The following is a 58,124-nucleotide window of genomic DNA, read 5'->3' as shown; positions in this document are numbered from 1 at the left end:
TCTACAATGAGTAATTAAATTTAATGGGATTCTAGATCATAATAATCATAATCATATTTTATTAGCCAAGTATGTTTTGCAACATACGAGGAATTTCATTTGCCATACAGTCATACCAATATAAAGCAACAAGACACACACAATACATTTTAACATAAACATCCACCACAGTGACTCCTCCACATTCCTCACTGTGATGGAAGGCGAAAGAAAAGTTCGATCTCTTCCGTTCTTTGTTCTCCCGTGGTCGGGAGCCTCTAACCTTCTGTTGACGGGACCATCTTACTCCCATAGCCGGCGGTGGGCCTCCTTGTCGGGGCGATCAAGTTCCTGCATTGGGGGGGGAATCTCAGCTCCCCCGTGCCGGCCAATCTACTAGTCGAACGTTGTGCGGCTTTTGGAGCTTCCCGACGACGGTCTCAACCCGAGACTGCGAGCTCCCGATGGTGAAATCCGCAGGCCGCAGTTAGAGCATCGATCCAAGGCGAGGGATCAGCTCCAATGGCAAGTCCACGTCCCCGCGGTGGGGCTCAAAGTCAGTCCCAAGCAAGATCTCCAGCTCCACGATGTTAGGCCGCAGAGTGACCGGAGATACGATCCGGAAAACAATCGCATCTCCGGCAAGGTAAGAGATTGAATAAATGTTTCCCCCAACCCCCCTGCCCAACCCCCACATAAAACAAACCAGAGAACATTAATACATACTTTTTAAATACACTAAAAATAACAAAAAAAAAGATGAAAAGGACAGACAGACTGTAAGCAAGGCTGCCATCGAAGCGCCACCTGGTGGATTTACGATTAAGATCTAAATAGGCGGATGAGGGGAGATCTTATAGAGGTATACAAAGTCATGAGAGGAATAGATCAGGTAGATGCACAGTCTGAGAAGAGGAGAGGTTTGCCAGAGGAGGTAGTTGAGGACGGGACAGTCCCATCGTTTAAGAAACAGTTAGACAGGTACATGGATAGGACAGGTTTGGAGGGATATGGACCAGGCGCAGGCAAGTGGGACTAGGGTAGCTGGGACATTGTTGGCCGGTGTGGGCGAGTTGGGCTGAAGGGCCTGTTTCCACACTGTGTCACTCTATGTTTGTGTCCTTAATTTTAGCTCCGTTGTGAAGTTTTATCTGTAGTCTCATTTCTAATGATCACAAGCATTTAGCATTTAGCATGATGTTATCGGTTGTATGTAAGAGGGAGAGAGAGCATTCTCCTGGGCCCTTCCGGCTGAAACCATTCCCGGAAATATCTCCGCCACAATCTTCCTGAGACTCTGATTTGCAATTTTGTTTTCTCCAAATGCATTTGTCTGCCTGCATCAAATGAAGTGATGATGCCAACTCTCCGTTGTTATGGCAATGATTGCACCAGACTTTAGCGAGCAGAAGCCTAAATCTAAGTCAAAGTGAGGAATTGAATAGGAACAGGAATAGGAATCCAGAGGACAGGTTTCTAACCCAGGCAGTTGAGGCTCGCAATGTTTACACAATCTAGCTAGGTTTCTTCAGAGAGGTATTTCTCCTGATGAAAAGAGGGTGTGCAAATAGGTGTATGTCTAAAGAAAGGTTTCAGCCTGAAACGTTGCCTATTTCCTTTGCTCCATAGATGCTGCTGCAACCGCTGAGTTTCTCCAGCACCTTTGTCTCCCTTTGTGCAAATAGGTGTATTTGTTCTTAGAGTTTTACAGTCTTTCTTTGGTTTTCTTGGGAATTAATCACACACAAAATCATATCTCTGAATTTTGCAAGTGATAGAGTGGGCAAAGGGTAGCTGCCTTACAGCGCCAGAGACCCGGGTTCAATCCAGACTCCACATGTGCTGTCTGGACGGAGTTTGCACGTCCTCCCTGTGACCGCCTGAGTATTTCTCCGGGTGCTCTAGTTTCCTCCCACACTTCAAAGATGAGCAGGTTGTTTGTCAGCTAATAGGCTTCTAGAAATTGTCCCTAGTGTGTAGGATACAACTAGTGCTGGTCGGCACGGACTCGGAGGGCCGAAGGGCCTGATTCCACACTGTATATATACAGTAAACTAAACTAAACTTACATATATTGAGGTCCTTACATTTTTCTCCTCTCCCTCTATTTTCTCACATTTTAGTGCAGTTCAGCACAGGAACAGGTTTTCGACCCATCATTTCTGTGCCCAACACGATGTCAAACTAAACTAATCTCTGTAGGAAAGAACTGCAGATGCTGGCTTAAATCGAAGATAGACACAAAATGCTGGAGTAACTCAGCAGGACAGTAGCATCTCTGGAGAGAAGGAACGGGTGACATTTCGGGTCGAGACCCTTCTTCAGACTGATGTCAGGGGAGTGGGTGGAACAGAGATAAAATGTAAGACTGGTAGGAGAACTGGGAAGGGGGGGGGGGGGAGGGAAAGCAAGGGCTACTTGAAGTTAGAGAAGTCAATGTTCATACCGCTGGGGTGTAAGCTGCCCAAGCGAAATATGGGGTGGTGTTCCTCCAATTTGCACTGGGCCTCACTCTGACAGTGGAGGAGGCCCAGGACAGAAAGGTCAGTGTGGGAATGGGAGGGGGAGTTAAAGTGTTGAGAAACCAGGAGATCAGGTAGGTTTAGGCGGACTTAGCGGAGGTGATCAGCGAAACACCTGGGGAAAGTATCCGGGGAGGGGGTGGTTTGGGTGGGAAGGGACGGGTTGACCAGGGAGTTGCGGAAGGAACGGTCTCTGCGGAAAGCGGAATGGGGTGGAGATGGGAAGATACGGCTGGTAGTGTGTCAGGCAGCAACTATACTGCTCCACCGCCAACATGCTGCCTGACCGGCTGAGTTACTCCAGCACTTTGTATTTTGCTCAAGATTCCAGCATCTGCAGTTCCTGCGTTTCCTGTCTTCCTTTATTCATACGGATCAGACCAAACGATTATGCCTGAGTTTGCAATCGGAGGCAGTAATAGAGTCGAACAATACAGGCCCTTCAGCCCATCATGTCCATGCTGACCATCACGTTTCCACCAACACGAATATCATTCACCTGCAGACAGACACAAAATGCTGGAGTAACTCAGCGGGTCAGGTAACATCTCTAGAGAAAAAAAATAGATGCCGTTTTAGGTCAGACTCAAGAATCTGAAGAACCGTTCCAACCCAAAACGTCACCTATTCTTTTTCTCCAGAGATGCTGCCTGACCCGCTCAGCATTTTGTTACTCCAACCGTTTGTGTCTATCTTCGATAGAAACCAGCATCTGCAGTTCCTTCCTACATTAGTTGCCAACGCTTGCTTTGTAACCAATTATACTTCAGCAATTTAAGTGCATTTTGTATTACAGCAGAGTTAAAAGCTTCATTTACACTGAGATTGGTCTGAAATGAGCCGGAAGAACTGTGGTTGTCTATGGCATGCTGGCATTACGTAACCAATGGTTACAGACACTTACTGTAATACCTTCCAAACAGTGGAGGTGGAGCTGCCCCTCCCTGCATTTCATGCCTGACTTCAGCGGGACTGAGGTGGAGGTGTATAGGGAGGAGGAATGTTCCCTCTTGGCTTGGCCATTGCATCTTTGAGTCATTCCTTAATTCCTTTCCACCCCAGCCCGCCCCTGCCACAGATGCAACACTTTGCACACAAAAAACTTGAATGCTTCCAACACAACCAAACAAAGGAAAATAACAAGAGAAAAATATTGTCCTTCTTCTCCCCGAGCAGGTTTGTGTCTGCAGTACTCAATTTTAAAGACGGTGGCCACAGATGGGATTAGAATTTCAGAATAGTTGGTGACTTCCCATCTGCTGCTCTCCCTGGAAAGGCAGCAGGTACAACAGCTCTCCTGAACTTTTCTTGCCGCCTGCAAAATGGCACAGCGCCCTGCATTGTTCCAAACACGATAACTTGCTAATTCAATCATCACATCCCACTTTTAACAGAGATCTATTTATGTAAATGTTTGAGAGTTCCGCACGTCACGGAGCATAAAATACGGCAAATCATTCCAGAATCATTGGGGTTTTTTTTACATTCGATCGAAAGTACAAAAAGATGGCAAGCAGCCAGCCATTTCCTGCAGCTTTTTCTACAGTTTTAATTTCACAATAATGAGACATTGTGTAGTCTTCAAACAAAAAAAATTAACAAAAGTATTAGTTTAATCTAGCAGATGCATGCAGAGTAATTGGAAATAATCTCAGGGCTATATTATGTGTAGGAAGGAACTGCAGATGCTGGTTTACACCAAAGATAGGCACAAAGTGCTGGAGTAACTCAGCGGGTCAGGCAGCATCTCTGGAGAAAAGGAATCGGTGACGTTTCGGGTTGAGACCCTTCTTCAGACTGAGAGTGTGAAGTCTGTTTCTCAGTCTGAAGAAGAGTCTTGACCTGATACATCACCTATCCCTTTTCTCCAGAGATGCTGCTTGGCCGGCTGAGTCACTCCAGCTTTAAATGTCTATCTTCAGGACTACATTAGATGTTGTACACACCCAACATCACAGCTCCTTGGTTTTACACTCAACTTAAAGGCGAGTTCATCCAAAAGTCAGGGCTTGTATCCTAATTCTGCCACCTTGATAACCTTGTGTTCACTGACCTATATCGACCCATGGTTCATGAAATTCTCATAGGTGTTCCTTCCTTCTCTCAGTAACCTCCACCAATCCTCGATATTCCTCTATTTTAGCCCGCTTGCTCAAGGCCTCAAGCCCAAGTTTAGTTCCTCCACCCTTAGTGGCTTGGCTACGATCAGCTGCCACGGTTTTAAACCATGAATTCCCCACGGTAAACCCCCTCTGCTTCTCCCTTTTCTTGTTTCCTTTAGGGCAGCACAGTGGCACAGCAGAGTTGCTGCCTTACAGCGCCAGAGACATGGGTTCAATCCTGACCACAGGTCCTTTCTGTATGGAGTTTTTGTGACCGAGTTGGGTTTTGCAACGTTTTCCTTCCACATTCCAAAGACGTGCAGGATTGTAGGTTAATTGTCCTGAGTGTGAATATAGATATAACTAATATATGGGTGATTGCTGGTCGGTGTCGACTCAGTGGGCCAAAGTGTCTGTTTCCACGCTGTATCCCTGAAGTAAACTAAACTAAACTTTAAGGAGCCCCTTACGACCTGTCTCATCGACTACATTTTAGGCTGCGTGCCCTTAAGCAATTACGTATTCATTTTTGTTGTAAAATAAAACTTTGCAAAGTGCCTTAAAGCATATTGAAGGAGCTACATATATAGAAGTTATCCCAGTCTGAAGAAGGGTTTCGGGCCCGAAACGTTGCCTATTTCCTTCACTCCATAGATGCTGCTGCACCCGCTGAGTTTCTCCAGCATTTTTGTGTACCTTTGATTTTCCAGCATCTGCAGTTCCTTCTTGAACACTAAAGGTTATTGAAATCCTCAGCTCCCTTTTCTCTCTTTTTTATACTCCTCGTAACCTATTTATGCAATTGGTCACTTATCTAATATTTTAACGATATTTTGTTGGCCGTGTGGGACTCGGGACTGATTTGTTATGTTTAGTTCGAGACGTCATACGGTTCCCAAAATTTGACCAGATGTTTGAGACACCTTGTAACTATCCATCTCTGTTGAAACCACTATAGGATCTTTGGTAGTGGAGCAGAGAGAAAGCCACTTCCTCTGCTTCGGTTCTGCAAGTCTCGGATTTCAACTTTGGAAATTTATGCAAATCTTGAAGGAGTAGGCCGGGCTAAAAAAGTGGCCTGATGGCGTGAATCACAACGGAACGCCCACATTACAAACCCCACCAACTCGAAGAGTAAGCCCTTGTGCAGCCAAGAATGCCAAGAATCTGCATTCCTTTCGCATCACATTTTAGATGGGAAGGATGATGATGCAAAGGAGGTCTAAAGGCAAATTAGTGGCGAGGTTTTGCAAAACTATTGAATAAATAAATCAGAGTACTTTGGATGTTGAAACTTTTAAAAATTTAACATAAAATCCAGCAAATTGAGCAAGCACCCGTGGCATTAAATCATAAATATCAAGAGGCCATGCACCCCTCTCTAAACACCACACCCTCCCCACTGCGTGTGGCCTGACTGACCCAATGGTAAATCTGAGGTGTTTATGCTGTGGATGTCTCCAGCTCTGTCCCTAGGTTCTCCCTCATATCTCCTGTGGCCCTGAGAGTGTTTGTTTGTAAAGGCAAGCCTGAAATGCCTTTTCACGTGCCGTCAAAAGCAAACGTTGCCTCTTCATTCACACCAGATTTCGATTTCTATGCCCTTGAACTAGTCCAAGCCTAAACAGTGTTGAAAACTTGCAGCATGAAAATACAAATCTACTAACCAAACCAGTAAAACTTTGAATAACCTTTCCAAGTATTGAACCTGTCTAACCATTCCTGTAAACTTAGGACACAAAGTACTGAAATACTGTAACTGCGAGCGAGTCAGGCAGCACCTGTGGGGGACATGGATAGGTGGCGCAGAGAGTTTTTTCCACAGAGAGTTGTGAGTCTGTGCAATTCTCTGCCTCAGAGGCCGGTTCTCTGGATACTTTCGAGAGAGAGCGAGATAGGGCTCTTGAAGATAGCGGAGTCAGGGGATATGGGGAGAAAACAGGAACTGATTGTGGATAAGAAGTCTGAAGAAGGGTTTTGGCCGGAAACGTTGCCTATTTCCTTTGCTCCATAAATGCTGCTGCACCCGCTGAGTTTCTCCAGATTTTTTGTGTGCCAACTGATTGGGGATGATCAGCCATGATCACATTGAATGGCGGTGCTGGCTTGAAGGGCCGAATGGCCTACTCCTGCATCTATTGTTTATTGTGACGTTTCAGGTCGGGACACTTCTTCACACTCAGTCCATTGCAGGTGTCCGTTTTAGTAAGGGGAAGGTGGACAGACCCGTGTAGTTTTTAGCTGTCGAATAGCCCCGGCTGCAACCGCATTAATCTGCGTCACACAACAAAAGCTGTGAGACCCCATCAGAATGCACGTCTATGCGGCTTAGACAATACATGCACCTGTACGACTGCATTTTTCCAGTCAGCTGATGTGCTTAAAACTGGTCTTAGAGCTTTGCCAAGTTTGACAGCAACCTCACAACACACTGTTGATTACTAGTCAGACTGATAAACAAGAGGGAAGGAAAGGGTGAAAAAAAATCCTTGGTTTAAGTCCAAGGTCCTTTAAGTAGGAAGGTCGGGAAATATCGTATGACTTGTGTAGTCACATAAACCACCAAGTACATAGCCTTGTGCATATGAGATTACATATTGTAAGCCTATTGGATGAGCCCATATGGCCAGCTCCATTTAACCTTCCTCTTTGAGCAGAGGGGAGGAGCCTCATTACACAGCAATCCAGTGAAAGTGACTGCAGGTCCTAACCTAGCCGTCCTGAAAGGCGGAAAATACACCTTGGGAGACCAAGAGCAGGCTTGGAGATCACTTTGCCCAACACCTCTGCTCAGTTCACACTAACCAACCTGATCTCCCGGTGGCTCAGCACTTCAACTCCCCCTCCCATTCTGAATCTGACCTTTCTGTCCTGGACCTCCTCCAATGCCAGTGAGGCCCAGCGCAAATTGGAGGAGCAGCACCTCATATTTCGCTTGGGTAGTCTACACACCAGCGTTACGAACATTGACTTCTCTAATTTCAGATAGTCCTTGCTTTCTCCCTCCTTCGCCTCCCCTTCCCAGCGCTCCCGCAAGCCTACTGTCTCTGCCTCTTCCTTTCTTCTCCCCCCCGACATCAGTCTAAAGAAGGGTTTCGACCCGAAATGTCACCAATTCCTTCTCTCCATAAATGCTGCCTCACCCGCTGAGTTCCTCCAGCATTTTTGTCTACCTTGTAGATAGATGTCAGTTTGTGGAGGGAATGTGGGGTGGGCTGGGGAACTGGCTGGGCGGGGTGGTGTGGACTGTGGACCTGTTGTTTAATAATATTTATCCCCATTGCCTGTGACATGAGCCAGCGTTTTAACGAATGTTCACCAACAAAAGAACCGCACTTATACAACAGCTTTGGCTTTGATATGGTACTAATTCAGATTCAGATTAGTTTATTGTCATTTACATCAGATGCAATAATAATTCCATGAAACTCATAGAGAAGCCCATATACAAGTTAATGATACATAAAGTAATGATACAATAATCTGAAGTTGTGTAAAACATACTGGTGCAATAATGTCATAACTGAATAAGGTACAGTCTGTAGAAGGGTCTCAACTCGAAACGTCACCTATTCAAGAATCGAGTCAAGAGAGTTTATTGTCATCTGTCCCAGATAGAACAATGAAATTCTTGCTTTGCTTCAGCACAACAGGATATTGTAGTCATAAATGCAGATCAGATCAGTGTGTCCATATACCATAGAATATATATCTATACACACATCAATAAACTGATGAAGTGCAATAGACTGTGCTATTCCTTCACTCCAAAGATGCTGCCTCACCCGCCGAGTTTCTCCAACATTTCTATCTGCATTCCATTTTCCAGCATCTGCAGTTCCTTCTTAAATAAAGGTACTATGAAAAGTAAGTAGGTGACAACACCCTGAAAGTTGTAATTGGTTTGGGAGCCTGATGGCAGGGTGAGGATGCTGTTCGATTGTAATCATGTATTTGTCTTTCGGCTGACTGGATAGCACACAACAAAAGCTTTTCACTGTACCTCTCGGTACATGTAACTGGGTTAATGAGGTTCTTAACTGTGGGTTTTCGTCAGGTGCTCCAGTTTCCTCCCACACTCCAAAGATGTGCAGGTTTGTAGGTTAATTGGCTTTGGTAAAATTGTAGATTGTCCCTAGTGTGTGAAGGATAGTGTTAGTTTGCGGGGATCGATGGCCGGCGCAGACTCGGTAGGTGGAAGGGACTGATATCTCTAAACTAAACTAAACTAAACTTGTCTGGTCATCTGGATTTTGAAGTTTCTATATCTTCTCCCAGAAAGTAGGAGAGAAAAAATATATTCTGCATGCTTAATGATATTTCGAGCCTTCCTGATGTGACACATCATTGAGATTAACTGGATGGAAGGAAGTGACGAGCTTGTGATGGTCTTGGGCACTTTAAGCAGGTTCATGCATTTGAGTGCAAACACATTAGCGCTCACCGTAATATTCAAGAGATTGCTTTGTTGCTGTTTTCAAGCATGCACGAATGCCTCACTGAAAGGAGAATGGATTTCTGTGTGGTTACAAAGTAATACACCATCCTTTAACTGTTTGCCATGGAGACCTTCTCCCATATGTATTTAACCATTGGTGAGTTCCAGGTAAGAAGCAGTCCCCTACTCAGTTTCAGCACTTGTTTACTTGACCATGATGCTGGGCGTGGTGAATCATCCCCTTGATAAAGCCTAGGAATAGTGGCGATCTCCCATCAGTTGACTTGACCTTCACTGAAGCACCAGGGGCGAGTGATGGGTATTTGGAATGAATTGGAAGCAATTACAGAATGCTCTCTCTTCTTATTTAGGAAGATGAATTTGGAACAGGACCTTGCTATACAATTTAATGCATAATGTCTTATCATATCTATTTTCCCACTCGATTCCCTTTGCTTCCAAAGAATCTATCCAACCTTGAGCGCACCCAGTGACTAGGTATCCACATCCCTCTGAGGATTCAAAAGATTTACAGCTCATGGTATGAAGATATTCCTCACCTTGTTCCTAAATGGCTGCTCCTTCTCCGCAGACCATAACCCTCCCATTTTGGACAGTCTGCTGAGGAGAAACAGCCTCTTAGCACCCAGGCAATTAGCATCTTCCCTGTCGACCAGTGACATGTATATTCCAGTTAGATTGCCCCTCATTTGTGTGAGCTCCAGCTCCAGTGAGAGATATTGTCTCCTTGATCTGCGATCTCAGGTGGAAGAATCTCCTCACCCCGGGAATAGAGGTTGTAAACCTTGCAGAGCAAAATAGCTACACTGCTGGTCAATCCAGTGCTGTCAAGGCATCGGGCCTCAAAGTGAGAATATAAGGAATTGTGTACTTCCTTGAGCCAAGATCAAACTTTTCGTAGAATTGCAAGTTTTTCGTAAAATTGCAAGTTATATTGTGGTGTCGGAATGTGACTGATGTCTCTCTGTGTGATGTCCCAGAAGAGGACCCATTGTACTCATCAGTTGACTGGATGGTACACAGAACAAGCTTTCCACTGTATCTCTGTACATCTCTGTACACCGGAAGATAGTTAATTAAACTAAGCTGAACAAATGTATCATCCCAGCCCTGTACAATCCTAGCAAGACTTACTTCCACCACGCTTGCAGTAAAGAGAGACTCAGCGGGTGAGGCAGCATCTATGAGCGAAGGAAGGGTGACGAAGGAATAGGTGACGTTTCGGGTCGAGACCTTTCTTCAGACTTCGACCCGAAACATCACCTATTCCTTCGCTCCATAGATGCTACCTCACCTGCTGAGTTTCTCCAGCATTTTTGTCTACCTTCGATTTTTCCAGCATCTGCAGTTCTTTCTTAAACCCTTGCAGCAAAGCAAGCTTTCAACTAACCCTCTAATTGCTTACCGTATTTGTCTGTTTATTTCCTGTTTCCTCAGCAAGTAAACCCAGATGGTTCTGTACACAAGTGTTTAAAAGGTTCTCACCACATATAAAATATCTTGCTTTGGAAAGAGCCTCCTTGGGTTACTTTGCCCGTCTCACGCCAAGTGCCTCCGACCACACTCACCAAATGAAATAAGTTCTGGCCTCAATTTCATAAAGTTATTGAGTAGGAATCAGTCCTAAGAGGATGGATTTATTCTGTCAGCACAGAAAGAAGATTATCTGATGCTGATGGAGTTTTACAAGGAGAGATGGTCTCATATGTAAGACACTGAGAGGGGTTGACAGCATTGCCAGGTTTGATGACAAGATGGTACTGCCTCAATCTGTAGTATGTGGGAGCGTAATTGATTCAAGGATCAGCCACTTATACTGGTGATGAATTAGTTTTACACAGAGGACTGTGAATCTTTTCAATTCTCTGCCCCCACAGACTGTGGATGCTCCGTTGCAGACTATATTCAAAGAGATCACTTGAGTTTTAGATATTATGGGACTCAACAGATCGGATAGAGAGGTGGTCTCAAGGCCATGTTCATCCATAGATATAAAAGGTGTGCTGGCTTCTGCTTCTGTCTCTTAATTGTGAAAAATATCCTTCAAAGAAAAATAGGGAACACAATCTATCCGATCTCAATCCGAGTGGGATTTTGCAACTACAATTTGCATTTGCATTGTGCAATTAATTCAAAAATAATTCAACTATGTACTCTATGAAACTGGCACTTTGACCAGTTAATGTTTCTCCTTCCTTTAAGACAGAAATTCAAGGGTGGCGCAGTGGAGGAGTTGCTGCCTTACAGAGCCAGAGTCCCAGGTTCAATCCTGGCTATGGGTGCTGTCTGTACTTAGTTTGTACGTTCTCCTTGTGATCGTGTGGGTTTTCTCCGGGTTCTCCAGTTTCCTCCCACACTCCAAAGACGTACAGGTTTCTAGGTAAATTGACTTGGGTAAAATTGTCATTTTCCCCTAGTGTATAGGATAGTGCTAGTGTACGGGGTGATCGCTGGACGGCGTGGACTCGGTGGATCGTAGTGCCTGTTTCCACACTGTATGTCTAAAGTCGAAAGTTATAAGATGAAGTCCTTTGCCAGAATTGATACACTGATCTGCACGCTGAACTCAGTGCTGTCAGAGCTGCCACTTGAAATGAAACATTAAACTAAACATCTGTTTGACTGTTCCAGTGGTTGAAGTCACACCATCACTCTGGCCAAACTGCAAATCCAGCTGTTTGCGGGATCTTACTGAGGCCAAAATAGCTAGGCTGCTGCCCACAAAAGAAAGGTTCTATTTCAAAGTCCTTTCATTTAATTTGACTGGCTTTGAGATGTGATGAAGTTTTATTTCAGTGCTCTCTATTCTTTATAATCAGAGGCATTAGGCTGTGCTTGCACCGTCTCATTTGTGGGTGAGATTGGCAAGTTCTCAGATAATCATCGTGACTTCTTCAAGCTGCTGCAGTTTTAACGTAAACCAAAAATGTCAGTCCAGCAATTAGCAAGGAGATTTCAGTATTTACTATCCCCTTTATTTTACCTTTCACCCTACTGCAGTATGTGGCATATACACAGTGGGGTTTACTTAGAACATACGGAGCAGACAAATGCAAGAATTGGTTTAATCTGGACTATTGGTCTAACAAAAGGGTGAATTAGTTCAAAACTAATTTTGAAATGCTGCAAAATCTGCAGCAATGAGCACATCGATTTCAAAATTACCTTTAAACATTAAGAGCCTCTCCTCGTTCTATTTGAATATCAGGCTGATACTTCAGCAGATTAATTCTGCTCAATGTGCATCCCACGCATGATAACCAGTGAATGATATTAACTGTACAGCACAGGCTTTGGCCCTTTGGCCCATCAGGTCAATGTTTGATGCTCACTGCTAAATGTCCCACGGCAGCCCTCCTACCAACCACACTTCATAAACTTCTCTAAGTGAATCACGAGATGGAAAATTAATATAATAAACCTGTTTCCTTTGGGTTTAACTGATTGATAATTTAAGCCCTCTATTTTTTTTTTAGTGGTATATGGCATGATCTTTGGTGATATATGGGATTTAAGCATTTTTTAGTGATATAAAGGATTTAAGTATTATTGTATTTTATGTCAATTGAAGCATTTTTGGTGATATATACCATTTCAGTTTTTGGGGTATTTTATGGGAATCGTGCATTTTGTTTGATGATATATGGGATATATGGCAACAGCTGCGTCCGCTGGACTGGAGGGCGGCAGCTTCGACCACCACGGGCCGCGGAGCTTGAACCGGCCCGTTCGCGGAGATCGGTGAGCCGCGGGACTGACTTACCATCGCCCGGTGGGGTAACAACATATCGCCTCAGCGCAGAGGGCGAATGAGGAGGGAAGAGACAGTAACCCTAAGATTTTTGCCTCCATCACAGTGAGGAGGTGCCTGGTGAACTCACTGTGGTGGATGTTAATTTGTGTTTATTGTGTGTTTTGTTGTTTATTATTATATGTATGGCTGCAGGCAACAACATTTCGTTCAGACCGAAAGGTCTGAATGACAAATAAAGGATCTAAGTCTAAGTCTAAGTCTTAAGCATTTTTAGTGATATATGGGATTTAAGTGTTTTTTGTGTTTTATGTCAATTTTTGGTGATATATAGAATTTCCGTTTTGGGGTATTTTATGGGATTCATGCGTTTTGTTTGGTGATGTATGTGATTTAAGCATTTTTTAGTGATATAAGGGATTTAAGTTTTGTTTTAATGTTTTATGTCAATTGAAGCATTTTTGGTGATATGTACCATTTCCGTTTTTGGGGCATTTTATGGGATTCATACGTTTTGTTTGGTGATGTATGTGATTTAAGCATTTGTTAGTGATATAAGGGATTTAAGTTTTGTTTTAATGTTTTATGTTAATTGAAGCATTTTTGGTGATATATACCATTTCCGTTTTTGGGGTGTTTTATGGGAATCGTGCGTTTTGTTTGGTGATATTTGGGATTTTAAGCGTTTTTTTGGTGGGATGTTTTATCGGATTTGAGCGTGTTTGACTGTGACTTCTGTGTGAAGGAGATGATTGCGATGAGCGCGGTGCCCACAGAACAGCAACAGCCGCCTGAGGCGGGGACGCGCCCCGTGCGTGCGTGTGTGTGTGTGTGTGTGCACGCGCGCGGTGGGCGGGACATGGACATTTAAATGTAGGCGGAGGGGGCGGGGCTAACGGATCACCCCACCGGCCGCGGGCGCTCGCCTGTCAAATACCCGGATGGGCGGGAGCCGGCTCCCATTCACTGTGCCGGCCGCCGACATGACAAGACCACTGTTGCTGCCGCTCGCTGCTCTACTGCTACTCACAGCCGTGGTCGACGGTCAGTCTATCTATCTATGTGTGTGTGTGTACGCCGGGGAGAGGGATGCGTGGGGTCCCGGTCTGAGGGGATTTGTATGAGAGCTGGGTGGGTTGTGTGAGGAGAGTTGAGGGGAGTTTGAACGAAGAGGGGTTTGGTTGAGGGGAGTTTGAATGGAGTTTGGCTGAAGGGAGTTTGAATGAAGGGGGGTTTGTGTGAGGGGGAAAGCGCCTGCCTCAGGTGAGGTGAAGCGAGGGGCGCGTCGAGCCCAGCTCCATGGACAAGCGTGGAGTAGGCAGGAACTGCAGATGCTGGTTTACACCGAAGGTAGACACTGAATACTGGAGTAACTCAGCGGGACAGGCAGCGTCTCTTGGAGGGAGGGAACGGGCGAAGTTTCGGGTCGAGACCTTTCTTCAGACCGGGTGGGTGATGAGGCTGAGGGTGAGAAAGCGTGTGGAAGTGGTTGAGGAGCCTGGGCGTGGGTGAAGGAGCGACCCCTTCATCCCCTCATCTTGTCCGGTCCCCGCCCTACCGCAGCTGTCCGCCGCTCCCGGGGGTCTCGACATCAATGGGACGCCGTGTGTGTGTGTGTGAAGGGGGGGGGTGGAGGCAGGTTCAAAAAGTCGCCTGATGATTGGTCTCTCGATCTCCTGTTTTGCCCGGGACCAATCAGCGCGCCGCTCTCTGGGGCCGGTCCCGCGGCCGCGCCTATGGGCGGTGGGGAGGGGCGGTGGTCCGCGTGGTGGAGCCTGGGAGTTGTAGGCAGCCTGCGGTCTGAAGATGGTCACAATAAGGTGGGGTAACTCAGTGGGGGCAGGCAACATCTCTGGAGCGAAAGAGTGGGTGACGTTTCAGACTGGGTCTCCAGCTTTTAGTGTCTATCTTCTGTTTAATCCAGTTCCTTCCTACACGCTCCACCCGACCCTCCAGGCAGGTTAAATTTAATGTGTAGGAAGGAACTGCAGATGCTGGTTTAAACCAAAGATTGACTCAAAAAGCTGGAGGAACTAAGCAGGTGAGGCGGCATCTCTGGAGAGAAGGAATGGGCGACCTTTTGGGTCGAGACCCTTCTTCAGACCAGTTGGTGGGGGGAGTTGTAACCCATTCCATCTCTCCAGGGATGCTGCCTGTCCCACTGAGTTGCTCCAGCATGTGTCTATCTTCGGTCTAAACCAGCATCTGCAGTTCCTTCCTACATGTTTCACCCGACCCTTCAGGCGTGTTAAATTTAACCCAATGTTTTAATTCCTTGTGTGTAGGAAGGAACTGCAGGCGCTGGTTTACACCAAAGTTAGAACACAAAATGCTGGAGTAACTCAGCGGGACTTCTCTCCAGAGATGCTGCCTGTCCCGCTGAGTTACTCCAGCATTTTGTGTCTATCTTTTAGATTCCTTAGTTGGTGTTCAGTGGGCAGGATCCAATTGGTGGAGTCAGTTGCTAGTTTCAGACGGCTGGTGATGAGTTATGTGTAGCATATCCTCTTGGGGGGGGGGTGGCGGCAGGGCAGGGGATCGAAGCAGATGTTTACTCATGGGGCAATCCAGAGCCAGATCATTACCATTATAAATAAGGCTCGCCCATCGAATATTGATGAGATGTAAAAGGGTCATTATTTGCTCTTCAAAAGCAAAGTCTTGCTCCCATTAAAGTAAAAGTATGAGTATTCTTGATATGCAGAAACTCAAAAGAGTGCACTGTTACTGTTTTAAAGCCTATCAAATGTGAATTTACTAAATCTAAAATGATTTGGTTCTGTGGCCTGCCCCTCCTGATTTCATGTCCTTCTAGTTTGAAGGTGCTACTTTTGCAAGGATCTTTGGGGTGAGATAATAAGGTATTTTGCTGTCTGTCCCTGTGTCTGATTAGTAGGTTTGCATGATGCAATCATAACTTATATGCCTCTCCAGTTTGAAAGTGTTAGTATTGCAGGGATATTTGGGGTGAGATGTTAAGGACTGTCCCTGTCATTTCATTAGATTGAAAAGTGGGAAGTTTACTGCAGTCTTAATCCTGAGCCCGTTCATTAAAACAAGTTATTAGACGATTTCCACTCCTTATTTGCTACTTTTCCACACAGTATTATGATACTGGGAATGTACTGCCGTGGCAAAATTCCATAAACTGATATTCAAGGAGTATATAGCCTTATAATAGATACTCCCTGGTTCTTGTGCTGTGATGAATTATTTCTGAAATTATTGTCAGTACACCTAATTTTTGGAAAGGGAAAAACAGACTGTTCAAACACTGAAATATGGGCTTGCATTGGGAAAGTAGGATGATTGAATACTTAAATAGTCAGTTGAGCAAGGTGCTGGAGAGATCTTGTTTTCAATTTCCTTTGGAGGGTGAAGAGTGAATGTCTCTCATTTACTTTGACTTGTTTGTTCCTGAGGTGTGAACCATTACGATAACTTATTAGAATGATTTGCTGTTGGAAATGAAAGGAAGTGATTCACCTACAATTTCTGTAGTGAACAAAGGAGTGGAACATTCCATCAGGTTAAAATGAATGATTGTTTCAAGGTTCACTCCCTGAGATAAGAGATCAAGAAGTGAGTATCAAGGACATCTAGCTGTCGGGTTAGTACCTGTACAGGAAAATAACACACTAACATAGACATTCAGTATTGTACACGCACACAACCATTTGATGAGATCAAGAGTTGAATGACCTATTCCAGTTTACAATTTTATATGCGATAAGGAGGTAATTCACTCCATCCAGCATATTGCTACTTTTTAGATCAATCCCATTCCTCCATTTTTCCCTGCAGCTAATTCTCTAACATATGACCATGTGTGAACATGTACCCTGACCCTCCCATGAACAACCTAGTATATGGGTAATTTAACATCTGATTAACCTAGTCCAGCATATGTTTGGGATGTGGAAGAGACTGGAGCACCTGGGGAATTAGTGTCCACAAGGTTTCATGGTCAGTTTATTGTCACATGTACCATTTAATCACATGTACAAAGTAAAATACATATGTGCTGCTGCAAGTAAGGATTTCATTGTCCTGTTTTGGGACAAAATGCTCTTAATTCATGAAACCTGCACTGTCACTGGAAAAACATGCAAATCCTACACAGACAGCAATTGAAGTCTGAAACGAATGTATTTGCTGGATCTGAAATGGTAGGACTAGCTGCACTGTCACTGTTTTGAGATTTGTTTCCTCTTGGCCCCTTTATCTCCATGGATTTCTGGGTTGTGTTTGATTTGTTGGCTAGTGCACCGCCTGCTTACACGTATAACAATTGAAGGGTTCAAATTGACCAAGCCACTCCTTGTTGCAAACATATGATAACAGCTTGTACAAAGTGGCCTCTGATTGGCTGGCTGGCATGGTACGATCAAGCTGTCTTGTTGACTAAGTTACTGTTGATGGTCTCAGCTGCCTTTAGGTATTGATGAGATGGCAACAAAAAAGCTTGTTATCCCGAGCACACAAACTGAGTTGCGCGTCTCATGAGAAATGAGTCTTTTTAAAGTCGTACTGCAAGCAGGCTTTTAAGTCCTTGGCACTGGTTGCAGTAATGATGCAGTTGCAGCTCTGTTTCTGCCTCTGCTGCAGTTTTGGGTTGTGTCTGTGATGCACATGAGCCTGCTAGGCACTAGTTGAATCGAGGTGTCAATTGTGAAGCAGTGTTATAGCTTTCTAGGATGCTTTTTAGACAGTTGTTGCTTGCACTTAATTGAGCTTGGCATGCCGTTTGGGCTTGCAAATATAACCTGGGATTCAATTGTGGCAAAATGCCTAGTACTTTCTTGGTAGAAATGAGCAGTTATTATATTCAGTAAGTGTCTCTGTGTTAAGTGCCTTTTTATGTTGGGGTATAGTTACAGGGTGGAGTTCTGTGCTGTGGTCTTTAGGAATCATTCTCTGTTCCAAGAGAGAGCAGCTAAGTGTTACTCTTTCTGTTGGGCAACAGCAGATTATTGCTGAAGACTACAGAATTAATTTTGAATGAGATTAAATGTTCAGTCCTGGGCATTGGAGGGGGTTAGTTTTAAATATTATGTTTAAATATAGATATAGTGTATTGAATGTCTCATTAGATCATGTAGTTAAAGTTGCCTGATGGCAGCTCGTGACCTCGGTTGATACTTTTTAATGCCCACCCTTTGGAGTCAATCCCAAATGGACATGGAATTGATGGTTTCATACTAGTTGTTATGAAAACTGGTGATGGTAAAAATGTGGATATAATAAATTGGAGCCATTATTAGAAACCAATAACCAATGCCTCTTATTGAATACATTACATTTCAGGCACCTTGGTGAGAGGCATACATATTTCAGCTAACTTCTTCAGCATGTTAATTACAATAAATGTAAATCTACGCAGTCTGGCAATCTCCCATTTAATGCCATGCAAACACCCAGTTGACGCCCAAGCTGTAGCTGAAATGCGCTCCCCGGCTTGAACCCTCTTGACTTTTAAGATTGCAAGACGGGATAGGACAAAATAATTAGAAAGACATTCCATTAACTAGACTGTAGAATAAGTGGACATGGATCCAAGACTATATAAAAAGTGTACATTTCTGTCCGAGTTGCTGATCTTTGATCAATTGCAGTTCAACTTCTGGAAACTGCATTTATTAAGGTTTGACTGTTTGGTTCAGTTAGCCCATGCTTTCAAAAAAAGTCCCCCTTTCGCTGTTTGTGTTCAAAATGTTTTTACTGTTCTCTACCTTTTATTTCCCCCTTCGAAACATTTTGCTTTTGATTTCTAACTGCATATCATCCACTATCTTGCCTACACCTCATAAATCAGTGGGCTCATGGACATATTCCTAATTTACTGGATATCCCTGTTCTATCTCCATTATTTTAAATACTTTGTCAGATCTCTCTGCAAGCAGAACTTTATTACATTTCAATCTTAAATCCTCAGTTGAATGTACACCTATTCACTGTAGTCTAGAAAGATTTCTGAGTAAATCTGGGATCAGTCAGTGATGTAACTGTGTCACTGAATTTAATGCAAATCCTCATTGAGTCCTTTAATCCTGACTCCTGGTGTACAGATGCAGGGGAAGATATTGATTAGTGTGCTACTGACTGCAACCAAGAGGATGATGTTCCTGTAGGTGACAGAGTGATCAGCATTAATACTCCTGTGTAGAAGATGAAATCTTGTTGCGTTTAAACTTTTATACTTCCGACTTTCAAGTATGAATGTGAGGTTAAGAGTCGGGCAATGGGAGTCATCTTTCCGTCTGATTCTATTTATTTATGGAGGAGTTGTAGCTGGAGTAACATGGTGCTTTGAATATCCTGTTAACGTGCAGTCAGGCATTTCCTAGAATAGTGTGGGTGGGGCCATGAAATGTGTAGCGAGCAACAAACCAATCCTGTCTCGTGAGGCCATCGGCCCATTTTCAGCAGCGAATAAGGGAGGTGAACCAAAGATGATTGTGTTCCTCTGCGTGAGTCATCGCCGGAGTAAAATTTTACTAGTATTGGGGAAACCACCACAATTGGAATTTCTGCTTGAAATTGTATCGTCAAAGGGAAAGAATTTTCAAGCAAAGCTCTGACTCCCTTACCACCCTGCACAAAAAGGGGACTTTTAAACAGATCTCAGCAATCTTCCTGCTGATGTAACTTGTTGGGGTTTTTTGACAAAGTTACTGTTAACTCAATTGGTTATGTAGTGCAGTAGATTGCTTATTGCCTGGTGTTATTTAATCCTTTTTTTTTTAAATGAACAGGCAGATAATCAATCTACTGAATAGGCTGTGTGCTGTGGTATTTTAGAGGAGTGCCTTTGATAGTTTTCTTTCTGCACAGCTTGGTGCGAAGGCAGTAATCCTACCTGTTCCTTCAGTGATTGGCAAATCATTGTGTTTTGCAAAGTTGTGGCAATGGTGGTGAGGTTGTGCTGCTTTTCCATTGAGTTAGCACAAAAATGGGTGCTGGAGTAAGCCTTTTCTTCTCTATTGAAATCGTTCATGCTATTTTTTTTTCTTTCTTGGTACCACTTTCCTTCATCTCCCCACCCCTCCCATATACCTTGTTTCCCTTAATAGCCAAAAGATTATTGATCATGATTTTGAATACTCTTGGTCACTGTGACTACAGTCCACTTGGGTAGATAATGCTGAATGGCTGCTCCTATTGAAGAATACATGTTTTTCTTTCTTCATGCCTGATTAGCCCACTGCTCATTTTGTCTGTCAACTGGTTTGATCCTCAGGCAGGGAAACATTGCATCTGCATCCATCTCTTTAACTGTATTGTATGTTTTCCTGTGATCATCACTTATTCCAATCTCGGAGTACAAACCTGGTCTCCTCATACCAGATCCATCACACTTGGAATAATCTGGTTATCAGCATCCGAACAAAATAGTCTCGAGTGCGATGTGGAACACATAATTGTCAATTGCTGCTAAAAGAATCAAAGGAATAATTTCTGTAGTTAGAAACCATTATTTAAGAGATGTGGTAATCAATCCGAGCCCAATAGTTAGTGAGTGGCTACTCTCTATACAACTTAATGCAGGAAGTGAGAGATGATTCTGATGAAGAATCCTTGAGTTTTTTAACTAACATTGCCAGGGTATCTTCCCTTTTGATATTTAGTTTTCCCTCTGATTTTAATCTTTGGCTTTATAGTGATGAGGCAAGTGACCAGTATTTTGCTTTTTCAGCTATTGGACTGTGTGATCGGGACCACTTTGAGTGTGGTGATGGGAAATGTATTCTTTCACGCTGGCTTTGTGATGGACAGTCCGAATGTGAAGATGATTCGGATGAATCGCTGGAGACTTGCAGTAAGTGGAACTTTTGTTCTTTCAGTGGCAGTTGAACTGCACAAAATGCCTCATCCCTGCTAAATTTGCCATTCCAGGGCATTAATTGCTTGCGCTCTAGTTTGCTTTTTGTCTTGATTCCCATCCCACCTCCTGTAAAACTGAGTTACAGTGATAGTGTGAGGATAATTAAGTGAGGGAGGAAAGAATTTGCAAAGGATATCTACTTGCTGAGCTTCTGCCATCCAAATGTACATTCTGCAGTCTGCTTATTTGGGAATCCTTTGGGCTTGCCTAAATGGGGGAAAAAGTCTGCTTGAATGTGGGATTCATTTTAAATATGAAAAAAAATGAACATAATCCTATAGGAGTTTAAAGTTTGCGTTGCACATTTGAAATTTTCTCAATGTTTCAGAGAATAAGACCTGTGGCTCCCGTGAGTTCAGCTGTGGTGGACGTGTTAACAAGTGCATCCCAGCGTCCTGGCGCTGTGACTCTGCGACTGACTGTGAGAACAGGTCTGACGAGGAGAATTGCCGTAAGTGGCCCTGAATTTGTGTTTCAGCTCACTCAGTCATTTTTAACCACTCTGACGTCAAAGCCTGTCTTACAATTCCTTGCTGTTCTGTTCCACAGCTGTCCATGTCTGCAAAGACAATGAGTTCCAGTGCCACGATGGAAACTGCGTCTCTCTGCAGTTTACCTGTGACGAAGAGGATGACTGTGCTGATGGCAGCGACGAACTACAGTGTCCGCCACGGACCTGTGAACCCGCAATGTTCCAGTGTGACAACGGCATGTGCATCCCAAGGCTGTGGGCTTGCGATGGTGATCCCGATTGCCCCGATAAATCAGACGAATTCTCACAGAGCTGCGGACGTCCAACAACATTTGAACGTCCCAATCCCTGCACTGCCCTCGAATTCCATTGTGCCACCAGTGGCGAGTGCATCCACGTGAAATGGCGCTGCGACGGCTCCGCAGACTGCAGGGATAAATCTGACGAGGAGAGCTGTGGTGAGTGTTTACAGCGCTTGCTCCTATGGACTATGTGTAGGCTCGAGGAGTCTCGGATGCAGGATTTCCTGTCCCAAGGATGTACTTGTATAGCTAATCAAAAGCCAATGTTGCAGCCACGCAGGGGATGCCAGAGGTCTAGTATTTGGTAGTAAGGAAGCAAGCCTCTGATTCATTTCATGATTGGAGTGGTTTCCCTGAAAAAATAATTGATTGATTGAGAGACACAGGCCCTCCATGCCGACCATCGATCAACTGTTCACATTAGCTCCGTTACCCCATTTTCACATCCACCTGCTACACACACAGCAATTTACAAAGGCTATTTAACTTCCAAAACCTGCACGCCTTGGGGATGTGGTGGGGGCAGCTGGAGCACCTGAAGGAAATTCATGCCATCGTAGGGAGAATGTGCAAACTCCATGCAGACAGCACCCAAGGTCGGGATCCAACCCGGGTCTCTCGCGTTTTGAGTCGGCAGCTGTGCCACTGTACCATCTTTATGTTATGAGCATTACCAAACATAACGGAATCAACAGATATAATTTCCAGTGTGTTCATAAAGGCTTTTATTTCCTTTTTAAGCTGTGACAACCTGCCACCCTGATGAATTTCAGTGTGAAGATGGGACGTGCATTCATGGAAGTCTTCAGTGCAACAAACAGTTTGACTGCCATGACCACAGCGATGAAGTTGGGTGTGTCAATGGTACGTTGATTTCCGTAAATTACCATGTTTTTGAATTAAATTATCCTTAAGTCACTTGATCAGTTTAGTTCACATGAGAGATTTTTTTTTTCTATCAAATGTTATGACGGTGCGTTTTTCTTCAGCCAAAGCTGGTTGTACTTTGAGACTTAATGAACAATTTTCTATACTGAATGTTATTGGTCTTGTCCAGATTTTAGCCTGGTTAGGTCCCTTGCTGTAATTCAGGCATCTCTAATTATGCAGTTGGAGCAAAGAAACATCCCATTCACCAATTAATTGCGATACATTGTTAAGATAATTAAAGTGCAGTCCTGCTTCCATACAAAAAAACCCATCTTTGCCCCTTCACTAGTTTGTTGCATTGGGACAAACAGTGGTTGTTGCAGCCATTTGGGACAATACAATTAATTTAGTCCTTCAACTTTCACTTTTTTTTTGCCCACAGTGACCCGGTGTGAAGGTCCCCACAAGTTCAAATGTAGGAGTGGGGAGTGTATCCTCCTGGACAAAGTGTGTGACAAGCGGCGTGATTGCCGAGACTGGTCCGATGAGCCCGTGAAGGAGTGTGGTACGTCAGACGTTCAATTTTAGAGTTCTTTTTGTCTCTTACCTTTCTAGAAGTGGGCTGGTGGTGAAGGCAAATGGGAGGATTGAGGGGTCTGTCATGTAACTGAGCAGGACAAGGATGAATGGGTGTTAATGCCTTTGGTCTCATCATTCTCATTTAGGTGATAATGAATGCCTGAAAGAAAATGGAGGCTGTTCACACATCTGTAGAGATCTGAAGGTCGGTTATGAATGTCTCTGTCGACCTGGGTTCCGACTGGTTGATAATACCAAATGTGAAGGTTTGTATGCATTGCCATCTTCCCAGCCCCCAACATTCCTCACATGATTCCTTTATTGCAAAATGTTATTCGAAGGATGCAACTGATGTCGACACCTTGATTTTTTTTTCTCTATCCAGATATTGATGAGTGTGAGAACCCAGATACATGCAGTCAGATTTGCATGAACCTGAATGGTGGATTCAAATGTGAGTGCAACGGAGGATATCAAATGGATCCAGTGACTCAGCAATGCAAAGCAATTGGTAAGTACCATGAAAACTGTGTATGATGTTTTATTTGACATTTTAGCAACTCTAGTCATCTACCTTCTCAATTGCTCTTGTCTTTGTTTTGAGTGCTTTTAAGTTAAATCGAACATTAATTTCCAAGTGCACAGCAGTTTGCGTGGGGTACTTTACCAGTGATGACTACAGAATATTGTCATATTGGTGAAGAGGTGGCCTTTGCTGACTGTCTTCTCCCCCCCCCCCAAGCTTTATTGGATTTCATATTCCTACTAGAACATGAGGTTAGAAAAGTACAGCACTGGAACGGGCCTTTCGGCCCGCAATGTCTATGGCCCACATAATGCCAAGATAAGCTGTTCTTGTGTGCCTGCACATGATCCACATCCCGGCATTCTCTGCATATCCAAAAGCCTCTTAAACACCACCATTGGGTCTGCCTCCACCACCAGTGCATACCAGGCATGTACATTTTTTTTTTAAATGCCACGTACTTAAACTTTGCACGTTAAAGCAATGCCCTCTAGTCGTAGACAATTCTACCCTCAAAGGATCTGATTCTCTTCTGAATAATAAGATAACTTATCTTCTTGCATTTGAGGCAGCAGAGGCTATGTAATGTCCTCCAGACGCTGTAGCCAGTTCAATTGTGGCCTTGGTGAGGCCTTCCGCATTCACTTCAGCAGGGTGATGCCATCTGGTTCGACATCCTTAAAAAGGGGCATGCTCCGGGTTGGCGCCAAGCTGAGGCGACTGAGGCCTCGTTAGGGCTGCAAGCTGTTTGTTTGTTGTTATTTCTGCTGCTGTCTGTTTGTTGTCGTTCACCTGACTGAGGTCAGTTGACAGGGCTCACCACGAGGAGGTCAATAACATGAGCCCCAACTTATTTTCATAACTTTAAACTTCTATCAGGTCTCTGCTCAACCACTGATGCCTGGTATATGGAGTTGGTTGGGTCATTCCTTCATCAAAGATCAGCACTTTCAGTGTGTGTACAATAGGGTCAATAAGGTCAAGACTTGTGATGCATTGGATAGGCTAGTGACGTGGTCTTGTTGACCTGTCCTGAGTTTTGTTCATTTTAATCGATCAATTTGTTTGATTTGGCTCCATCTGATGTATCCCACTCTGAATGTAATTCCAGGGACTGTGGCATATTTGTTCTTCACCAGCCGGCATGCTGTCAGAAAACTGACTCTTGATCGGAGTGAGTACACCCAGCTGGTCCCCAGTCTGAAGCACGTTGTGGCACTTGACATGGAGGTGGCCACAAACAAGATCTATTGGGCGGACATGGATCAGAAGAAAATCTTCAGGTGATTATCAGTAGTTTGGGAAATCGGGGTTTGGTTTATTATTGTCACGTGGGGAAACAGCCCCTTTGGCCCATCGAGTCCGTGCCAACCAGAGATCCCAGCATGCTTACACTATCCTACACAAACGGAACACTTTACAATTATGCCAAGCCAATTAGCCTACGAACCTGTACGTCTTTAGAGGAAACTGGAGATCCCGGAGAAAACCCATGCAGGTCACGGGGAGAACGTACAGACAAGCACCTGTAGTCGGGATCGAACCTGGGTCTCTGGCGCTGTAAGGCAGCAACTCTACCACTGCCATGCTGAAGTGTACCCAGATGCAGTGAAAAGATTTTGTTTTTCACCAGTGATTGGCACTTTTGGTAGGCATTACATGGCTGGTGATAACAGCATGATCCTAATATGCTGCCAGGCTGCTGACTGGAGAGATTTGCATTTAGAATTCAGTCACATTTCCCGACGACTTTGTTGATATTTATGGTGCAGTGAATCTATCTTTTGTGTAAATATTTGGATTCAAGTTAGATCTCTAACTCTCTAACTTTTCTCTTTTCTTCCAGTTCCCTAATGGACCAAGCTGAGAACTCTTCTCATCATTCTACAGTGATTGAGACTGAGATTGAAGCACCAGATGGTCTGGCTGTTGACTGGATTCACCAGAACATCTATTGGACAGATTACCGTGCCAGTACTGTCTCTGTGGCTAACACCGCTGGAACAAAAAGAAAAGTCCTCTTCAAAGAAGCAGTTTCAAAGCCCAGGGCCATTGTTGTGGATCCTGTCCATGGGTACGTGCTGTTTTGGAAGTAAAATTCAGCATGAGTTGTATAAAAACAGTTTATATGAATTTATATAAATTGCCAGTGGGGCCCATATTGAGTAGAACATTAATCGTATAGGCTTTGTTGTTTCTAAGATGTATGGTGTATAATTCATTCCAAGGTGGTGCCCAGACCAGCCTACTCTATGCAGGTCACAGAAGTGGTTCTGTAATTACCCCGCTCTTTTAAACTTCTATTCCAACAGCAGCATTTCTTACTTTAGCTATGCTACTCTCGGACTATCTTCAACCAGACTTTATCTTGCACTAAACGTTATTCCCTTTATTCCTATATTTGTACACTGTGGGTGGTTAAATTGTTATCACGTGTAGTCTTTCCGCTGACTGGTTAGCACGCAACAAAAAACTTTTCACTGTCCCTTGCATATGACAAACTAAACTATAATTTGAGGGGGGGGGGGGGGTGCAGAATCAAAGTAAGCTTGGCATAAAGTGGGGCGATGCTTTGATGGCTAGAAAGCACTGAACTAAAGAAAATGGAAATTTGGAAAACCACAGGTGCTGGAAGCTCAGCAATTTGGGATGCAGTGAATGTATTAGCAGTGTGAACATAGAACAGTACAGCGTGGGAACAGGGCCTTCGGCCCACAAAGTGCTGAACATGATACCAAGTTATATTAATCTCTTCTGTCCGGATAGTGACTGAACTAATTGATTCTTTGCCTCCCCCTTAGGTTTCTGTATTGGAGTGATTGGGGCTCCCCTGCCAAGATTGAGAAAGGTGGTTTGAATGGAGTGGATCGTACGTCACTAGTCAGTGAAGGGATTCAATGGCCAAATGGAATCACCCTGGGTGAGTGTTTATATCTTGACTTTGGAGATACAGCGCGGAAACAGGCCTTTCGGTCCACTGACCAGAGATCACCCCGTACACTAACCTACACGGGGGACAATTTTACAACTTGCCTAAGCCAAGTTTTTTTTTGGCAGGGGGGGGGTTTGTGTGTGGTGTGGGAGGAAACTGAAGCACCCAGAGAAACCCCAGGCAATCACGGGAGAACGTACAGACAGCACCCATAGTCAAGATCAAACCCGGGTTTCTGGCATTGTAAGGCAGCCACTTTACCACTGCACCACTGTCCCAAATTAGATTTTTATTATTTTTTGTCTTATCCAAATGGGTTATCATTTTGAGCTAGTCAGTATTGAGGAGAGCTTCCTTGAATGCAGGTCTTCTGCATAGACTCATCTTATTTGATACTGGGTTAATGGGCTTCCACTAACCATGGATCTTCCCCAGTGCTCCATTGGCCTTCACTGGAATATATCCAGTTTTTTGTTTTAAAGTTATGATTGGGAATTGCATGAGAATATGAAAAAGCGTGTTGGGACTGTGTGTGATGGTTCGGTTTTTGTTCCAGATTTGGAGAATCAGAGACTCTATTGGGTAGACTCCAAATTGCACACTTTGTCCAGTATTGGTGTTGCTGGTGACAACAGGAAGACCTTGATCATCTCAGAAGACAAGTTGGCTCATCCCTTTTCCCTGGCTCTATTTGAGGTGAGTGGCTGGGGCACTGCAGTGACACATTCAGCTTGCTGTCAAGATTAAATGGAAAAGTGAGCGAAATCAAGTTGCGGAGGAATCGGCAGGTCAGGCAGCATCTGTGGGGGGGGGGGGGGGAGGAGGAAGGAATGTTCCCATCGCTCCAATACAGTAATCTGAAGGGTCCTAATCCAAAATTTGGTCTGTCCATTCCTAAAACAGATGCTACCTGACTGGCTGAATTCCTCCAGCACTTTGTATTTTACTCAAACCTTCAGTGTCTGCAAGTCCTTGTGTCTCTATTAAAAGGAAAAGTATTTTATTGGGGGGGGAAATCCAGCTCTTGCAAGTGAAACTTTACTGTAACTTCAGAGGGCCAGACTAAAGCTTCTGGTTCTTTCAAACCAAGGATTTATTATATTGCATTGAAAAATATCCTGTTCTTTTACCTGGAGTTTTGAATATCTTTGTACGTTTTCCAGGGCTGAATGCCTTTACTAATGTTTATTTTTGTTTGTAGGATACGGTCTTCTGGACAGACATTGAGCATGAGGCTATTTTCAGTGCCAACCGGCTCACTGGTGGTGACATCCTCACGGTCATTGAGAACCTCGACGGTCCCCAAGACATTGTCCTCTATCACCATCTTCGGCAGCCCAAAGGTTAGTTGCAAATTCAGGAACGTTTAGTTGCAAACTAAACAGAACTACGATTCTTTGGAGGTCCAGTTGCTCTCAATTAAACCTGTTTTGTGGCCAAAAGTCCACAACCCTCTAGCGCCTTAAATCCAAAGACAAGCGCCTGCTGAGTACTATCTGCTGTTTCACTACCCCAATTTCAGTGCTTTTCTTCAACTTTTTTGAAGGCAACCCCATTTTAATCTGTTGCCGTTCCCATGTGAACAAATTATTCAAGCAGTTTGTCTGGATGACTTTATTTACCCTATTTTAATTGTCTGTTGTATTGAATATGCTTTCAACAACTCTTCTTTTCTTCCCCCCCCCCCCCCCCCCCCCCCTCCCCCGAAGGGAGAGGAAATATCTTGAAAGGCCCTTTGTTTTTTGACTAACTATTTGGTTAACATCCTAATCTTATATGGCTCATTACTGACTAATTGTTCCTGTAGCTTTACTATATTAAACTGTAAAAGTGACCGTCTAATTGCTGTTGTCTTGTATGTAATCACTATCTCGTTCCTCCCAGGTATTAACTGGTGTGAGCAGAATGGGCAGGTAAATGGTGGGTGCGAGCACCTCTGCCTTCCAGCACCACAGATCACCTCGCATTCTCCAAAGTACACGTGCGTTTGTCCTGATGGCATGCAACTGGGGTCAGACATGAAGCGCTGTGTTGCAGGTTTGTTAGTTTTTAATCTTTATTGGGTCTATTGTGGTTGGTTGTGTGATGCTGATTATAGTTTAATTGAGGAGCATCAACCCTAACGACTTGCAATTGGAAAGCACCTTTTAATTCTGTTTGTGTGGGGCTGGGGAGGGGGACAGTTCCAAAACATGTGGGCAAAGGTGCTAAATCAAAATGAGTCCATAATTAGGGTGATCAAATTATCATTGGTGGATTTTAAAAGGCCCAGATGAGCTACAAGTGAATGATGTGGAGATGTGGTATGGAAATCTAGCTATCCCTTGGAAGGATAGTTTATCAATAGAGTGGTAGTTTGCATTTGTTAGGGGTGTGATTGAATGATATGTTTACCAATGAATTATCATTCACAATATCTCACTTTCTCCATTTTAAAATGGTGAATGGAGGTTTGATTTTGACAACATACTGACCACTGACATTTTTTTAATTTAGCTGACGTTGTACTCGTCAAGGCGAGCACAGCCCAAACACCGAGTCACCGTGCGATGACCACCACAACAGCCAGCCCCACTGCAGCCAGGAAAGTCACCACCCTCGGCACCAACACTGCTCGCACCAATCCCACCACACGTCCCACAGTCCAGGAAATGCTCACCGCTTCACAGAAAGGTGTGACTCCTGATTACTTTCAAGAATGAATTTTGACTTTATAGTTTGCTTTCGGGCCATTTACTCTTCTTGTTTCCTGCAGCAGTGAAAAGTGAGGTTGCGGCTGATGCAGCTGTTAGAAAACACGGAGGAACGAATGCATTGTGGATTGTTCTACCACTGGGTAAGTTCAGTTCAGACAAGTTGGGGAGGTTAAATTGTAGCTGCAATACGTTTGTGTTGACTCTGACCTTGGAATTATCACAAATGCCAACAATATTGCAAGTGACGTTTGTTTTCGAACTTGATGGCCATGGATGCTGTCGACTTCATATAGGGAGGCTCTATCTAGGATTTGAGTTGAGGGAACAAGATGGTGCGTGTTCTACAAAGTGCTGGAGGAAATTTCTGCTCCAAACTGTAGCGTAGATTTTAGCAACACTCTGTGACCATATACTGACATCTGGGACGGTTGATTGAACTGCTCTTCTGTTCCCCCAGCAATCCTGGCGCTGCTCAGCACTGCTGTGTATTTCATATGGAAAAACTGGAGGCTGAAGAACACCAACAGCATCAACTTTGATAACCCTGTGTACCAGAAGACCACTGAAGATGACGAGGTCCACATCAGCCGAAACCAGGTCGGCTACACCTATCCCACGGTGAGAAACTGCTGCCTGATACTTCCCCCTTTAGTTTGAAGGTCTATAAACTGCATGAAAAGTGAAGAAAAAATATTGGAAGATAAAACTCCCAAGTGCCAAGTGTATATAGGCTATTATTAAAATTCTAAGCATTCACAGAATAAACAATTTCCAGGTGGGCCATTAATGATAGTCTGGGTTGTGACTGACCTAGACTGATGTCAAATGAGTTCAGGGTTGGATTTCTTCTGCACTTATCTGGTGACATATTCTTTAGATGGACAGTGCAGAAACGGATCCTTTGCTGGTCTGCACAGACGCAGTAGGTCAATCACCCCATACACAAATACTATCCTCCACATTAGGGACAATTTACAATTTTTAATTTTTTTACCAACTCCAATTAATCTACATCTTTGGAGTGAGAGGAAACTGGAGCACCCTAGAAACCCCACGTGGCCACAGACAAACCTATAGTCGGGGTCAAACCTGGGTCTCTGGTGCAGTAAGGCAGCAGCCACTGCTGCCCCCACAGGATTTTAAATTACTCTTTTTGCTATTGCATGAAAATAAACAAACGTCTTTCTTTTGCAGAGAGCTGTGGTAAGCTTGGATGACTTTGGTGCTTGATGCAAAGAACCTACTGCAAAGTGCCTCACTGGAGCCATAGAACCCATGGATTGGAATGTCAGCTGTACTGTGCTGCCCATCCTGCACACACTCCTTTAGTTTCTCTACTGCCCTACCCCAAACTCGGCAGAACCACTCCAAATGTATTTTGGGTTTTTTTTTTGCAATCAATGTGCCATTTACTGTGGTTATTTTTAATTATGGTTTTTGTAAAGACCCCGACTTCAGATATTACTTGACTTCCTGAATGCGAAAAACTTTCTTGAGGATTCATGAAGGCGCTTGCTAAAAGTGCCACGTATCTGATGTGATCAGAAATGGACACTGATCATCGTGGGTTAATCTACTGAATGTAAAGAAGGGATTTAAATATGAAGACTGTTACAGAACTAGATTGTACATAACATTAGAGCAAGATTTTGACTAGAGTTGCATGTTTTTGTAAATAACATTGTACAGCCAGGTTTAGTGGGAACGAGCTGGAGTTCTCTTTCCTCAGTCACACATGAAATAACTTGGGGCTGGTCAACAGATGGGCACTGGCCGTTTCCTATATGCTGCTGTTCAAATGATGGCTTTGAGGATTTTGTTTATATTTGGATCAAGTGCAAGTTTATGTACACCTTTGTACATAATCGTATCATTATTGTAAAGAATGCTCACCTTGAGTGTTTGTACAATTCACTCCCAGGGTTGTGTGCAATCCCACATTGACCAGAGAGCATTGGAGGTATCCTTAGGCAATATGTGCCAAGCACTGCTCTAATTCCTGTAATCACAGGACACTGCCAGTGGACCTCCACAACTGGGGCTGACCCTCTGTTTTGAGTTGGTGCCAGCCCCACGTTTGAACCCAGCTCGCTCTTTAATTTGTAAATAACTGTAAATTGTACAAAGATTTTGCAGAAGGAAATGTTTAATAATTTGCAGTGTTGATGTATGTTTAATTATTTATTTATTTCTGTCTTCTGGAGGCGTTTATTGTGAAGCCACTAACTCCATGCAGCTTCCCCAGTGCTATGTGGAGTTGAATCCATGAAGTACTGGGCTGGGTTCAAATCAGTACCTGTCCTAACTTTGTCTTTTCCCGTTTTAAAATGTAAATATTTACAATAGCTGCTTTCTGACAGCACATTTTTGCTAAATGGGTTTGTCTTTCTACTTGTTAAATTTACACTTGCAGAACATATATTTATTTACAAAATAAAAATGTTTAAAAAAAATGAGACTCTAAAGCAGAACCCATTCCACTGAGCCACATCAGGATGTGTTCACGTTGGCAGGCAGCATGGCCCCCAGTTGGTTAAGAAGCGGGGATGGTGAGGAGATTTGTCAAGTTGTGTAACGTGATGGTGCATGCATGTATCTATTGGCACAGGATCCTGCACAGAGCTGGTCTTGTAACTGGCTAAATTGTGACTGCCTTCCATGCACACTTCAGTGTTGTGCTTCTACTATGAATGTTATTCACTACCTATTACCCCCGCTACAAAATTTGAAGGAACCCAGGGGAGTGGTTGTGTGCTTGCAACAAAGTCTGGGTCTCTCTCTCTCTTGCTCTATTGGCAAGGTAGCATGGTGTCCTTGTTAACAAGGCCAAGTGGCTTGCCCTGAATCCTAATGCCCAGGGTGTGCTTAACTTCAAGGTTGTCAAGGTTGTTCATTAACCTACAGGATATATTGGTTAATCTTAAAATTATTTTGTCAATGTTCTGTGCAATACCTTGCTACCTCTGCTGCCATATCACTGTAAATTTGAACATGTTGTGAGACTTTCATTGCAGTTTTTAAACAAGTTAATGGGTATATAAATCTGGAGCTGCTATTGGGTCAATCTTGCTGCAATCTGTTCAACTTAAATGTTGTCTATCTTGCCATAATGTTTCTTGATGCAACTGAACCTTTGTGTAAAGCAAACTGATGAATGTCAGGCTAGATGATCTTGTCTAAATCGCAGCGTACCTTTCTTTTCTTGCATTGTTTTTCCAGCAATCGGATAAATAAAATGATTTCAAAGTTATTGATTTTGCTGCTGTCCTTTGAATTTGTGTTACATTTTCATCTATTTGACTGTTAATTAAATCTTCAACGAGGTTTAGACAGTGTGGAAATGGGGCCCATCAGCCCACGTGGTCCCACACTAAAATTATCCTACACTAGAGACCATTAACAGAAGCCAACCTATCTTGCCCAATAACATTTTGGCTTCCATGTCCACATGTTTCATACCATTCTCACGCAAAGTTATTTACACTTTGTACACTGGATGAAACCAAGTAGTTTGGTGATCAGTGCAAATGCAGTGAAGGAGGGGTGCAATGAAAATCTTACTTGCAGCAGCATCATAGGCACATAGACTCAGATACCACAAAAACAATTACTTAAATGTTACAAGAACAGTGAAAAAGACGGCATTTACAAATGTACAACTAGAAAGCAAGTCCGTGGTAGTGCAAGAGTTGGTCTGTAGTGTTCCATTGCTGGGGTAGGTCGAGGTCGATTCAAGAACCTGCTGGCTCTAGGGAAGAAGCTGATCTGGAACCTGGTGGTGCGAGGACTTAAAGCTTATTGCTAACTCTTGCCTGTCGGTATCAATGAGAAGAGTGCATAGGCCGGACAGTGGGGTTCATTGGTGATAGATACTGTCTTCCTAAGGTAGCGACACAAATATTCTTGTGATGGTTGGAGAGCTGTGCATGTGATGGTGCATCACTCTGCAGCCTTTTGCTATGCCAGGCCATGATCTAACTAGTTGGGATACTTTCCACAGTACATGTGTAAAAGTTTAAGAGTATTTGGTGAAGTGCTGAATCTCTCTAAACTTTTAACTTGTGCACCTTTGTGAATGCATCTTAGTTCTGTGCCCAGGGCAGGCCATCTGTGATATTAATGCCTGCGGTTTGAAAGTGTCCACTGCCAGCCCACTGGTGAAAACTGGCATGAGATTGTTCTCCTGGCCACTATACACACACACAGTTTAAGTAATCAAGTCAAGCACAGCACATATACTGTACATGGTCGCGTCACTCCACAGTTACAACAGGGTTCCATTCTGAAACTAGACTTGAGAAAGACTAGAGGCCCTTTGGCCCATCAAGTCTGCACTGGTTCAATGTTATCCCATTTTCTCATCCACTCCCTACTTAATAGGAGTGTAGGTAGGTCACGATTACCCCGTACACTAGCACTATCCGACACACTTGGGACAATTCACAGAAGCCAATTAGCCTACAAACCTCTACATCTTTGCTTCTTGCATGTGGCGTGCACAGCCTAAAGTTGTTGGACAACTTGTTCTATTTGATCTTCTGTTTGTGCACGTTGAGTTGATTGCATTAGTCGAAACAGGGCGGACCACGTGAAGGTTGCAATCTTCCACCCCTACATCTTTGCAATCTGGGAGGAATCGGGAGCAGCTGGAGAAAACCCACACGGTCACAGGGAGAGCGTACAAACTCTGTACAGACAGCACCGTTAGTCAGGATCGAACCTGCTTCTCTGGCGCTGTAAGACATCAACTCTACCTCTGTGCCACCGCGCCACCCCCTTCCTGAAGTTCTGAAAATGAACAAGGACCTGCTGAGTGGGCAGGCGAGGGAAGTTTTAGCGGAATAGATCGGGTAGATGCCCAGAGTAGGGGAATCGAAAACCAGAGGACACAGTTTCAAGGTGAAGGGGGAAAGATTTCATCGTAGACCAAGGGGTGACTTTTTCACGCAAAGGGTGGTAGGTGTATGGAATGAGCTGCCAGAGGAGGTAGTTGAGGCAGGTATTATCGCAACATATAAGAAACATGGAGAGGGCAGGTTTAGAGGGATATGGCAGGTGAGACTAGTGTAGATGGGAGATATTGGCATGTGTGGGCAAGTTGGGCCAAGGGGCTTGTTTCCAAGCTGTGTGACTCTGACTGCTGGCCAGTCTCACTGGCTCTTTTCACCACTCCTAGCCCTGAATAATGGGAGTCCAGGGGATGGGGAGAGAAGGCACGTGAATGTGCCTTGCTCCCACCAGGTACATGGATAGGATAGGTTTGGAGGGTTAAAGGGCCAACCGCAGGCAGGTAGGTCTAGTGTAGAAGGGGCAGCTCGGTTAGCATAGGCAAGTTGGGCCGAAGAGCCTGTTTCTGTGCTACATGACTGACTAAGATGCCTTCAGGAGCTGGCAAATCCACCCACTGGTCTCCCAAGCACTCACTCTGGGGCATCTATAAGTCAGGAGGCTGTAATCTAGGAAGGACATTCACATGATGTAGATGAATGGTCTATATAACCCTGCCAAACATCAAGGTTTTGCAAGTAATCCAGCGTAAACCAAAACCAGAAATTATCCTGGAGGATTTCAGCTGGTATATTTAATAGGTTTTTGATAACAGCTCTTGCAATTAACTTCAATGGAACAAAGTGATCTTTGTAATATGAGCTTTTGTTCTCGAGGTTATTTCCTGGCTGACTAGTTTCCGCCAGGCAAATGTGATTAGCTGGGGACAATAGATTTGCATGCAAAATTATATCGTGCGAGCAGCTCTACCAATTGCGGCTCTGTCTGTGCGGAGTTTGCATGCTCTCCCTGTGGCCGTGTAGGTTTTCTCCGGGTGCTCCGGTTTCCTTCCACACTCCAACGATGTATAGGTTTGTGGCTTAATTGGCTTCTGTAAATTGTAAATCGTAAATTGTCCCTAGTGTGTAGGATAGTCCTAGTGTATATGGTGATTGCGGGGTGGCACGGACTCGGTGGGCCGAAGGGCCTGTTTCCAAGTTGTATCTCTGAAGTAATAATAGCAATAAAGTACAGTTCCCCTGAAAGTGGCCATGTAGACAGGGTGGTGACAAAGGCATGCAGCAGGCTTGCATTAATTAGTTGTGGCATGGAGAGATCACAAGAGGTGAAGCATCATGTTGCAATTGTACCAAATATTGGTCAGGCAAAACTTAATCAGTACTGACGTGCAGCCTGACCAACATTTGGCACAACTGTAACATGATGCTTTTAGAAGAATGGGATTAATCTTGAGAGGGGACAGAAAGGATTTCACAAGGTTGTTATTGAGACTGGAGGCCATAAGTTTACAGTGAGAGGGGAATGATTCACAGGGGACCTGAAGGGCAACTTTTTCATATGGGCATATGGGCATATGGAATGAGCTGCCAGAGCTAATGTTAGAGGCAGGTAGAATTACAATATTTAAAATACATTTGTACATTTATAGGAAAGATGTGGAGCCAAACGCAGGGCAAATGGGATTAATTTAGATAGGCAAATAAGGCACAAAGCGCTGTAGTAACTCCAGCGGTTCAGGCAGCATCCCTGAAGAATATGGATGGATGACGTTTAAGGTCGGGACCTTTTTTCAGACTCTGTAAACCGGACTCTGTAAACTATTTGTAAACCAGCATCTGCAGTTCCTTGTTTCTTGATCAGATAGGCATCTTGGTTGGCTTAGATGAGTTGAGCTGAGGGGTCTGTTTCCATGCTGTATTAAATCAGCAATTATAATTGAGAAAAAATACAAACAGACTGTTTGAAGATGCAAGTAATTACAGATGCTGGCAGAAGCTTGTACAGAACATAAAGTACTGGAGTAACTCAGTGGGTCAGGCAGCATCTGTGGAAAAATCGACAGCTGATGTTTCATGTCGGGATCCTTTCTCTACCTGATTAAAGTAGGGGGGGGGATGGGGGGGAGAAAGCTGGTAAAGAGGTGGGGGTGGGACACCACTTGGAGAGTGCTAGGTATATACAGGTGTGGAGGTTAGATTTACAGATGGGTGGGCAAAGGCTCGAAATGGAAAGCAGACAAAAGGGTGTCAGACAAAGAGTGAAATAGGAATGAGATGTGAAGCCAGAGGGAGGCGTATAAGGTGGTGCAGCAGTAGAGTTGTGTCTTACAGCGCCAGAGACCCGGGTTCGATCCTGACTGCGGGTGCAGTCTGTACGGAGTTTGTACATTCTCCCCATGGGTTTTCTCCGGGATATCCAGTTTCCTCCCACACCCCAAAGACATTCAGGTTTGTAGGCTAATTGGCTTGGTAACATTTTAAACTGTCCCTAGTGTGTGCATGAGTGTTAGTGTGCAGGGATCACTGGTCGGCATGGACTTGATGGGCCGAAGGGCCTGTTTCCGCGCTTTACACAACTTAACTCTGCACCTTGATCATTGCCTTCCCCCAGAAAAATATTGCACTGGCACTACTGTATGTACATATATATATCTTACTGTTCCATTATTCTGTGTTCGCTCTGAATCTGTATTTGAATCTGAATCTGTATCTCTAAACTAAACTATCCAGGTGTAAGGGGGTGGTGGGTTTTGGGATTGTGGAAGGAAGCAGGGTGGCAAATGAAGGGTCAGACTTGAAACGTCATCTGTCCATTCCCTCCGCAGATGCTGCCTGACCCGCTGAGTTACTCCAGCACTTTGGGTTTTTTTCCCCCCTCAAGATTCCAGCATCGGCAGTCTCTAGTGTCCATTGTAATTACGGATTTGAATGTAGCTACACTTTACAGGTGTTGTGCAACCAGAACTCAAACATTACTGCAATGCAGCCTGACCAACAATTGTAACATGCTGCTGTAGGAAGGATGGGGTTAACCAAGAGAGGGTACGGAAATGATTCAGAGTGTTGTTGCCAGGACGAGAGGGTTTGAGTTATAAGGAGACATTGTGTAGTTGGACTTTGGAAACGAAATAGTGAAGAAAATAAAAACACCTCTAGAGTGAACCAAAAAGTATCCATGTAAATTCGAGTTCTTTTTATAACACATCACATCACAGATAAATGACTGTCAACCAGAGACTTTCACTCTCTCAACTTCTCTCTCCTTCCACTGGCAGGGCAAAACTTTGCTCCATGTTTCCCATTCATATTCCTGTAGTTCTGCGGTCGAACTGGAGAAGAATCCAAATGTCTCCAAATTTGACTGCTCTGTCATTGAGTGTCTTGTCCTAGTGATCACTAACTCTGATTAGAGGTAGTGAGGGAAAACATAGAACATAGGTGCAGGAGTAGGCCATTCAGCCCTTCGAGCCAGCACCACCATTCAATATCATCATGGCTGATCATCCAAAATCAGTATGCCCCGTTCCTGCTTTCCCCTGATCCCGTTAGCCCCAAGAGCTATATAGAAACATAGAAATTAGGTGCAGGAGTAGGCCATTCGGCCCTTCGAGCCTGCACCGCCATTCAATATGATCATGGTTGATCATCCAACTCAGTATCCCGTACCTGCCTTCTCTCCATACCCTCTGATCCCCTTAGCCACAAAGGCCACATCTAACTCCCTCTTAAATATAGCCAATGAACTGGCCTCGACTACCCTCTGCGGCAGAGAGTTCCAGAGATTCACCACTCTGTGTGAAAAAAGTTCTTCTCATCTTGGTTTTAAAGGATTTCCCCCTTATCCTTAAGCTGTGACCCCTTGTCCTGGACTTCCCCAACATTGGGAGCAATCGTCCTGCATCTAGCCTGTCCAACCCCTTAAGAATTTTGTAAGTTTCTATAAGATCCCCTCTCAATCTCCTAAATTCTAGAGAGTATAAACCAAGTCTATCCAGTCTTTCTTCATAAGACAGTCCTGACAGCCCAGGAATCAGTCTGGTGAACCTTCTCTGCACTCCCTCTATGGCAATAATGTCCTTCCTCAGACTTGGAGACCAAAACTGTACGCAATACTCCAGGTGTGGTCTCACCAAGACCCTGTACAACTGCAGTAGAACCTCCCTGCTCCTATACTCAAATCCTTTTGCTATGAAAGCTAACATACCATTCGCTTTCTCTTCACTGTCTATCTAACGCTCTCTTGAAAACAACCAGTGAATTGGCCTCCACTGCCTTCTGTGGCAGAAAATTCCACAGATTCACAACACCATGGGTGAAGTAAATGAAAAAGTCTGGAAATTGTGATCAAACCTTGGAACCTTGAGCCTAAAAGTCCCAGGAAAGTTAAGTTTCATTTATTATTGTCACGTGTACTGAGGTACAGCAAAAAATGTTTAATTGTGTGCTATCCAGTCAGCAGACAGACTATACATGATTACAATCAAGCGGTCTTCAGTGTAGAGATACAGGATCTAGGGAATAACATTTAGTGCAGGATAAAGTCCAATAAAATCTGCTTAAAGATAGTCGGACAGACTTCAATAAGGTAGATAAGGTGATAGGATGGTTCAGTTGCCTGATAAAGGGTAGGAAGAAATGGTCCCTGAATCTGGTCATGTGCATGTTACAATTCGATAGAACTGTATTTATCCCAGGAGGGATATTGATCTGCCAGCAGTCATAAAAACTCAAGATCCATGAGACGTGAAATTAAAGTAACGAGTGGAAATGATTGGGGATATCCAAAGATTGGGGGGGGGGGGGGGGAGTAGTCAGTCCTTCCAATAAGGGCGGCACGGTGGCTATGGGTACTTGTCTATACGGAGTTCGTATGTTCTCCCCGTGACCTGTGTGGGTTTACTCTGAGATGTTCGGTTTTCTTCCACAGCCCAAAGTTGTATTGGCTTGGTATAAATGTAAAAAAAATGTGTGTAGGTTGGTGTTAATGTGCGGGCATCGCTGGTCGGTAACGAAGGGCCTGTTTCCACGCTGTATCTCTAAACTAAACTAAACTAAACTAAACTAAACTAAACTAAACTAAACTAAAGAGGGAGTTAGATGTGGCCCTTGTGGCTAAGGGGATCAGGGGGTATGGAGGGAAGGCTGGTACGGGATACTGAGTTGGATGATCAGCCATGATCATATTGAATGGCGATGCAGGCTCGAAGGGCCGAATGGCCTACTCCTGCACCTAATTTCTATGTTTCTATGTAAACTAAACACCAAGGAAACTAGTACCCAGGGGCAATGTTCTCCTATTTCTCCAGTGCGTTCCCATGCCTCCTCCAATGTACATTATTGGCCAATTGAGGTTACACCAGTTTACCCTCAGTCTTTCTGCCTTGGGAAACCACGGGACAAAAGTTACAAACTAGGATTTTCAGTGAATCACAGGGAGATCGCTGAGCAATATATTAAAATAGATAAATTGCCACCCCCATTTAATGTGTAGGTGACTGATAATCTTGTAGGAAATAAAAAATAAAATTTTGAGTTACTTGGCAGCTGTTACAATAACTATCAAATTATAAGTTGGAGAGGGTGCAGCAGAGATTCACCAGGAGGTTATCCGGGCTTGTGGGCTTGAGGAAGAGGAGGTAGTTGGAAAAGCTGGGACTTTTTCCTTGGAATGTAGGGGGCCGAGGGGTGACCTTATAGAGGTGTACAAGATCATGAGGGACCTGGATAAAGTGGGTGCTCACAGTATTTTGCTCAGGGTAGAGTGTAAAATTAGAGGGCACAGGCTTCAGGTGAGAGGGGAGAGATTTAACATAGAGCACAGAGATGGCCCTTCGGCCCACATTGTTTGCACCAATTATGATGCCATTAAGCTTATATTACCTGTTTGTACATGATCCATATCAAAATAGCTCAGATATAAACCATGCATAGACACAATCAGTTCAAACTCAAGTATAATAGGTAGAGCAAAGGGGGTCGTACAGAGTGCAGAATACTGTATAGTTCTCAGCATCGTAGCGCATCAGGGAGTGAATGATTTGTAACTGAGGACCCATGTGCTCTGTGGGGTAGAGGTGAATCTTTCAGTAGTGAAGGAAGGAACTGCAGATGCTGGTTTAAATCGAAGATAGACACAAAATGCTGGAGTAACTCAGCGGGACAGGCAGCATCTCTGGAGAGAAGGGATGGGCGACATTTCGGGTCGAGACCCTTCTTCAGATCAGTCTGAATTGGACAGTACCATGGTTTATGTGTTCAAGAAGGAACTGCAGATGCTGGGAAATCGAAGGTAGACAAAATTGCTGGAGAAACTCAGCGGGTGCGGCAGCATCTATGGAGCGAAGGAAATAGGCAACCATGGTTTATGCAAGGACTGTTCAGAATGCCTGATAACAGAGGGGAAGAAGCTGTTCCTGAGTCTGGTGGTGCGCACTTGTATTTTCTGCCAGGTGGGAGCAGGGAGAAGGAGCGAAAGACTGTGCTGGAGAGTTTAGTTGAGTTTAGCAATACAGCGCGGAAACAGGCCCTTCAGCCCACCGAGTCCACATCTCCATTGTACCATTCATTCACTGTCGCTGGTCTCTTGTGCCAGAGATTCTGGCGTTTGTGCCATTGTTTTGAACGCTGGTTGGCATAGATCCACCTAACCTTTGAAGGATCTCTCAAGCACTTGTCAACAGAATGTTAGAATTCCACAGCCTTTAGCATGCTGGTGTGGGATATTTCAGAAGACCCAGGAATATAAACAGCAAGCTACTGGCAGGTTTCAAACAGCAATGCGTACTGATAGATTTGTGTCGAGATTTGCTGTGCGAGATCAGTTTTGGGGGGGGGGGGGGGGTTTCTGGAACATTAGGGCTCAGTCTTTGGTTGGTGAACTGGTTTTGAGCCACAACTTCCCCACTGCCATCCAATGTGGTTCTTCTTCTTCTTGCGTATGACGTGCACAGCCTAAAGTTGCAGGACAACTTGTTCTTATTTGATCTTATTTGATTGTGCACACCGGGTTGATTGCATTCGTCGAAACAGTGAAGGTTGCAAACTTCCACCCCATGCAATGTGGTTGACCTGCCCTCCAGCTCCTCACACCTGGAAGGGCATCACGGTGGCGCAGTGGTAGAGTTGCTGCCATATAGCTCCAGAGGCCTGGGTTCGATCCTGACTTCGGGTGCTTATCTGTACGGAGTTTGTATGTTCTCCCCGTGACCTGCGTGGGTTTTCTCTGGCAGTGTGGTGCAGGTTTGTAGGTTAATTGGCTTGGTATAATTGTAAATTGTCCCCAGTGTGTAGGGGATCAGTGCGGACTCGATGGGCCGAAGGGCCTGTTTCCATGCTATATCTCTAAACTAAACTGAACTAAACTAAGCTAAACTAAACTCAACTAAATTAAATTAAACCCCTGCCTCAAATTCTACATGTTTTGTAGACCTTTAGCCAGCAGAAACCCATCAGTCACACTCCTACTTATTTTAGTTTAGAGATGCAGCGCGGAAACAGGCCATTGGGCCCACCGAGACCGTGCTAACCAGTGATCCCCGCACACATACACTATCCCACACACACTAGGGGACAATTTACAATGATACCAAGCCAATATGCCTACAAACCTGCATGTCTTTAGAGTGTGGGAGGAAACCGGGGATCTCGTGGAAAAGCCACGCTGGTCACGGGGAGAACGTGCAAACTCCGTGCAGACAGCACCCATAGTCAGGACTGAACCCGGGACCCTGGTGCTGTGAGGCAACAACTCTACCACTGTGCCACTGTGGAGTAGGCAGATGTGATATTGGTGTTTAAGAGGCTTAGAGAAAGGTACGTGGATGTACAGGGAAATGGCGGGATATGGATCACATGGAAACAGGTGTAATCTTGGTATAATGTTCAGCACAGACATTGTGGGCCGAATGGCCTGTTCCTGAGCTATACTGTTCTATGTTCTAAAGCTTTTGCAACTGACGAGCGGGCATGAACCGTTTCCATGGTTACATGGGTTAAGGCCTATTCATTAGTAGTATAATCAACACACTGGCATCTAAACCATTAATCTTCCAAAGGTATTCTTAGCTGTAACAGAGACTTAATCAACTATAATTATTTGACTATTTACTGTGCATCTAATACCCAACTATTAAATAACTGGCTTGTGTTACTGAAACTATCCTTTCTGTGATATAACTCAGGAGGGAGTTTAGCTTCATAAAGGTGTCATTGGTTTGGACAATTGTTGAGGAAAGACTTGGATAAAGTGGCCAAATGTTTTACAATCCCTCCCTTTGACCCCCTTAAAAACAGACACGTTGGAAGTAGGAGAGGGAGTGGGCAAAGTAAGGAGACAAAGTGTGGTAGGAAGCAACTGCAGATGCTGGTTTACACCGAAGATGGACTCAAAATGGTGGAGAAACTCAGCGGGACAGGCAGCATCTCTGGAGAGAAGGGATGGGCGACATTTCGGGTCGAGACCCTTCTTCAGATCAGTCTGAATTGGACAGTACCATGGTTTACGTGTTCAAGAAGGAACTGCAGATGCTGGGAAATTGAAGGTAGACAAAATTGCTGGAGAAACTCAGCGGGTGCGGCAGCATCTATGGAGCGAAGGAAATAGGCAACCATGGTTTATGCAAGGACTGTTCAGAATGGACTCAAAATGGTGGAGTAACTCAGCGGGACAGGCAGCATCTCTGGAGACCATGGATAGGTTGGGACCCTTCTTCAACTGTCGCTAGGAGAAAGGTTCATGGGAGTAGGCCATTCAGCCCCTCAAGCCTATCCCACCCCAAGGTGGCAAGATCTGACCCTTTGCCACATCTACTAATCTTCATATGAGTGCAGCGAAAAGTTGTGCAACTTTTCACAACTCAAGGCCTGCTTTCTCTGTCAGAGCTGACTTCTGCAAAACTAGTAATAAAGGCAGCAAATGTGGACACACTCAGGAAGCCAGGCTTCATTCTGTGTTGTGGAGCAGGTCTGACCCAACACTAACATCTGTAAGTTTGCGGATGACACAAAGCTGGGTGGCAGTGTGAGCTGTGAGGAGGATGCTATGAGGATGCAGGGTGACTTGGATAGGTTGAGTGAGTGGGAAGAAGCATGGCAGATGCAGTATAATGTGGATAGATAAATAGAGGTCATAGAAATTAGGTGCAGGAGTAGGCCATTCGGCCCTTTATTATGCACCGCCATTCATATATGATCATGGGAGATCATCCAACTCAGTATCCCGTACCTGCCTTCTCTCCATACCCCCTGATCCCCTTAGCCACAAGGGCCACATCTAACTCCCTCTTAAATATAGCCAATGAACTGGCCTCAACTACCCTCTGTGGCAGAGAGTTCCAGAGATTCACCACTCTCTGTGTGAAAAAAGTTCTTCTGAGGAGGTTTGAAAGGATTTCCCCTTATCCTTAAGCTGTGACCCCTTGTCCTGGACTTCCCTAACATCGGGAACAATCTTCCTACATCTAGCCTGTCCAACCCCTTAAGAATTTTGTAAGTTTCTATAAGATCCCCTCTCAATCTCCTAAATGCTAGAGAGTATAAACCAAGTCTATCCAGTCTTTCTTCATAAGACAGTCCTGACATCCCAGGAATCAGTCTGGTGAACCGTCTCTGCACTCCCTCTATGGCAATAATGTCTTTCCTCAGATTTGGAGACCAAAACTGTACGCAATACTCCAGGTGTGGTCTCACCAAGACCCTGTACCACTGCAGTAGAACCTCCCTGCTCCTATACTCAAATCCTTTTGCAATGAAAGCTAACATACCATTCACTTTCTTTACTGCCTGCTGCACCTGCATGCCTACCTTCAATGACTGGTGTACCATGACACCCAGGTCTCGCTGCATCTCCCCCTTTCCCAATCGGCCACCATTTAGATAATAGTCTGCTTTCCCATTTTTGCCACCAAAATGGATAACCTCACATTTATCCACATTATACTGCATCTGCCAAACATGTGAGGTCATTCACTTTGGTGGCATGAAGCAGATTATTATCTGATGGATGTCATATTAGGAGAAGGGGAGGTGCAACAAGACATTTCTCCATCTATGACTCCATCTACACTTCACGCTGCCTCAGAAAAGTAGACAACATCATCAAAGACTTGTCCCACCACAGTCATTCCTTCTCCTCACCCCCATCATGTACAGAAGTTTGAAAGAGCACACCACCAGAGTCAGGAACAGCTCTGTTTATCAGGCTTCTGAACGGTCCTTCCATAAGCTAGGGTACTGTCCGATTTACCTCTACCTCAATGCAGACATTAGACGTTGTCTCTGGAGCTGATATACTACAATACTAAGAACTATATTCTGCACACTGTATCTTGCCCTTTGCTCTATCCATTATACTTGAGTTTGAACTGATCGGCATATCTGATCTGCTTGGATAGTTTGCAAAACAAAGCTTTTCACAGTACCTCAGTACAGGTGACGATAATAAACCTAAACATTCACACTTCCAGAACACAGCGCTCTTAATAAATGGTGGCTGATCTCACTGTGCAAGCTTCACTGATCCACAGTCATAGTGGATGTTACCAGTGGTCGGGAGATCAGAAATTCCTTCCATGTAGCAGTTGAGTGAGATGGGAACAGGCGCACTGTGTTATTCGCAGTGTAACAGCAAAAGCCAGATTATATTGTCTCCCCTGTGTTTCTTTCGGTTTAGCCTTAGAGAGATATATCGCATGGAAAGGCCCTTCGGCCCACTGAGTCCACGTTGAACAGCGATCACCTGTTCACACTACATCTATGCTATCCCACTTTCTCATCCACTCCCTCCACACTAGGGGGCAATTTACAGAGGGTCAATTAACCTACAAACCCGCGCGTCTTTGGGACGTGTGGGAGGAAACCGGAGCACCCACGCGGTCACGGGGAGAACGTGCAAACTCCATACAGACAGCACCCGTGGTCAGGATCGAACCCGGGTCTCTGGCGCTGTGAGGCTGCAACTCTACCAGCTGTGCCAGCCACAATGGGTGCGGGTGGGGGATAAAAGGTAAATGGGGGTCTCGGGGAATTGAGATGAGTGCAGAGAGGAGGGAGAAGGAGCAGGGTGTTGGGGGGGGGGTTGCTGCAGAAACGGGGCGGACACAGAGGTGCTGCCTGCAAAGCTGACTAACTTTGGAGATCGTGGCTTTTTACTGAGCCCAGTAGGTGTGCCAGGCCCAGTGGGTATCAGGGACATCTAACCCCAACCACCACACCCCTTCCTCTCGCCCCGAGGGGATAATGGAATCACATCACCCCAGCAGCGTGTAGGACCACACTTGGAGCACTGTGAGCAGTGCCAGTCGCCTAGCTCTGGGTAGGATGTCAGGAGACTCTAGCATTGACCTTGCCAGAGTCTCTGGGAACTGTCTCGCTGTGATCCTCCACAGCCAAACGCCTGTTGCCCAGCAACCCCCGAGCCCCGGGCCTGCTTTGCTTCACGGCTCAACGGAGAAGAATTCATTTTCTGGTTTGGTTCTTCAAAGGGCAGTGGGACAGGGCTGGGGTCTGGGGGGGGGGGGGGGGGGAGGAGGGGGTGGGCTTAGCGGAGGGAGGGTCCACCACGGCTGTGAGAGAGGGAAGGAAGATACAGAGTGCCGGAGTAACCACGTTTAGTTTCAAAGCTCTGAACTACAACAGTATAATTAGTATTGCACTCATTCTTTGTAAGAACCTTAAGGGAATGGAATAAACGAGACAACAATATAATCACTAGACAGTTTTAAGGGGGCACGAACAAGCACGTTAGTGTGCACAACACATCTAAGTTGGCGATATGCAGAGTAAGGTCCTGCCGACTACAAATAGATAGATAGATAGATAGATAGATAGATAGATAGATAGATAGATAGATAGATAGATAGATAGATAGATAGATACATAGGAACATAGAAATTAGGTGCAGGAGTAGGCCATTCGGCCCTTCGAGCCTGCACCGCCATTCAATATGATCATGGCTGATCATCCAACTCAGTATCCCGTACCTGCCTTCTCTCCATACCCCCTAATCCCCTTAGCCACAAGGGCCACATCTAACTCCCTCTTAAATATAGCCAATGAACTGGCCTCAACTACCCTCTGTGGCAGAGAGTTCCAGAGATTCACCACTCTCTGTGTGAAAAAAGTTCTTCTCATCTCAGTTTTAAAGGATTTCCCCCCTTATCCTTAAGCTGTGACCCCTTGTCCTGGACTTCCCTAACATCGGGAACAATCTTCTTGCATCTAGCCTGTCCAACCCCTTAAGAATTTTGTAAGTTTCTATAAGATCCCCTCTCAATCTCCTAAATTCTAGAGAGTATAAACCAAGTCTATCCAGTCTTTCTTCATAAGACAGTCCTGACATCCCAGGAATCAGTCTGATAGATAGATAGATAGATAGATAGATAGATAGATAGATAGATAGATAGATAGATAGATAGATAGATAGATAGATAGATAGATAGATAGATAGATCCTTTATTGTCATTCAGACCTTTCGGTCTGAACGAAATTATGTTGCCTGCAGTCATACACAAAATTAATAATAACAAAACATACAATAAACACAAATTAAACATCCACCACAGTGAGTTCACCAAGCACATCCTCACTGTGATGGAGGCAAAGTCAATGCAGAAGATTCAGAAGATATAAGTGTTTATTTATTGAGTATGTATGTGTGCATGTGTATATATACACACTGAACTTTTTTTTCTCCCGTAATGTACCATGTTTAATTATTGTGTTGTGCTGCAGCAAGTAAGAATTTCATTGTTCTATCTGGGACACATGACAATAAAACACTCTTGTCTCTTGTTCCTTGTATGTGAATATACCTGGCCAAATAACTTTAAGAAGGAACTGCAGATGCAGGACAAAAATGCTCATTTTTCTTAGAAGGAAATTTCCTTCGCTCCATAGATGCTGCCTCACCCGCTGAGTTTCTCCAGCATTTTGTCTACCTTGGCCAATAAACTTATTCATTCATTCATTCATTCATTCATACATTCAATCATTCATTCAATCATTGTTTAGTTTAGAGATACAGTGCGGAAACAAGCCCTTTGGCCCACTGAGTCCACGCCGACCCTGCACACTAACCCTACGCACACTAGGGACAATTTTACACAGACCAAGCCAATTAACCTTCAAACCTGTACGTCTTTGCAGTGTGGGAGGAAACCGAAGATCTCGGAGAAAACCCACGCAGGTCACAGGGAGAACGTACACACTCCGTGTTTGAACCCGGGTCTCTGGCGCTGTAAATAAGGCAGTAACTCTACCGCTGCGCCACCGTGCTGTAACCCAGCAACCCCCATCACAATGCCTTCAATATAAAATTATAATCCCTGTTGACAAATCCAAATCCCACCCCCATCCCCATCTCCTGCAACCGTCTGAGATCGCATAACCGACTGATTAACTATCGGTTATTCAGTGGGAGGAGAGGGGAGGGGGGGGGGGGGTGAGAGGGGGGAGAGGAGAGAGAAAGGGAGAGGAGAGGAGAGAAAGGGAGAGGAGAGGAGAGAGAGGAGAGGAGAGGAGAGGAGGAGAGGAGAGGAGAGGAGGAGAGGGAGGGAGAGGAGAGGAGAGGAGAGGAGAGGAGAAGAGAGGAGGGGAGAGAAGAGGAGAGGAGAGGAGAGGAGAGGAGAGGAGAGGAAGGAAGAGGGGAGGAGAGGAAAGAGGAGAGGAGAGGAGAGGAATTAAGATGGGAGGAAGGAGAGGAGAGGAGAGGAGAGGAGAGGAGAGGAGAGGAGAGAGGGGAGGGAGGGGAGAGGAGAGGGGGAGGAGAGAGAGGAGGAGAGGAGAGGAGGAGGAGAGGAGGAGAGAGGAGAAGAGAGGGGAGGAGATGGGAGGGGAGGAGAGCAGAGGAGAGGAGAGGAAAGGGGAGAGGAGAGGAGAGAGGAGGAGAGGAGAGAGGGGAGAGGGGAGAGGGGAGGGAGAGCGAGGCTGGACCTAACTCTCCAGGAAAACAGTTCAGCTTCAGAGGAGAGGAGAGGAGAGCGGAGAGGAGAGGAGAGAGAGGAGAGGAGAGGGGAGGAGAGGAGAGGAGAGGAGAGGGGAGGAGAGGAGAGGAGAGGAGAAGAGAGAGTCTTTCTCCCTTCTCTCTCTGTCCTTGGAGAGAGAGGCGGTGGAAAGGAGGGAGAGAGAGAGGAGGAGAGGAGAGGGTGAATGCATTTTGTTGAGAGGAGAGGACTGGAAAGGAGGACAGATGACAATTAAATTTAGAGGAGATTGGAGAGGAGAGGGGAGAGGAGGAGAGAGGAGAGGAGGAGAGGAGAGGAGATGAGAGAGGAGAGGAGAGGAGAGGGGAGGGGAGAGGAGAGGAGAGGAGAGGAGAGGAGGGGAGGAGAAGCGAGGAGAAGCGAGGAGAGGAGGCGAGAAGCGAGGAGTGTAGTGTAGTGTAGAGAGAGGAGAGGGGAGAGGGAGCTCCATACCTCTCAGTGAGGTAGTTGAGTTGGGTACTACAAGTCCACCACCAATTTTTCAGCACTCTTGGTTCCAGATCCTTTCTGGATTAGTGTGTAGGAAAGAACTGCAGATGCTGGTTTAAATCGAAAGTAGACACAAAATGCTGGAGTAACTCAGCGGGACAGGCAGCATCTCTGGAGAGAAGGAATGGGTGTGAAGAAGGTTCTGAACCAGAAATGTTACATCTTTTCTCTCCAGTGATGCTGCGTGTCCCGCTGAGTTACTCCAGCATTTCAGGTGTACCTTCCTTTCTGGGTTATCCGTTTTGCCGGACCAACCAAGGACACGGGCTCCGAGGGGAATGCAACGGTACCGGAATAGTCCACCTCGGCCTCCGAAGTCGTGTGTGGGAACGGATTTGCCTGCTGGGCGTCGGGGTCAAACACGCAGATCGGCCGCGGAAGTCCCAATGAGGTCAAGATCGGGTGCCTCTCCCGGCCTCGGTGCCACATTCTCGGGGAGATTTTTGTAGGGGATTTCAAGGAGATAGGATTTCAAGTACGCTCTCTTAATTTTGTCCGGATTAAAGGAGGTGCCGGGTCATCAATAGACAATATACAAAAGGTGCAGGAGTAGGCCATTTGGCCCTTCGAGCCAGCACCGCCATTCAATGTGATCATGGCTGATCATCCCCAATCAGTACCCCATTCCTGCCTTCTCCCCATATCCCCTGGCTCCACTATTTTTAAGAGCCCTAACTTGAAAGCATCCAGAGAACATGCCCCCACCGCCCTCTGAGGCAGAGAATTCCACAGACTCACCACTCTCTGTGAGAAAAAGTGTTTCCTTGTCTCCGTTCTAAATGACTTACTCCTTATTCTTAAACTGTGTGGCCCCTGGTTCTGGACTCCCCCAACATCGGGAACATGTTTCCTGCCTCTAGTGTGTCCAAACCCTTAACAATCTTATATGTTTTATATGTTTCAATGAGATATTGGCCAACCTTCAATATGTTTTAGTTGCCGAAAAATCAGTGGTGGATCTATATAACAACTTTTAAAAGACAATTGGATACATTGATAGGAAAAGTTTAGAGGACTATGGGCCAAACGCAGGCAGATGGGGTTAGTGTCTTGGTCTGCAGGGGCAAGTTGGGCCAAAGGGCTTGTTTCTGTGGTGTATGACTCTGTGACTGTCAGTTAAATTCCCAGTGTTTGGAATTTCTTCTCAAAATCCCCCTGAGTTGTAATGGGAACAGCTGCTCTCAGAGCTCCAGCTGTCTGTGTGGAGTTTCCCCAATGAGAGATTAACGACTGTAAATGGGATTCGGTGAAGGATTGATGTAAATGGATGCTTGGAGGTTGGCATGGACACAGTGGGCCGAAAGGGCCTGCTTCTTTATCCGATCAATCTATAACCTACGAGAGCCACACATCAGGGAAACTGGTACTTCAGCCCTTCTTGCCCACGCCGACCAACATGCCCCATCTACACTAGTCCCACCTGCTGCCGGTTGGCCAATATCTCTTTCAACCTTGTGTAGTAATGCCTCTGTCCCACTTAGGAAACCTGAACGGAAACCTCTGGAGACTTTGCGCCCCACTCAAGGTTTCCGTGCGTTTCCCGGAGGTTGCAGGTGGTTGCCGGAGGTTGCAGGTAGTGGAAGCAGGTAGGGAGACTGACAAAAACCTACGGGGACCGCACGGAAACCTTGGGTGGGGCGCAAAGTCTCCAGAGGTTTCCGTTCAGGTTTCCTAAGTGGGACAGGGGTATTGCTGCTTTACACTGAAGGTAGACACAGAAAGCTACTGTAGTGGGTCAGGCAGCATCTCTGGAAAAAAGGAATCAGCGACGTTTCGGTTCGAGACCCTTCTTTACACTCATCTTCAGTCTGAAGAAGGGTCTCGACCCGAAACATCACCTGTTCCCTTTCTCCAGAGATGCTTCCAGCATTTTGTGTCTTTCTTGGGTCACAGCTTAAGGATAAGGGGGAAATCCTTTAAAACCGAGATGAGAAGAACGTTTTTTCACACAGAGTGGTGAATCTCTGGAACTCTCTGCCACAGAGGGTAGTCGAGGCCAGTTCATTGGCTATATTTAAGAGGGAGTTAGATGTTGCACTTGTGGCCAAAGGGATCAGAGGGTATGGAGAGAAGGCAGGTACGGGATACTGAGTTGGATGATTCGCCATGATCATATTGAATGGCGGTGCAGGCTCGAAGGGCCGAATGTCCTACTCCTGCACCTAATTTCTATGTTTCTATGTTTCTTCCCTCTAACCCTTTCCAGTCCATGTACCTGTCCAAGAGAGACCAGGGCCCAGATAGTGGTGATTTAGACGGGCTGAATGGCCTGCTCTGTGCTGTAAATTCCTTGGTTGAACCTGTGCCATTGAGTGTTGGACATGGCAGCCACTTGGTGATCCCAGCTCTCGGTCCAAGCGTCTTCACACCGTGGAGCTCTGCTCCCTCTGCTGGTCACTCACAGAACAGCCAACCGTACTGGAGAAACAAGAAATATCACATGCCAACTTGTCCCAACCTGTCGGGCAATTATAACTGAGGACCTCACCCCTCAGCCCACCCTCCCCTCCCTTACAACTCTCACACACTTCAATGGCAATTGCCCATATGCTGAATGGCAGCTATATTGAAATAAAGCACGAACAAGGACTGATTCATTTTTGCTGTATTGCAATATGTGGATTACAAAACTCTTGATAGATATTTCTGTAAAAAGGATAATACAAAGACACCGAGGAGTAGATCTGGTCTTGATGTTCGGCAGGAAACATTGATAGCACAACTGCTCACTAGTAGGGGATAGAACACAGCATCAGCAGAGGAGTGTGTGCCTGTAAATATTAGCAGAGTAACCTACACACGGATACAGCCACTGCGCTGGTTTATATATCAGGGATCGTGCCGGGCACCGTGTATAATCTGGGGCAACTCAGTGCACAGATCCCAGTCCTGACCCTCCTCACGCCCGCTTACAGCAAAACAAAAGGGGGTGCTTTTAATTTAAGCCTCTTGCACTCTAATAACCAAGGGGTGAATGGGGCTCACAAACTGGCTCTGCAGTTCTAACCCTCAAAACGCAAGAGAATTTTGATTCCAACCTCGTGTCATTGTGGTGCAGCGATAGAGTTGCTGCCTCACAGCGCCAGAGACCCGGGTTTGATCCTGACTACGGGTGCTGCCTGCATGGAGTCTGTCCGTTCCTTCTCGTGACCGTGTGGGTTTTCCCCGGGTGCTCCGGTTTCCTCCCACACTCCAAAGACGTACAGGTTAATTGGCTTGGTGAAATTGTAAATTGTCCTTAGTGTGTGTAGGATCGTGCTATTGTACGGGGATCGCTGGTCGGCACGGACTCAGTGGGCCGAAGGGCCTGTTTCCGTGCTGTATCTCTAAGCTAAACTGTAGATAGACACAAAATGCTGGAGTAACTCAGCGGGACCGGCAGCATCTTTGGAGAGAAGGAATGGGTGACGTCTTGGGTCGAGACCCTTCTTCAGACTGGTGAATGGGTGACATTTCGGGTTGGGAACCTTCTTCAAACTTAACCTCACCTTCAAATATCTCCATAGCACGGAGATGAGGAGTGGGTGTGGGACCTTCCCTCCTGCCACAAACACACACTGAAGGGTCTGATCTAGAGATGTTATTTCTTCCTCCCCCCCTCCCTTATCTGCATGTCCTTCCTGGTTCCTGGCTGAGGGGCCTGGGCATATCCAAGTTAGCTCATCCTCCTGAACTCAGCAACCCAAGAGCTTTCATGGAGATGCAAGTAACTGCAGATGCTGGAAGCCTGAGCAAAACACAACGTGCTTGAGAACGTCAGCGGGTCAGGCAGCATCTGTGGAAGGAATGGACAAGCGAGGCTGAAGAAAGGTCTCAACCCAAAACATCACCTGTCTACTTCATTCCATGGAAACCTGGGTAGAGTCTCTTGCCCAGAGTAGGGGAATCGAGAATCACAGGACATAGGTCCAAGATAAGGGGGTGGGAGGGTTAGATTTAATAGGAATCTGAGGGGTAACTTTTTCATGCAGAGAGTGGTGGGTGTATGGAATGAGCTGCTGGAGGAGGTAGTTGAGGCAGGGACTGCTGCAAGGTTTAAGAAACGATTAGATATGTACATGGATCAGACAGGGATACGGGCCAAACACAGCCAGGTGGGGCTAGAGTAGATGGGACATGTTGGTCGGAGTGGGCAAGTTGGGCCGAAGGGTCTGTTTCCACTCTGTATGACTCCACAACTCTATGGGAAGTTGGGTAGATGGAAGCAGAGGGAGGGAAGGTGAAAGGAGGAAGAGGAGAGAGGGGCAAACTGACGATAGAAACAGTAAAGATAGACTCAAAATACTGGAGCAACTCAGCAGGACAGGCAGTATGGAATGGACGGAGAGAAGGAATGGGTGACGTTTTGGGTCAAGACCCTTCTTTAGTAAAAAATTATCTTGCTTTGCTCAAGATTCCAGCATCTGCAGTCTCTTGTGTCCCTGTCTAAGAGTCTACAGAGGGAGGATATCAGAGGGAAGTTTAGAGTCTGTGTTACTCTACACTCCACACTAAGGCCCACCTGTACATCTCAGTGTTGGATCCACAGGTGCTGGGCCCATTGTTTGCCCCTGAGAGGGAGAGAGGGAGAGTGGGAGAGAGAGTCAATGCAATAGACAATAGACGATAGACAATAGATAAAAGTACAGGCCGACTGATGTATCTGGACAGGAAGGTCTGGCTGGAATTCTCTGACTGACTGCTGGCGTGAGGAGAGGCCTTGGACCAGAGGCAAATCCGAATCTGGACATCTTGAGAAACCAGGCAAGATGGACAAACCAACTGAGAATGGAGGAAGGAAGGGAGGAAGGGAGGTTGGGGAGATGGAGGTGGAGGGAGGGAATGTGAAAGGGGGAAGGAGAGAGAGGGGAAACCGCCGATTTTAAGAATGAATCCGGCCAGTCTGAGGCCTCGATGGGCCGAATGTCCTTTACAGAGCTGATATACTTTCTTCATATAAAAAGCTGATGGTTGTCTGGCGGGCTTTCATGCAGCAGGATTGTACCCGGAGAGTGCGTGGCATCAGCTCGCCCCTTTGGTCCGGGTCTGGCCTTCCTGGGCTGGTGTGTTCACAGCGTTCTGGCCCTCCGTGGGTTAACGGTGCAGAGGGCCGCAGTGGCACGGCAGCGCCAGGCGAGGGAGCCGTCGAGCACATCCCGTGGCCGGGCAGGTCGATGGCCCACAGGTAGCCCTTACACCTGGGCTTCAGGTGAGCAGGGGTGAGTGGCAGGCTGGGCGGGGGTGGCAGTGCCCTGGAAAACACAGAGGCGGCAAGCACAGTTAGTAATATTAATCCGCTGTCTATCAGCGCCAGGGACCCAGGTTCGATCCTGACCTCGGGTGCAGTCTGTGTGGAGTTTGCACGTTCTCCCCGTGACCTGCGTGGGTTTTCTCCGGGTGCTCCGGTTTCCTCTCACATTCCAAAGACGTACAGGTTTGTAGGTTAATTGGCTTCAGTAAAAATTGTAAATTGTCCCTGGCATGTGTAGGATAGTGGGACACGGTGGGCCTGTTTCCGCGCTGTATCTCTGAAGTAAAAGACTTAAAAGCTCATAGTGCAAAAGATGGATGGGATCCAGAGAGATGGGAGGGAGAGGCTGAGGCAGAGAGACGGGGGAGCTGGAGAAAGGATGTTATGTAACCTACGGAAAAGACAAATTACTGGTTGGGAACACGAACAAATGTTGACTTTTCCGGGGGAGGGAATGAACTAAAAAAGTGGTGACGCGTTTCAGCACCCTGACACAGTTGCATCAGTGACAGAGTGAGCGGCAGGTGTCACCACAGCCGCTCCAGCTGCAAATGGGAGGACAAGATGAAACAGAAATAGATGCAGGAGAGGCGTTTGTTGCCTCTCCGTCGCTTGGTGGCTGCAGCTGATGGTTTGGGCAGGCGTGGCGAGATACATTCAGCAGGGTGTGGTGGCATACTTTGGACAGGGGATGGCAAGGTACTTTGGGCAAGGGGGGGGGGGGCAGGGGTAGTGAGATACTTTGGGTAGCGGATTCAAAGTCAAAAGTTAAAGTCAAAGTCAATTTTATTCGTCACAATTACGAATAAAATTGAAACATAGAAAATAGGTGCAGGAGGAGGCCATTCGGCCCTTCGAGCCAGCACCGCCATTCATTGTGATCATGGCTGATCGTCCCCAATCAATAACCCGTGCCTGCCTTCTCCCCATATCCCTTGATTCCACTAGCCCCTAGAGCTTTATCTAACACTCTCTTAAATCCATCCAATGATTTGGCCTCCACTGCCCTCTGTGGCAGGGAATTCCACAAACTCACAACTCTCTGGGTGAAAAAGTTTTTTCTCACCTCAGATTTAAATGGCCTCCCCTTTATTCTAAGACTGTGGCCCCTGGTTCAGGAATCGCCCAACATTGGGAACATTTTTCCTGCATCTAGCTGGTCCAGTCCTTTTATAATTTTATATGTTTCTATAAGATCCCCACTCATCCTTCTAAACTCCAGTGAATACAAGCCTAGTCTTTTCCATCTTTCCTCATATGACAGTCCTTTGACTTTGACTTTTGACTTTGACTAGGATGGTGAGATATGTTTGGCAGGGGATGATGAGGGTGGATAAGGGGTAGTGAGTGTTGAGTCAAGGGCAGTGACATAGTTTGTGCAGGGGATGGTGAGATATGTTGGGCAGCGGATGTCAGGGGTTACAGGGAGAAGGCACGGGAATGGGATTGAGAGGGAAAGATAGATCAGCCTTGATTGAATGGTGTAGTAGAATGGGCCGAATGGCCTAATTCCTCTCCTATAACATGAGCTTATGAGCTTATACTGGGCAGAGGGTGGTGAGGGTTGATAGAGGGTGGTGAGATACCATGGGCAGGTTTAGCTTAGAGATACAGCATGGAAACAGGCTGTTCGGCCCATCGAGTCCGCACCGACCAATGATCCACGCACATGAACACTATCCCACACACACACACACACACATAGGGACAATTTTACATTTACACCAAGCCAAATGGGGGGGGTGGGTGTAACATGTTTTTTTGACTCTTCCTTCGGGGGGGATGCGACCTTTCTTGCCGTATCCCCCGTCTCCGTGTCCGTCTGCGCTGAGACCTATCGCGGAGCTGGCGGCCTCCAACTGCGACCGACCTCGAGGCTGCGGAGGCAGAGCCAGGACTAACCAACGAGGCTGGCCGACTGGGGCTGTGGTTGTGGGGCGACCCAACTTCCGACCCGACTTTGGAGCCTCGGAGGCTCGGCCGCGGGCCAGTGGACGACATCATCGGGAGTTCGAGTTGTGTTTTCCGGAGCTCCCGTAACTACAGCTGAGTCCGCTGGACTGGAGGGCGGCAGCTTCGACCGCCCCGGGCCACGGAGTTTGAACCAGCCCGTTCGCGGAGCACGGATTCAGCCGCGGGACTTACCTACCATCACCCGGCGGGGTAACAACATCGGAGGCTCGGATTGCCTCAGCGCAGAGGGGGAGCAAGGAGGGAAGAGACAATGACTTTGGGACTTTAAACTGTGTTGAGTGTTTGTTTTGTTATTTATTCTATGTTATGACTGCAGGCTAAACCATTTTGTTGCACTGAAAAGTGCAATGACAATAAATTGAATCCAATCAAATCAAATCAATAATCTACAAACCTGTACGTGTTTGGAGTGTGGGAAGAAACCGAAGATCTCGGAGAAAACCCAGTCCGGTCCCTGGGAGAATGTACAAACTCCGTACAGACGGCACCCGTAGTCGGGATCGAACCCGGGTCTCTGGCGCTGTGAGGCAGCAACTCTAACGCTACGAGGTGACGAGATACTTACAGTGGAGGGGCTTGAAGCCGCTGTCTGATTCAGATGTTTGTGGAGCAAGGCAGCGATATCTTTCTGTCCGGATTCCACCGCAATGGAGAGCGCTGTGCTCCCGTCCTGCACACGGGCAAACGTCAAAGCTTCAGTCACAACACGTGGAAAACAGCCCGACCCGAGCAGACGTGGCCCACAGCGGCACGGAGTGGCGGTGGAGGACACCGACAGCATCGCCTGGCCACGCCGACCCTGTACTCCAACCCAGTGCTGGAGGAACAGGCCTGTCCCACTTGGCCGTCAGTTTGGGCAGCACAAATTCCTGGCGCCCTGCGCGATACTGAGCGCAACTCCACACTCCTCGCGCCACTCCATGCGCCCGTCCCGCGCTATCCATACGCTACCCGTCACATAATGGCGCGCAAATGACGGCTAAGTGGGACAGGCCCTTAACTCAGCGGGTCAGGCAGCATCTTGAGAGAAGGAATTGGTGACGTTTCGGGTCGAGACCTTTCTTCAGAAAGTCTGAAGGTCTGTACGTCTGAAGAAGGGTCTCGACCCGAATCGTCACCAATTCCTTCTCTTGTCTCTGTACTGTACACTGACAATGACAATTAAAATTGAATCTGAATCTGAATCTGAATCTGAATCTCCAGAGATGCTGCCTGTCCCGCTGAGTTACTCCAGCATTTTGGGTCTATCGATGACAATGGCTCTTGCCCAGTGGGTGCTGATCGGGGGGGGGGTCACCACCCATGGGTGCCCGTGTTGGGCAGTAGCCCCTCTCACTCACTCACATTGTCTGCCAGTGTTACGTTGCAGGCGGACGTGGCGAGCAGTAGTGCGACGATCTCACCGTGGCCGTGTTCACAAGCACACATCAGTGCCGTCGAGCCATCGTCGTCCTGGACACTGGCATCCGCCCCACACGCCAGCAGGGCCTTCACCATCTCCGTGCGGCCGTGGCTGACCGCCAGCATCAGCGCCGTCTGACCCGCCTGCCCAGGGGAGAAGCGCCAGCACCGTTAAAACCGTCACCGCACGGGCAGTGGGCGCGGAGACCGTACAACGTCCCACTGGCTCCCACCAACGCCGCTCAACCCGTTACTGAAATGGGCAGTGGCCGCGGAGAACCACACATCGCCCCCTCCCTTCCACGGACACTGTTAAACCATTTCCACACTGGCTGTGGGCGTGGAGAACCAACCATGCAACATCCCACTCAGAGTAAGGGTTTGCGAGGCACTGGGCTGGAGACTGACCGCTGGGCGATGGGGTGGTTGGGCTCGGCTGGCATTGGGACCCACCTGGCTGGCCTTGGCGTTGACGTTACCCTGGCAGAAAAGTTGCATGACGGTCTGCATGTCGCTGTCGGTTTGCAGGGCAGCGAGCGATGCCAGCATGATGGCGGTGTAACCCGCTTTGTTCTGCTTGTCCAGGTTGCAGGCGCCTGGGGATGGAGAGCGGGCACAGGTTAGCGGGCACAACGTGCCACCCACCGTCTGCACAACATGCTTCAACACGTCACCATCTACATACCCTTCGGGATGTGGGTGGAAATCATCCCATCCCACATTATCATCACCATCATCATCACTATCATCATCACCATCATCATATCAACATCTTCATCACCACCATCATCACCATCACCATCATCACCATCACCATCATCACCATCACCATCACCATCACCATCATCATCATCAACATCAACATCATCAACATCAACATCACCATCATCATCATCAACATCAACATCATCAACATCAACATCACCATCAACATCAACATCACCATCACCATCATCATCACCATCACCATCATCATCATCACCATCATCATCACCACCATCACCATCATCATCCATCATCATCACCATCACCATCACCATCACCATCACCATCACCATCATCATCACCATCACCATCATCACCATCATCACCATCACCATCATCACCATCATCATCATCATCATCATCATCACCATCACCATCATCCATCATCACCATCATCATCACCATCACCATCACCATCACCATC

At 45.9% G+C, this 58,124-nt stretch overlaps 2 protein-coding genes across 3 annotated transcripts in view; one reads left to right on the top strand and one right to left on the bottom strand.

The window, feature by feature from the left end:
* Window positions 1–13,701: 13,701 nt before the first annotated feature.
* Window positions 13,702–32,325, top strand: ldlra (low density lipoprotein receptor a). Of its 2 annotated transcripts, none has more exons than XM_055664142.1 (18): window positions 13,702–13,857; window positions 20,510–20,632; window positions 21,027–21,149; window positions 21,248–21,628; window positions 22,214–22,336; window positions 22,785–22,907; window positions 23,068–23,187; window positions 23,307–23,432; window positions 24,559–24,730; window positions 25,294–25,521; window positions 26,249–26,367; window positions 26,936–27,075; window positions 27,581–27,722; window positions 28,264–28,416; window positions 28,876–29,052; window positions 29,138–29,215; window positions 29,533–29,693; window positions 30,270–32,325. In XM_055664142.1, the coding sequence occupies exons 1-18, from the start codon at window positions 13,755–13,757 to the stop codon at window positions 30,303–30,305; spliced, it is 2,628 nt and encodes an 875-aa protein (XP_055520117.1). In that variant the 5' UTR covers window positions 13,702–13,754; the 3' UTR covers window positions 30,306–32,325. The 2 variants fall into 2 exon arrangements, with proteins under 2 accessions (XP_055520117.1, XP_055520116.1); XM_055664141.1 differs by having other exon boundaries at window positions 29,135–29,215.
* Window positions 32,326–50,917: 18,592 nt separating this feature from the next.
* kank2 (KN motif and ankyrin repeat domains 2) overlaps window positions 50,918–58,124 on the bottom strand; it is a 90,785-nt gene continuing 83,578 nt past the window's right edge. Inside the window, exons 10-13 of the mRNA XM_055664138.1 lie at window positions 57,389–57,531; window positions 56,879–57,079; window positions 56,100–56,204; window positions 50,918–53,561 (exon numbers count right to left, since the gene is read on the bottom strand). Coding sequence (XP_055520113.1) covers window positions 53,502–53,561; window positions 56,100–56,204; window positions 56,879–57,079; window positions 57,389–57,531 — 509 coding nt within the window. The 3' untranslated portion in view covers window positions 50,918–53,501. The remainder of the gene's footprint in view (window positions 53,562–56,099; window positions 56,205–56,878; window positions 57,080–57,388; window positions 57,532–58,124) is intronic.

This window comes from Leucoraja erinacea, chromosome 39, assembly GCF_028641065.1.
Source record: "Leucoraja erinacea ecotype New England chromosome 39, Leri_hhj_1, whole genome shotgun sequence".
NCBI classification, from domain to species: Eukaryota; Metazoa; Chordata; class Chondrichthyes; order Rajiformes; family Rajidae; genus Leucoraja; species Leucoraja erinaceus.
Note: the sequence above shows the minus strand (reverse complement) of the source record. Positions and strands in the feature narration are given on the sequence as shown.

Excerpts from the sequence above, each read along its gene's own strand:
- ldlra (XM_055664141.1), top strand. The coding sequence starts at position 13,755 with ATGGGCGGGAGCCGGCTCCCATTCACTGTGCCGGCCGCCGACATGACA. Across the intron at positions 22,908-23,067 it reads TGAGCCCGTGAAGGAGTGTG|GTGATAATGAATGCCTGAAA; the intron begins GTACGTCAGACG and ends ATTCTCATTTAG. Across the intron at positions 25,522-26,248 it reads GTTGTGGATCCTGTCCATGG|GTTTCTGTATTGGAGTGATT; the intron begins GTACGTGCTGTT and ends CCTCCCCCTTAG.